This window comes from Strix aluco, chromosome 15, assembly GCF_031877795.1.
Source record: "Strix aluco isolate bStrAlu1 chromosome 15, bStrAlu1.hap1, whole genome shotgun sequence".
NCBI lineage: Eukaryota > Metazoa > Chordata > Aves > Strigiformes > Strigidae > Strix > Strix aluco.
The window spans coordinates 2,361,718-2,432,946 of NC_133945.1; the positions used below are offsets into that span (position 1 = coordinate 2,361,718).

The window sequence follows — 71,229 nt, forward strand, 5'->3', positions numbered from 1 at the left end:
GGGGCTTGGGGACATCCCTGTCACCGCTGCCACCCCCATCTCCCCCCGCCAGGTCAAGTCGCACACTCCATGGTGCCCGCTTGGACGCCGTCCCCTGCTGCCTGGCCACCAGCCCCAGCAGTGTCTTCCTCCTGTCCAGCAGCAAGTATCCCTGTCCCCAACCCCGTCCCCCTGCCCCACCCCACCTCCGCACCTTCCTGCCGCTCATCTGGGAAACGAGAGCGACAGGTCTCAGCCTCCTCGGCCACCGCTCCCACCACCCTGTCCCCATCCCCTCCCCGCTGTCACCACCCTGGGGTGACCAAGGGGACCTGAAACACCCCTTGTGCTCCCTAAATTCCTGCCCCCCCCTTTTAAGTGTCCTCCATCTGCAAGATCGTCCATGAGGCTCCGCAAACTCCCATGTCCCCTCCCCACGGCCAGCTGGGCTGCACCCACCACCATCACATCCCCCTGGATGCCTGGGTCCCTCCTGGACACATGGGTCCCTTGGGGGGGGGGGGGGGGCGGTTACAGGGTGACCTTGAGCCCCCCCTGTCCATGTAGGCACCTGCTACTTGCTGTGGGCACTGGCTGAGGCCTCGAGGCCCAAGAACTGGGGGGGCCTGGGACACACACCCCCCCCCTGCTCCCCAATAAAAGGCTCCTATGAAGCTGTCAGCCTTGTTGGGGACACTGGGGACATGGTGGGGGGTGATATACACACACACATGTCATTCCTGCAGTCTGTGGCCACCCCTCCAAACCGTGTGGTGAGTTCATTCAGTCCCTAGCTCCGGGCTCTCTCTGCCAGGACCGTCTGTCACAGCAGGAGGGATGAGGCAGAGCCGGCTCCGTTGGTGGAGCAGGGGACGTTGGACAGACACCGCAGAGGAGGGCGTGTGTCTCTGCTGCGTTGGGAGCTCAGAGCGGGGGGATCTGCTGTGGTCCATGCTCACTCTGGGGGTTGAAGATGTCGATCTTGAGGAAGTTGCTGGGCACCTCTTGCTGAAACTAGTCCTGATTCACCCGTTTCTTTGTCATTAACCTGGTGATTCTCAATATAACGCCATCACTATTAGAGACATTAACCACAGTGGAAATACGAGCTGGGGTTGGGTGCACAGGGACCGTTGCCAACAGCCACACAAAGCATCACCCGGAAAGGTAATAACACACTCAAGGCAAAAACCAAACCCAACCCTCTCGAAGCCCAGAACCATTTTCAGTTCAGCTTAACACTGGTTGAAAGCTGCCTCCTGCCTCGACCCCCCTCACCCTTCCCCCTTCCCCCCCAGCACGTTGCCCTGGGACCCTTTAACAAGCCGATGGAGAAGGTCTGTGGTCCCGGCTGGTGTCGAAGCACCACGATGCACCCGCGGCCATACGCTCTTGTGCGGCTGAAGCTGCTCTGCAGGGCACAGCAGAGCCTGCCAGTCTCTGCAGCCTTCCCACACCCTCGGAACGCGAGGGAGGGAAAGACCAGCAATGTCTTGGGTATCAGAGGGAGTCAGACTCACCACGCCCAGAGCCCACGCGGTACCCAGAGGACTCACTCCAACAGGACCAGCACAGGGCAGGCGAGCGAACAGTCGGGTAACGTGCGCAGCAGGAACACCCCGTCAGAGTGGCCAAATGTTCCGTCACTTCACCCTGCAACTTTGTTTTGGGTGTAGTTCAGAGGTAATCCGATTCTGAATGCTCGTTCTGACTGTAAACGTTTTGGAGACAGGTTATCGCATGGCATTGGCATTGCGGTCAGAATTTAAGTACAAAAATCACGGAAAAGTTGTGCCTTGCCAAGTAACTGCCCAAGGAGGCTCTATACAGGTTTTCAACAGCCACACAGATCTCGAGTCCCAGCTGAACTCTGTGCCAGTTTTTTCAGTACTGCTGAGCTCTCTGACAGAGTACACCACCAGACAGAAGTCTAAGTGGGTTTACACCGTAGCCTCATTTAGAACCTAGAAAAATAACGCTTCCTGTCTGGAAGCGCTGGCTGAAGCGCCCAGCGGGCCTGGCTGGAATCCCTGCGGGAGCCCAAGGGACCACCAGCCACCCCTGCCCCTGGCCCAGGCAGCCCTCGGCAGCCCCAGGCACACGGAGCCTCTCGGGCCTCGGCAGGGGTGAAAATCACCCCAGGGTTCAGAAGTCTGACTCACAGGCACAAGGCATGTGTGGAAAAATACCATCGAGATCGATCTTCAGTTTATCTCCCCTCGATTTGTCAACATACAATTCCGGATGAACCCAGGAACCAAGGAAAAACACAGAGTGCTCCTTCCCCGGGAGGCGAATCCAAGGGCCTCCTTCCCTCCATCGCTGCGGCTCAGGAGCCGGCCGAGGGCTCTGGCGGACCGGGCTGGGGCTCCCCTCCTGTGGCGGGATGGGCCTCCCCATCCCCGGGCCCCTGCAGGACCCCTCCGAGCCCCCCCTGACCCCACGGTTCCGCGTGGGCTGACATCTCCCCCCCCCGTCTTTGGCCGGTCGGGGCTGGGTTCCCAGTGCCCTCTCGAGACCCCCTGGGCTGCCCTCAGGCTCCTCTCGCAGCAGCTCGCTGACAGCAGATCAGCCACCTCGGGAAGCGAACCTGCGCTTGGTGCTGAGGCTGGAAAGGAGGAAAAACCCCCCCTCCTGCCCCCCCATCCCCGCCCTGTGCTCCCCCCTTTGCTGGGGTAACGCCCCCACTGCCCTCTCTGCCCCGCCAGCGGCTGCGGATAGAGCTCGAGAGGAGCTCGGAACAGCCTCCTTGGGCCAGCGAAAACTGGGGTCACCTTTTCCCTAAACCACATATTTACCTACCACTTGCTTTTTCCTACTGAAAAAGTGCAGTTCTGCAAATTTTCTTTTATTAAAAATAATTTTAAAAATCTCTGTCACTAGGAGATGCTTCCAAATCAAACAGAACTAATGCACCCCCATTCCCCACAGCAAAACATGGCACATTTCTGGGCAGACAAGAAAGGAACCCCGAGATGCTACAGCTGTCCCTCTGCAGGACGCGGCGGCTCAGGGAGGGGCCCCGGGTTCCCAGTCTCTGCTCCCAGCACAGCAGCTTCGGGCTCCCTGAGCCCAGCTGCTGCGGAGCAAGACAGCTCTGGGGGAAGGTCCGACAGCTCCCGGCTGCTCTTCGCACAGCACCCAACAGAGTCCCGCTCGGCTGTTGGGTCTCGTGCCGGCTGCGCCTGCAGGAGGGACACCTGGAAGAGGCAAAAGGCCGAGCTCAGACAAGCCCCCAGCGCCAGGCCCAGCTGCAGCTCCACGGCTCTGGCTGCACCTTCTACCTCCAGCCCTGACCGACGCTGTGTCCTTGTGCCGCGGGGAGCAGCAGGTTCCGAGAGTCCCCTGAGCCGAGCTCAGATGCGCAACAATTCAAGTTTCTACTGGTTACACCAGGCAGTGAAGAACTGCTCTGGAGGGACTGGCTTAAAAACCTGACAGCTAGCACACGGAAAGGGAGCAAACCCTCATTTTTCCTAACTTTAGAGCGTTTCACAAATGAGCAGAGTGTAACTCGATGAGGACTGCCGAGGCCTTGACAATCCTCAAGCTCTACCATCTCCTGGCAACACGGGGTGGTGCCTGCTGGGCTTTTGGTGGGACAGACCCCGCTGCTCCCACCCCCCGGTAGGTTTGCAGTGCGGTGCAGCCACAGCAGCTCTGGCACGTTGCCCTCTGCCTGCTCTGGAGAGCGGCAGATGCCAGCACTGGGAGCAGCGCTCGGGGCTTTGCTGTTTTGGGGGAAACAGCTCAGGTCAGAGGCTTTCCTCTGCTCTTAAAGTGACACGTGCTTTGCCAAGGGCCGTGTTCCCCAGGGAATGCCACCCCCAACCTCAAGCTGGGAATATGAAAATATTCTCTTGGCAAGTGAACTCAAACAACAGAAGCAATTCCTGAAGGAGTTCTGTGGCTTATGGAACCTGCTACACTTGAATTACAGTACCAAGATCTGTCAACATAAAGCCAAACCAGATGAAGAGGGGGACCCTAATCTGCTAAGCATCGAGAGCAGACTAGATGTAAAACCCAGACAGCCAGCTCTGCAAAGGGAATTTCTTCCCATCTCTTTCCCACCATGCCTGACCTTTAGGCAAGTCAGAGACTAGACCCAGGTGAATGATGTCGTTTGGCCATGGCCAACAGATGTGTCTGACGGGGCCCTCCCAGTGCCTGCTGCACTCACCTCCTGACAGCCAGACAGATCTCGGGCTGTAGCGTCGTGCAAAGTTGTGCCCATCAGCACGGGCACAGCAGCTTTTGATGAGAGCTTTCCTACTCCTCACCTGGTTCTGCAACTCAGCTCATCAGTGACTGCGGCGAGCCCGAGACTCCTCCTGCAAAGAAAACACAAGGATTTCTTTTTAGTCTCCAGTCTGGCCAGGGCCATACTCAACTTCTATTGGGTCTATACTGGGGGGCTGCTGCCACTGGGATTTGCCATCACTCCTCCGTATGGCCAGACCCTCCTCCCACCAAGTAAGACTCTGTTCTCACCTCTCTAGAAGCAGGCATCTTGTGCTGGTCAGAGAGGGAAAATCCTCATGCATCTGGCAGCGACCGACAACATCTCTTCAGTCTCCTCCGTTCACGCTCCACCTGCATGTCGGACAGGAGAAAGGGTCACAGAAAGCTGCTACCAAACAAGGAGCGAAAGGACCTCTGGGCATCACGGCAAGGAGATTTCTGCTCAGAGACTGTAACTGCACCAGAGAACAGCGAGGGCCAAAAGCACTCGAAGTAGACTACGGAAGAGAAAGCGCAAGAGGAAACAGTTCCTGACACGAGAGTGACACATGTGTGCGTATGGGGACACTGGGGCAAGAAGGGTGGTACTGGAGTGAATGTGCATTTGTGAAGGCAATGGGGTGGGAGAAGAGAGAGAAAGTACCAAAGTGTGTGTCCACAGGGGAAAGTGGGAGAGGGAAGGAAACAAGCAGAGAGAGGACTCCAAAGTGCTGTCTGTAGAATTGTGTTGTGTTCCAGAGGACTGTGAGGCTTTGCAGAGGCAGTGAAAGCCGGTTTTACCTGCTCAAGAGCTCTCCTGAGCTCAGCACTGAGTTGCTTCAGCTCCATCTTCTCAAGTTCCAGCCTTGCAACCGTTTGCTGCAGACGTTCCAGCCGCTGCGACAGGAGTCTCTTCTCCGAGAGCCATGACAGCTGCTCCCCTTCTGCAAGCAGCCTGCTGGGTACAGAGAGAGGATTACGTGAGCTGCTGCCACATCAGGGTTGGAAGGGCCAGAATCAACAAGTCGGGGAGAGTGACCGGCCCAAGGCATGGACAGTGCTAAGTCCCTTCTCCTGGTCCACAGGCCAAGACAACACACTCTCTCCCTAGGGGCCCTCCTCCAGATCACCTTGGAGAAATCCACACAAATTTGCCTTCGTGCTTTTTGAACCACAGCATAAGGACATCCTGAATGCACAAGGAAACCGTTAACCAGATCAGGCAATGGGACCAATTCCATTCTTTTCAATACACTGGAAAAGCTGTACCTCAGAAGTCTGAATCTCCGAGAGCATCCTCTAAGCACCATCAGCACAGCTGCTGTTCAGCCATCGTGATACAATTCTACTGAGTTTAGTACATTACTCTGGTCAGTTGTGCCCTTTCCTTTCCATGCCAAATCCTAACCACAACATGTTGGCTAGGCTTGCCCAGGTAAGAGAGAACCAATTACCCATCCCCAGCTTTTGCACCTGAGGTTATTTTAACAGCAAGCTCCGTAGTTCCTTCAGTAGCTCTGGGCTTGACAGAAAACATTCCAGCAGGCGAATGGTCTCCGGCCGGAGCTATACAGACAGGCAAACCTGCTGGCTGCAAGCATGGCTTCTCTGGCCAAGCAGGTCATGTATTTGTAGGAATATATATTCCCATATCTTTATGGGAAACACCTTTAGAATCCTTCAGAGATGATGAAACCGGCCCGTGTCCCTCTCTGAAACCATTCTCTGCAGGATGACTATTTCTTCCCTCAGAGTCCCACTGGCCTATCTGCCTTTTTGCCCTTCTCTGAACTTCTGGGATGTTCTTCTGGGGATGAGCCACCAGAACTGCAGCCAGGATTTAAAGTCCAGACTAAGCATGATCTAGGCAGTGGCACGATGACGTTCTCTCTATTAGGGAGGAAGGGAAGAGAGAACAACCCTGACATTTGATTTCCCATTTTGCGGGTTGGGGGTTGTTTTGGACCTCTACTGTGTAGTGTTTTCATGGTACCATCCTCCAGAACCGCACTGTGCCCTCTCGAAGGAGTGATGGTCAGATCACAGACTGTCATTCTGTGTTTCAAATCAGGACTGGCTGTCCCCTTGCAGACAGACATATTTATCTGGATCAGCACTTTTTTTTCTCAAATGTCTCTGTTTTTTTCCCATTGTCTGCTCTCAGGTGGCAATGTTGAACAGCTTTCTATTATTAGCAAACTTTTGTATTCTCACCCCTTTTTTCTGATCGAGATACTTTGAAATCTAAATATGGATTTGGACACAAATAATAGCCCAAAGCCATGCAATGTAAATAGAGACAAGTTTGAAAATTACTTTGACTTAAGCTTCAAGGGGAGAAATCGTCAAAATAGAGGAAAATAAACACCCTGAATCTTAACTGAATTGTATATGACTACAGCATCTTTCCCTACTTATTCAGAGGGGCGTAACTGGAAAAGTTAAACTAAAAACCAGCCACTGATATAAACAATATTCTTCTGCTCTTACGGTGGTCTGTGGTCTCTCCACAAAGTCTGTGATACTGGTCATTTCAATGATCTCTCCTTTCTGGACTGTCTTCTCTTACCCAAGGTGATGACCCTGCTAATTCAGCTTACCTGGCCTGGCAGGAAAGTAAGTCTGGGAAACAGGAATGATGAATGGAAGGGGAAAATGAGGGAAGCTTCGTGAGCATTTGCATATTCTCTACCTTCTCAGATCTGGACTGCCACTTGTACAAGACCACCTAAAATCAGATCTCCACTGGAAAAAGTTGCTCCTTAAAATTATTAACAGAAGGCCAAAAAATATGTAAGAAATGGCTCTTCATGGCATCTGCCAGCCTCACCAGGACATCCTTTCTCTGCTTCTCAGTGGTCTCGAGTTTCCTTTCCAAAGATGACACCTCTTGATGTAGAGTCACAGTCTCCTTTTTAGAGCAGCAGCCTCCTCCTGCAAGGCACTTTGTAGAGAGTTCTTCTTGTGTTCTGCCATCTGTGTCTCTGCAGCAGGAAAGGTGAAGGAGAAGATGACAAGCAAAGCAAAACCAAACTGATTTGCATCCTACACAGAAAACATCATTTTCTTACCTGCCTGTCTGTGTTTTCCAGGCTCTAAGCCCACAAGGACTTTCAAAGCACACATAAATAAAGGAAACTTCCAGGCAGAGAATAAAAGAAGAATGAGAGTGGCAAGGTTCAGGAGAATATGAAAATGTGCTTGCTCTTCTGTGAGTTGAAAGGGCAGGGCTAAGGGCATGGCAGCACATCACCCACAGTGTGAGAAGCAGGTAGCACTGACATCAGTGAAACACAGGCAGAGACAGGAGGTGAGAGTCAGATCCAGTGTCCTAAAGGAAAAGGAAGAAGAGGCAAAAGTGAAGACTGACTATGACACAGTTCATTGACCAGGAAGACTTAAGAAACTTTACAGAAAAAAACAGATCTGTCAACGTTGTGCTTGAAGATGCGCTTTGGTATTTGTTCAAAAGAATGAAGCTAGGGGAATATGTTGTGCACTGGCAGGAAAAAGAAGAAGAAATATTCAGTGGTACTAGGACAACGGCAAGGAAAAAACCACTGAGCATCACACCAGTACTGAGACCTGAAGCAAGGATGACTACAGATAGACAGGAACTAAAACTAAACTAATACACTAAACTAATAGACAGGAACTAAAGGTGGAAAGAACTGACTAGTGGGACAAGCAGGATCCATCCAATGGCAGAATTTCAAGTATATAAGCTTTATCACATGTAACATATGTAGTAAAAACTATGAATGTTCCAGAAAAACTGATGATCTAAGGCCTGGAAAACTCTGAGAAATGATCAGCAGTTCCATCTCAGAGAGGGAACATGAAGCAACATTGAACAGGTAAAGGCTCTACATGAGCAGGCGACAGCCTGTGGGGGAGGCAACGAGCAATGCCCACACCTCCCTGTTCCTGCAGTCTGGGACAAGGAAAACACGACAATGAGATAAAAACTCAATTCTGATGTGGGGAGTGGGAAAGCAATGACAAAGAAAGGAGAAGGAATGTTTGTCCGGCTATAATAGAGAGAGGCCAGTAGCCCTGGAGGCTCTGGGATGGCCTGGAGATTAGAGGAAAAGGTGACTAGTTACATGTGAAAACCAGTTTATAGATAAACACAACATGAACATGTTACCAAAGGCTACGGAAGTAAAAAATTGTGTTTTCTATGGCTGTGAGCTCAGACACCGAATCAGTATCGGCAAGAAAACAGGTGAGAAGGATGCAGAAGCACGAGGTACCAGAGAACGAGGAAAAGCAGCAGAAGGAAGGATGCAATACCACAGGAACTTAACACTGAACTCATGCTCTGTGAATCTGCCATGTAAGAGGAAAAGGAAGTTGACAAAGACAAGGCTTTTTGAGGTTGGTGCTTTCAAAGACCACACAGAGAAGGATACTGTGAGGCATCACGCTACACCTACTTAGCAGTGACATGGGACCTGAAAGGCACCACCTCTGCACATTATCACCAGTCACACAGCCAGATGCACTGCCAGACACTGGATCTTTCTGCTCAAAAATCTTTCCCTGGTAGTTCTATCGATAAGTCTCAGGCTTGTTGTTTTTCTCCTCTTCCCATCTCTGTCCACTGCATTTTTCCTCTGCGTGGTATCAGAGACCCCCGCTGGTGAGACAGGATGGGGTCAGTGGGTTGGAAAAGGGAAGTTGTACCTTCCTGGCTTTGAGCCAACTGTTTCTGCAGGTCTTGATTGCGGGCACTGAAATACTCCTTCTCAGCTTGCCTCTTGCTCAGCTCCAAATCCTGTATCTTCTTCCTTGCATCCTTCTGGAAGAGGTAAGAAGAGAAGCATCACCTCACAGAGCCACTGCTGGCGGGAGACAAAGAGGTACAAACACACAGGCAGAAACAGCCAAGGTGGGAGGGAGCAGCTGGACAGTAATGGTACATGGGATGGGGATTCTCCTTTCCCCCGTGGCAGCAAGCCAACATGGCCCACAAGAATTTACATCCGTTCTAGCTTTGGCACTCTGCTTGTCAGTTCAGTGCAGCAGAAGGACGGGATTTCTGGGTGCACTAGACACAAGTTACCAGATCTTGCTGAGTCTGTCCTGTGTACTGTCCTGGCGCAGGTCTTGTAGGGCTGCGGCCACTCTGTCCACTGTGAGCTCCGCAGGGAGGTCCCTGGCCTGGGAAACAGCTGGGCCCCAGGCATGACCCTGCTCTGAAGAGAGAAGCCATTCTGTTGCAAGCTTTAACCGAAAGGGTCTCCAACAAACAAGGCCTCTTTATGCACAGGAGGAGGTGGCAGTGCCTTTGACGTCATCCTAGAGCTCGTGTTACAGCACGACGTGTGTCCCGGGCTAACGTTATTTTGATGACCACTAATGTTAGCACTGCCTCGAGGAAGGACGCACGTGCCCTGGGACTTGGGGCCCTATTTCATTCTGATGCTGGTCATTTCCCCACATACAAACACGGACTTGTCTCTGCAAGGGATGTCAGGCTTCCAAGACTTCCCAAGGCTTGAATCAGCCTAAACTGAAAGGACAGGTCTGTCACATCAGGATTACAAAGAACCACCCCCCCGCACCTGCTCCCCTATACCCGCCTACAGACCTGTGAACCCAGCCCCACACTTGCCTGAACTCCAAGGGACTAAGTCTCTGCTGTCACAGACCGTGCGCTGGAGAACCAAGTGCAGTTTGTCCAGCTGGGATCGGGCTTCGCGGGGGGCACTGTTGGCTGCTGACACCCCGTGGCCAATGCCTGAGCTCTGCTCTCTGTGCTACAGAGCCTCAAATGCAGTTCAGACACCTCAGCCTCCAGCATGCGCAGAGAGTTCCTCGAGCACCGTTCGCCTGCTTGGGACTCCTCCAGATCCCGCAGCAGCTGCTCCTCCCGAGCTGCCAGGCCAGCCTCCTCCTCCAGCGCTGCCTCCCGCAGCGACTGCACCTGTAACACAGACGCACAGCGCTCGGGGACAGCGCTGCTGCTGAGGCACAGAGCGGGACAGAGGAAGGGGCCAAGGAGGAATTACTTCAACCCAAAAACCACACTGGAAACAGAACACACGAGGCCAAGGATTCAAACTGAGCAAAACAAGCTACAAACAGGTACCTGGAGGCTAAGGGGCCTAAAGGAAGTTTCCCCATCCCCAAAGGAACGGTCAAACTGTCAGGTTTTCATGCTTTCCAACCTCAGAAATGAAGGGTTCTGTGTGTGTGAGGGTGCGAGGGGCTGGCTGGCAGGGTGAGGTGGCAGATGAAGCATTCCTGCATGGAGAGTGGGGCTGCCAGAGACGCCTGGGATTAGAAGCAAAGGGGAGACAATCGGCACCCTTCATGGGGCACCTCCCCAATGCCAGCTGAACGGCCGAGCCGGGAGTGCTCCCACAGACTGCCAGAACCAATGCTGTCTCACCAGACTGCTCAGGGCCTGGCAGAGGCAGAAACACCATCTGGGGACAACATCTGTAACAGAGATACTGAGAAGCTCCAAAGGAGTCTTCTGTTTCTCCTCAGACATTTAATGCCATGAACCATGAGAGAACCGGGGAAAGCCCAGGCAGAACACAGCAGATCCAGCCTCAGTGTGCAGTCTATGGGCACAACACAGAAGGAGTGTATGTTGTTGGGAGGGAAAACAAGTTGAGGCCTACAAGCTGAAGGTGGTATTCTATGTCCCTGGAGAAGAGGATGCTAGTGCACAGGTCACCTGGTTGTTGAGCTCTTGTATTTCTTTTCTGTGGTCTGAATGGAGCTGCTCGGCCTGGCGAAGAGCAGAAAGAAGCTGAGACACCTTGTTGTGCTGGGCAAGGTTGTTTTCTTCCAGGGTTTTGAGGCTCAGTTCCTTCTCTTCCAGAGACACAGTCAGCCTGAAAGTCAGAGCAACTCATTACTACATGGTATATAACATTTAATAAACTCTTAGGACTTCCACCACCAAGGGGAAAACTGATTTGTCTGCTGAGGTTTGTCTGAACAACTAGGCTGCTTGTTCAGTCCTCAGCCAGGTTGGCAACCACACCCAAGCACGTGCCCACTACGCTTTTTTCCACAGAAGAAAGGTGAATTATTGGCTAAATACCCTATTTTTTTTTGAGATGGGAATGTGAATAGAAACACCACAAAGTCTTGAAATGAAGACATTAGGGCAGAGGAAAATTTTTCTTTTCACTAATGAGACTCCAAGGGAGAGGTTTTGTCAATAATGAAGAGACATTTTCTTCCCCTAACTTGTATGTCCTGGTAGGAACAGCAGCAACTGACAGCCAGGTCATCTTTGGGCAGTTTCATAAGACTTGCAGCACCATATTACTTTCAGCTAGAGAAATGAAGGCTGATACCAGAAGAAGTAATGGAGGTTTGGAGGAAATACTCAGATCCTTATGTAAGATGCCAGATCCCTCACGGGGGAAGCAAGAGGGCACGGCTTTTTATTTCTCTTCTTCAATGAAGGTGTGTGTTGAAGGCTGGCAAGACTTTACCAGGTGAAGTACCCTACCTACCCTTTCTCTTCTTTCTTGCGTTCCTTGGACAGTCAGTAACACCTGTAACTGTTGAGGCTGGCAGGGACCCTGCTCAAGCCCTTCCAGACACCCGTTGGGATTTTTTGAGGAATGAGGAAACAGATGGCAATAAGAAACATGCTTATTTCTTGGGTGCCTCAGAAGGGAATCTGGCTTAGTTCAAAATCATGGTTTTAACCAAAGGTATCAGGATGGAAGACTGATACAGATCCCAAATGTTTAAAATCTACATCCATCAGCTCTGTCTTGGGTCTAGTATCCAGCTCATTACACTGCAGCTCGTTCTGCCTCCTTTGGTGTGTTTCAGGTTTGAAACCCCTGAAAGTTTCATTTAACAGCATTAACATGCCAACCTAACAAAACAACACCTCATTTTAAGGAAAGGACTACTCCAAAAGCCACTGTCTTCAAAAACACTGTAACTGAAGGATTAAAAGAAAATGAAACACCACATCAAGAGAATGAAACATATCTGCATGGATAGTTCAGAACTCTGCTTTTTAGGAAATGCTGCCAGAGCCACTTGGATACGTGAAGATCTGAAAGAGGGAATCCATTAAACAGAACAGAGAGTTTCACAGACTTCCATTTACCTGGCGTTTTCATTCTCTAGGAGCTTCAACGAAGCCTGAAATTCTGTGTTGTGACGCTCCACTTCTCCTCATTGACTGCTTTCCCCCTCCAAGGACTGCAAACACACTTGCAGCTCCTTGTTCTGATGTTCTACCTTCTCCCATTGACTCCTCTTCTCCTTCAGGATCTTCTGGACGTGCACAACCTCCAGCACCTTCTGCCTTGACAGTTCCTGTGCCTCACTCAGATCTTGCTGAGCTTTGTGGCCAATCACTTGCTGGGACTCTTTGGAGGCTGCTAGTTGAGATGTCAACTCTTCCACCTCAAGGAAAACACAACAAAGCAGTCAAAGACTACAGCTTGCCACTGTCAGCCATATCAGCCATATCATATACTGTGAGGAAAGGGAAAGAACAACTTTAAATTTCACCCTTCCATGAAAGTACCAGATTCACAATGGATACACCTGGCTTGTTTAAAAATCTAAGTGGGTCACCATGTTCATTTGAAAAAGCACCTTAAAAAACAAGGCTAGCAGTACCAGGCCAGCAGAAATCCATTCTGATGAGTGCTGGCAAACTGGCACAAAGAGCAGCCCATCTGTCCAGGGCAGCAGCTGGCCGGTCAGTCTCCTTCAGCCCAGCTGAGATGGAGACCACAGTGTGATGGCAGCCAGAGGGACTCACCCCATCCCCTGCTGCTCTGCCATGGGGAGAGACCACCTGGCTGATGACTGCAGTGGCTATCGCTGTTTCACTCACCTGCTTTTGTAGAACATCCCTCTGCTGGAGGAGGACATTAATTTCTTGGTTTTGATTTCTTCCTTGTGCCTCTTCTCCACTGCCTTGATCTTACTCTGAGTTTCCTGCAGCTCTGCTTACAGTTTTCCTGTGATGTTCTGCAAACACAAATGGAGAGCAAGCTGCTGGGACCTGCCATCAGGTTCAGCTTTCTCTCTGTCTCAAAATCACATTCATTCAGCCATTTCTGCTTTTCTACCCAGCTCTGCTTCCACTGTAACACTTCCTTCCTGTTGCTGATCTCTGGAGCTCATCAGGCTCTGGGCTTTCAGTGCCTGCAGCAGTCCCTGCCTCCTCAGTCACAGCACTTAGGCTTTATTTCCTTGTCACTGCCCTTCACTCTGTTACCTGGGTCTCTCAGCCTCTCTCAGCTTACGTCCAGTTGCCAACGGCCTGTTCCTTCAACCCACCCTACTAGTCAGACTTACCTGCCCATCCTCGCACTGCTCTTTCACCTCCTGCCTGAGCTGCTCCAGCTGCTGGTTGGCTTCTCTTAGCTCTCCCTGAGGCTGAAGTAGTGTCTCCAATAAAGCACTCTTCTCATGCTCCTTTTCTCGCAGGACCTGCACAGAAACAAAGAGAAGACAGGTTTAAACTTCCCACACAGAATTTGTGTGGCAAGGCTCCAACACCGACGGGCTGACGCATTCTCAAAGCGCTGTGTTGCTGCTCTCCCAGGCCCTTCTCTGCCCACTTGCAGACACAGCTTCCTAAGTGAGACTGGCCGTATGAACATGGTCCAGCCACAGTCCCCCTGTGATTGAACCTCCAACAAACATCTAACACCTAACAGGAAAATGTGTGGCACTTCTCAAACGTCTCGCCTTGCTGGTGAGGGTGTCCCTCATCTTCTGCTGTGTCCTGTTTGTCTTTCAATAGCAACTTTTGCACCTAGTTAGCAGCAGAGAAAATGCAGGGCTGCCAGAGGGCTGAAGCGAGCAGCTCCTTCAGAAAACTCCTGTATTCCAAATGGGGTTTGGTGAAAATTACTTCATTTTTAAGGTATTCATGAGACTCTGGTAAAGTACTGACATGACAGGGACACACCGACATCTCTGAGCATTGCCCTGGCATTTCAATGCCTGCAGACACAGTTGGGGGTACTGCTGTCCCCAGGCAGACTCCATGAAGAGGACTTTGGGTGGGACACAAGGAGGATCTCACTGTGTGACAGGGTTGCACAGGAGATCTGGGCACAAAAGAGCTTACCAGCAAGTGACTTAAAACAGCCCAGAAGACACCCCTGTTTCACTGCTCAGAAATATTTCAGAGGAGTCTTTAAAATTTTTTTTCTTTTGTCAACAATATTGCCATGTCCCCCTGTCCCCCCCAAACAAAAACCCTATCCTCATGGGGATTCAGTCCTACAAATTCAGTTTGGTCTTTAATGGAGTTAAGGTTATAAGCATGTATCAGTAAAGATCAAAAGAGGACTGTTAAGAGAACTGTGAAGTTACTCTGAGGTAAGTCTTAAAAAACCCAGCACAACAGCAGCACAAAAATCTCAGTTGAAAGGGGATGCTTCTGCCCGGCTTCCTCTGACAGGTCTCACTCCTAGTCCCAAAGAGAACCCTGCTTGCCTTTCACCTCACAAATTCAATGTAGAAAACATGTAGGGCATGCTCCACACAGCCCGACATCCAGACATCTCCCACAGCTCTAGCCTTGCAAAAAAGCTACACAAATTCTCCTTTCACAGTCTTTACCTCTGGCTTGGCATTTTTGACTCTGGTTCGTTCCTCCTCTTGTTGAGCTCGCGTGGTAGCAACTTTCTGCTTCATATCAAACAGCTTCTTCTCGTGCTCCCCTTCTGTCTCCACCTTCTCTTTTTCCTGTTGCTCCAGTATCTTCTGCAGCTCTGAATGATGCCCTTCCCGCTCGCTTGCCTGAGGAGCGGAGGGAAAGACTTCAAGGTGAAGTCCCAGCCACACTCCTCAAAACAAATGTGAAGCTTCATCCCTCCCACAACCCCCCACCTCAACAGTGCACAACAATGGCTTTGTGCTCTCCATAAATCATGACCTGTCAAGGAACTTAAAAGGTGGGTCAGCAGGTGGAAGAATCATAGAATCATTTAGGTTGGAAAAGATCTTTAAGGCCATTGAGTCCAACCATTATGAAAGGGAGATGTTACCTTCCTCTCTCTATGGCTGCCTGTTTCCTAGCACCTGTCTCCTCAGGATTTCTCTCTATTCTTAGAGTCTATTTTCAAAGCTCACATCCCTTTCCATCAGTGAAAAGATGTAGATGGACCGCAGGGTGAGAAAGAGACCGTTACCCTGATGCCCCAGTCACAAGACAGGCCACGAACGGAAGTACCAGGAACAAGGGGCCTGTTCCACATGCGTCACGCCCAGAGATAACACCTCTGACGACGGTGACAGGACAGAAAGAAAGGGAGAAAGTTCCCGTGACTGCAGTTGGCAGCAATGTGAGGAGTCTACTTCATGGCAGACAGGAGTCTGGTAAGATCCTACCCCTTTCCTGCCAGGCTTTGGGTGGGGAGCACCCAACCTCCAGCTAAACTCACCTTAGGCCCACGCTGAATCTGTGGCTGCTCTTACTGTCCTGGCAGAGTCCTGGGGGTCTTCACATGCCTTCAGGTATGAGGCTTAGGGTTAGGGCTAGGGGTTAGGGGTTGGGGATCAGGGGATAGGCATTGGGGGTCAGGGAATAGGGGGTAGGGGATAGGGGTATGGGTTACAGTTAGGGCTTAGGGTTAGGAGGTTAGGGGCTGGGGGTGGGGGTTAGAGGTTAGGGGTTAGGTGTTAGGGCTTGGGTTTAAGGCCCATGGTTAGGGTAGGAGTTAGGGGTTAGGGTTAGGGGTTACGGGCTAGGAGGTTAGCGGCTAGGGGTTAGGGGATAGGGGTTAGGGGGATAGGGGCTAGGGGTTGGGGGTTAGGGGGATAGGGGTGGTGGGTGCGGTTTTGGGGTTGGGGGTTAGGGGCGGGGGTTAGGGTTTAGGGGTTAGGCGTGGTGGGTGGGGATTAGGGGTGGGGATTAGGGGTGGGGATTAGGGTTAGGTGGTTAGGGGCTGGGGGTTAGGGTTAGGTTTAGGGGTAGGAGCTTAGTGGCTGGGGTTAGGGGGTCAGGGTCAGGGGTTGGGGGTTAGGCATTATGGTCAGGGGATAGGGGTTAGTGTTACAGGTTAGGGGTAGGGGGTCAGGATTATCTGCCTGGCCCAGCAAGGTGTGACCTATGACAGATGGTTGCTGCCATTTCTCACACTCAGGCTATTACTCTTCTAAAGCCAGCCCACAAAGCTTGCTTGAAGAATTCAGAAGCATATTGTTTCCTACCAGGTCTTGCAGGAGCTGGTTCATTTCCACTTCATGATCAGCTTGCCGCAGTTTGAGGGTATTGTTACACTGCTGTTCCGTCTGCAGGAGCTGTTGTGCCATGTTTTCCCGTTCCTGCCTCATTAGAGATCGCTCTGCTTCCAGCTCACACTGAAGGCACTTCATTTCCCCTGCAAACACAACAAACGGCAAGATTCAGAGTCTACACAATGGTTCTGACTTCACTGACCTTACGCCATCTGAACTCCAGTGCAGGAGAGATCTGCCTCCATCTCCTCACTCCTCAGAAGCACTGCGGACACAGAGCTATTTTTATACCACCTTCCCTAGCAGGGGGATCACCACAGACAGGAGGCTCTCACCTTGTATCACCTCCTTGGCCTGCGTGACTCTGTGAAGGTGGATTTCAAGCTGACTCCTGGTGATCTCCAGCTGAGAGAAGTGCTGCTGAGCTTCAAACAGGCTGGATTCCAGCGTCTCCTTCACCAACCTGTGAGTTGTCAATACAGAGAGAAATGAGTTTGTGGCTCCTGACGCCCACTGAGAGTTATTCCAGTAAGAAGTCATTCGAGATCCCTACCCCTAAGTACGGAAATGGGTTGCAAGGAAACTTGTATACAGAAAGCATGTTTCTGCCATTTAAAATAGGAATGTCGGCCCCTCCGGGGGAATGCCCAGGCTTTGCTTATGACCCAGCATAACACAGAAAGCCCAGCTGAATTTGATCTCAACGGTCAAATCTGGAATTGCTGTTGGCTGACACACGGGTAGCTGTGCCCAAAGTCTGGGACAACAAGCAAAAGCCCGGTCTCTGCTCACAGCCCTCAGCTCATCAGCGCTTCCAAGCTGCTCTGCAGGGGGACAGAACAAGAGTATTTCCCTGGGTGACCTGTGACTTTTTGAATGCTGTTCACAGTGTAGCTGTAGGTAAGTAACTTTCCAGACTCCTTGTATTTAAAAGGGACTCAAGAAACACATCAGATGATATAGTACGATCTCCCGCTTGGAGCAGCATTCGTAAGAAATCTGAACTAGATTTCATCTGAACAAGGACCACTGAAAGGAGAGACGGGCAGCCTTCAGTTTCAACTGTTGAAAGTTCAAGAGAAAAACTTGCTGCTTTTCTCTAAGTGTTGCTATCTAAGTAGACAGCAGCCCAGGTGACTTGTTGCCCTTTAAAATGGAAGCTGTAGTACTGCAGAGCCAAATTCTTACAGCCACAGACTTCAACCAACTGCTGCGTATGACACGCAGGGTTCTGGAACCAGGAGCTGAAGTGACCTCCCTGATCTCACACAGCGCCCTGTGTGCCAGGTTCCCACAACACACAGCACTGCCTCACTAGGACAGGCGTGCCATAAGAACCACAGCAGTAGAATTTCACTGCTTGGATGGACAATGGAGGGTGTATCTTCAAGAGGAGAACAAGCACATATTTCTGATTGTGCCAATCTCTGACAGTCCAAAGGAAATATGCTCCATTTCAGGATAAATAGAATCAGCCTCTGAAACAGAACAGAAAAGATCGAGTCCAAAACTGTGACAACAAAAGGCTCTTGAGAACAACATCTGGCAAGAACAGTTGCTGAATTTTTATCTATTGTCAAAGGTTCTTCATAAGTAACTTATCTCTTTTTTAAAAAATAATGTATCCCTTTTCAAAAAAATTTTTAAAAAGGAGCTGAACATCTAATAGTTTAGTAACAGCCCAATATTTGACCAAACGTAACTCAGCTGGGTCAAATAAGAGAAGCTGGAGCTCAGAAGAAGCAGCAGCTCTCAAGAAACATACTGAGTCAAAACGGGTGTTTATCAGCCATCCTAACGACGCACTTTGGAGTAATACAGTGTAAAAGTCAGGAAACATGAGAAACAATGTCTATAACATCATTTGCACAGCTCTGCAAGTTCAGGAGTCTTCTAAAAAACACCTACAAGGAGGACAAACAACTTCTTTTTTTTTTTTTTCTGGAAAGCAGAACTTGTCACATATGATCTTAGAAAGGCAGAAGGACAGAATCTTGCTCCTTCCCTGTGTAACCTCTCCACGACATCTGTCTCTAAACAGCAGGTGGTAAGGAGTACAGGGCACAGACATCAGTGATGGGCAAGAATCCTCAGAGACGTGAGGATTCAAAAGAGGTTTCCCAGCTGCTGGTGTAACCAGCCCTGGGTCCTGCACCACAGTAACAAGAGTTAGCTTCCAACCAGAAGGCCCTCGAGATCTGCAGCACCAGCCTCTGGCTCCACCCTAGATGGCAGTGTCCTACTCACAACGTCTGCATGGAACAGCCATGGACAGCCAAACTACTTGATAAGGACAGATCTATGTTCAAATGCATAGAACAAGAAACCAAAACCAGAGAGAAACTTCAGTTTCAGTAAACGCCTGCAGGGTTTAATTATTACTCAACTCAGAGCCAAGCTGCCTTGCTCTGGACTTCACACAGGAATGTGCAAGGGGGCATAAACCTGAGCCCGAGGCCCAGGAGATGTTTGCTAGTTTTAGCTGTCAGGAAAACAACATTAAAATCATAGTATATTTTTTTTCATTTTGCTCAAGATTCTTTCATTTTCTGCCCGTGGAAGGTGAAAACATTTGAAAAGCACACAGGATGCCATAAATCCTCGTGGAATGATTGCCACCTTTATAATTACAGCCAATATATAATGTCCTGCCTAGGGTTTCCTCCCCACCCTTACCTGGCCTCTGCCAGCTGCTCTGACAGGCCTTGTCTGTCCCGCTGCAGGGCTGCCAGGCGCAACCCTAGGGCAGCCTTCTCATGCTCCAGGAACTCCTTCTCTTTGGACACTGTGGCCAGTGCATGCCCCTGGTGAGAGGACTCCTGGAGCAGCTGCTCAGACCGCTGCGAGCTGACTCTTGCTGGCAGTAAACCTGAAAGCAGGACAAAAGACAGTTAGAGCCCTTTCTCTGGAGTTCTGTGCAGAGCCAGCCAGTGCCACTTCTGCATCAGCTGGAGGAGAAAGAGCTCCTGTACTGTGGGCTGGAAGTTTAAGAGCATCTGCTCCATACCACGCTAATACCCTGGGCTGCCAAAAGGCACTGGGACTGTTAACTTGAAAGTGATGAGTAAGGCCACGCTGGGCTGCCTGCGACCACACAGCCCCTTCACAGCAAACATAAATACACCAGACTATGTGTTTGCACGCAAAAATACGGCGTCTTCCAGAACTGCCACCTTGCAAACTGGAGTTCTACCAGAATCTATCCCAGTGCTGGAAATTTGCTGGCTGAAGAAAGTGAAAATACACATGGTTTCTCCTTCTGGAAAAGAAGAAAAAGATCAAAGTGCATTGGCTGCAATGAGGTGATGCTGGGCAGGGAAACAGCCCTTGGGGTGAGTTATGAAAGTCTGGCTGATGCGGCCAGAGAGATGGTAGACTCTATTCCTACAGCAGTTCATGTCAACAACACTGTCTGCTTATTTCACACAAAGAAGTTGTCTAATATACCTTGCTGGTATTCAAACTTGAAGATTAACCATGATTTTTTAGCTTTTTTCTTCAATATAACACCTCTGCTGGGTATTTCCCAAACATACCATGGACTCCAAGACTGACTATCTAACAGAAAACAGACCCTCAGAAACAAACAATTCTCTCAAAGTTATCCCATAATATCCAAGACTGTACATTATGAAACTGACATTTAGATGATGACAAACTCCCCGGTCTCCTTCAGTGACATGATTCTCCCAAGCTCTTTTTCCAGGGTATCAAAATCAGTTAGTCCAGAGTGAAGAGTCTTGTGTGATCACCTATTTCTCATCTTCATCAGAGCCTGAAGAGGCTCTAACAGCTCACAGAATCAGAACCATTTAGGTTGGAAAAGACCTCTAAGATCATCAAGTCCAACTGTTAACCCAACACTGCCAAGCCCACCACTAACCATGTCCCTAAGCACCACATCCACATGGCTTTTAAATACCACCAGGGATGGTGACTCAACCGCTTCTCTGGGCAGCCTGTGCCAAGGCCTGACAACCCTTTCCAGGAAGAAATTTTTCCTAATATCCAACCTAAACCTCCCCTGGTGCAACTTGAGGCCTTTTCCTCTCGTCCTATCGTTTGTTACTTGGGAAAAGAGACTGACACCCACCTCGCTACAACCTCTCGGGTAGTTGTAGAGGGCGATGAGGTCTCCCCTCAGCCTCCTCTTCTCCAGACTAAACCCCCCCAGTTCCCTCAGCCGCTCCCCATCAGACCTGTGCTCCAGACCCTTCACCAGCTCTGTTGCCCTTCTCTGGACACGCTCCAGCATCTCAAGCTCTTTCTTGTAGTGAGGGGCCCAAAACTGAACACAGTATTCAAGGTGTGGCCTCACCAGTGCTGAGCACAGGGGGACAACCCCTGCCCTAGTCCTGCTGGCCACACTAGTTCTGACACAAGCCAGGATGCCATTGGCCTTCTTGGCCACCTGGGCACACTGCCAGCTCATAATCAGCCAGCTGCTGACCTGCAACCCCAGGTCCTTTTTCCCCAGGCATATTTCCAGCCACAAAGTTGCATGTATGTCTTAAAATACCATTTCAACAATTTCAGGATCTCATTCCCGTTCTTAGCAGTACAAGACAGCAGACACTGACCTGCAGCTTTGTCCCACTCTCCAGGCTCCAACAAATGGAGTTTTGAAAGCTGCAGATTCACAACAAAAAGCATAAATAGAAACATGCAACCCCGTGTTTTTTTGACTCAGAAAAAGGGTGAAGAGCTACGCTGTTTGCTTCTTTTGCCACATGGGGGAGTAGCAGCCTCACTCAGATTCACGGGCAAGACAAATCATCTCTCTGCAGCTTATCAAAAGCCAAAAGAGAGGCCACCACAGGCAGGTGGATTGAAGTCATCTGTAGCAGCAGAGGACAACTGAGAGAATTGCAGAACAGCTCTGCCAGCCATCAACACATTTCCAAAAGGCAGTAAACAAAGCTTCTGACCTCCAGCACTACCAAGTGTCTCCTTGACAAAACCACCGCAGAATCCAACAGACGGAGCTTCACTGAGCCGAGCAGCCAAAAGCCCACCCGGAAAGCACCAGGTGTTTGGTCTCACCTGACTGAGCTGCTCTTGGGTTTCTGCCTTCTCCTCTGCCAGTATCCTCAGCTCTTCCTGCAGCCCCTCCCATTGCTCCTCCACTTTCTTCAGCAGCTGCTCCAGGTGGGCTTTCTCTGCACCGAGCTCTTCATTTGTTCTTTCACACAAGCTCAGCTTCTCCTGGTCAGAGATCCTTACTCTCTCCATCTCAGCCACTTTACCCAACAGAACTTCATTCTCTTGCTCCAGCTGCAGTCACAGAAGCACAGAGGAAATGAAATACAGTGAGATTTACCATGGAGAAGGTTTGGCTTCGACAGAAAAAGGAACATTTCCATATTCAGGCAGTCATACGTCTGAAGGCAAGAAGTCTGAAAAGCAGCAGCAGCTGCAGACGAACACTTGCCAAGATCTTTGGCAACTGCTCACCTGCAACACAAGTTTGTTCAGTCGCACTTTATCCAGTGCAAGAGCTTCACTGACACTGCTCATCTTCGCTGCTGCAACATGTAGATCAGCTACTTCAGCACTCGGCTTATTCTGAGCCCCTCTCAACTCTGCTACTGACTGCTCTGCCTGAAGAGACAAAAGAACAACATGAAAGCAAAGACAAGAAAATCCCTGACTTTAAGCAGCGACTCCAGATCCCCTTTGGTGTCTCTGACACACCCCCAGCCCAGCGCTCCCAATAACCACGTGGGGACTGACTGCACCAAGGAGCCTGTGTGGTCTGATCACCCTTTTCCAAGAAGGAAAACAACACTGTCACTGTCTTCTGCTGACAGAAACGGCACCTGTGCTGGTCTTGCTATCACAACTCCCTCTCCCACAAGTTCTGCTAGGAATAAGGTGACCATACCTTCTCCAGGGCCATGGTAAGCTCATGTTCCTCTTGCTTCAGCAGATCCCTCTGAAGGTGCGATTCCTCCAGTGTCTCTCTTGCAACTACCAGCTCACTCTCTAATAAAGAATGTTTTTCTTCAAGTGCAGCTAAGTCCTTCAGCCTGTGAGAAGGGGAAAGACAAACAAGTCTTTAATGTAAAAACAGTCTCATTTCCAAAACCAAAATTACATACTATTTCCGAGATATGGCAGTTGGAACGATTTGCAACAGCTTTCTATTTACCCCTAAAGAATGCTGTAATTTCCTGCCTAGCGCTGCATCAGTCTTTGTCCTTGACCCAGGTGAAACATTCATCATTGAGAAAGTAAAACAAGCTTCCAGAAATCACAGGTTTCCAAAAAGTTCAGGTGCTCCCAACACCTTCCTGCCTGTTAGCTCTCTCTCTCCTTTTTGATACATTAGACACCAGACTTTCCAAAGTTTTTCTTTGCATAAGACAGACTTTTAAAGTCCAGATTAACATTCTCTCCATTATTCTTGCCTGCGGCAACAAAACAATGAAGGAGCCTGCAATCTATTTGGGGAGATCTGTATGAATTTCCAATCCAATAACCATAAGATGACAGGATGATTCAGGCTGGCAGGGACCCCAGGAGGCCTCTAGCCCAATCTCCACTCAAAGCACCTGGGGTCAGCTATGGGATCAGTCCAGGTTGCTCAAGGCTCGATCCACTTGGGGCTTCCAAATTCCCAGGGATGGAATCTGCACAACCTTTCTGAGCAAGTTCTGCTGCAGGATTGCCCTCATGGTTCCATTTTTTGTTCTCCTTAAATCCAGCCCGAACCTCTCTTGTTTCACCTTAGGCCTGTCATCAACTACTCTGGTCAGCTTTGGAATGATTTTTTTCAAGGGCCATAAAGAAAGTACAAGGAGGCACCTCTGCTGTGTGTCAGCAGGGAGCCAGCCCTGCCCACGGGCTCCCTTCACCAGTCTGTGCTACACATGCTGAGCAGACAAAATCCATTCTTTTAGGGGGGCCTCCCACCGTCCGGCAGCGCCCACCCCTGCCCAGAGGAAGCTTTAATGCTCACAGGAGCTCCTGGTCACGATGCGCTCTCTCCATCCTCTGCTGCTGCTCCACCCTCTCCCCCTGGGCTGCATCTTCCCTCAGCTGCAGCTCAGTGTTACTCAGACATGAGGCTGCTTGCTCCGTCTCTTCAAGCTGTTGCTGTAGCTCTGCCCTGGTTTTCTCGAGGTTTGCACAGTCACTGCAGAGACAAGGCTCAGTCAGAAGAATGAACAGGCCTGAAGAGTCACGGATCCCATTTCAGTCACTCCAGGCTGGCGCTGTGGGCAGCACGGTAAGGAAGAACTTGCCCTTCCCCTCACAAGGTCACTGGAGAGGGACAGAGGAAGGCAGGCAGGCTTTTGCCTTCGTTCACTGAGAAGCCGTGGCTAGGAAAGGGCCCCCAAAGAACAGAATTCAGAGAAGCAGCATGTCGAGAGGGAGGCGTCTTGTATTCCAACGTCGCTCTGAGTCTCCAAGACAGCCTTAGGATTCACAGTAGAGCAGGAAAAGCAGTGACAGGAGGATGCTGAAGTGCCAAACAGGGGCATACACGGGGAGAGCAGGCGAGTTCTTTGCCCGTAACACCTCTGAACTGCCAGAACTGGAAGCAGATTGCCTCCAGAACGCAGGAGGAGGAGGGAACACTCACTTTCTGAGTGCTTCTACCAGAGACTGCAGGTGCTGCTGGTGGCTGCTGGCCATCTGGCACTCCTGGTCCAGTTGCTCGAGGCTTTGCTGCAGCTTCCGACACTTCTCTTCCTGCTGCCTGTGCTGGTGCAGCAGGAAACTGATAGAGTCCTGCCTGGCAGAGAGCTCTTCTTTTAGGGCCTGCAAGGAATGGGCAGGGAAAAGCACAAACAAGCAATAAGGAGCAGGGAAGATGGCTCCTGATAGCTGTGAGAGAAGCAAGCAGCGAGACAGCTCACCTGAAGGCAAAAGTTGTGATGAGGGGGTGGAGATCAAAGAGAGAAAAGCAGCAGAACACAGAGCTGGTGAGACTGGTGAGGCGATATAGTACCAAGAGTGGGATGGCTAGAAAGAAACTAAGTGAATGGAAAGGTTTCAAGATAAGCAAGGCATTAGCAGCTGAGCCTGCGGCCAGTGGTGAAGACAAGGAGAAATTCTCACCTGTGCTGCTCCTCTCCTCCTTGCCAGCGCTTCCTGAACCAACACAAAGGCACGCTCTGCACCAACGGAGCTCAGACAAGAGAGGACGTTGATAGACTCTGCCTGCTGGGAGCTGTCAGTGACCACGCTGGCACATTCATCTAACACCACCTGAAAGCCCACATCAAGCTGTTACTCTCTGCTCAGTCTACTTGATTTTCTTTGTCTATTTCTCCTTTTCCCCCCACTTCACCCTAGAGTCATTAAAAACTCAATTCTCTCATTTCTTCAGTCAACAAAGAAGTTTTGTCCCTGCGGTCACAAGTGCTCCAGGGGTTTCTGAATACAGCTACTACAAACAAGAAGAAACAAGTGTGAAGTGGCTGGAGGCTGCCTGAACGCTCAGTTTCTTGAAGCTCTCATGAATGATTTTAGTCTCCTTCAGCTTCTTAGAGCCACGGAGACGAGGAGCACTGTCAACACTGGGTCAACACTGGAAATAGCAATGAAAGGAAATAGTAATGCTACCCAGGGAAGAAGGAAGCTGATGAATACTGCAAAACAGCAATGAAAAAGCTAATGTTTATTCTGAGCAGTAGCACAAGAGGATAAAAATGACTACATAAGGGGAAAGAACTGACTTTGTGAGAAGCTGTGTAAAACATCTGATGATTAAACCCTCCTCCCTAGAGTGAGGTTTAGGACTAAGCTAAAGTTTGTAAAAATCTAAAGAACAACAGAGTCATTGCTCAAGGAGGTGGGAGAAGCCTCCAGGCAACACTAGAACAGAAATGTCAAGTAGCCAACTCAAAGCACAGTCAAATAGAGACCTTACAGGAAAGGTAAAGGTACGGAAACTTCTAGTGACTTAGCTCAAGTGTCACAGGACAGCCAACTCAGCAGTTATAGCAGGTTTGATGTCAGAGAAGTGGTATAATAATTAAACAGCCAGTAGCATAAACATCTGTATATATAACATGTATAAAACATCCATCTATTCCCTGGGCCAGTTGTTTGCCTTCCTCAAGTACTTTTAAATCAAATTACAGGCATGTGGTCCCAACTCTGTACTCACCTCTGTTATATCTTTTATCAGCTTTTGGAGGCAAAGGTTCTCTTCTTTGACACTTTCAGTCAATGAAGCTTCATATTCTTTCTCTAGCAGACTTGCTTCCTGAGAATAGAATAAGCAAAGGGTGGGCGGGGAAGAGCTGCTCCCCTCTGCAGCATTCCCAGCCTCAGCAGCATCGTCGTGCTGATAAGCCTCAGCCCTAGTGATTCCAGTGTATCCCTTCCCACACCTATTGAATTCCTTCTTTGCTAAAACTAAGAAGAGAAAGACCAACAGCTGGTTTTCACAGGCTGCTATGAAGCTGTCAATTCCAAGGAACTCTGATCCCTGGAGATCTAGTCACAGGCAGAATAGCACTGGTGCAACCCCCAGAACTGTCTGCAGCTTCCCCGCCACTGCCTGCCCCTGGGCTGACTCACACGTGCCTGATGCTCCCACACAGTCAGCGTCCTCACCGCTCTTCCTCTTGAGGAAACCACACCCCTTTGTGCTAAAGCTGGAGAACAACCATTGGGCCATCTCCCAAATAAAGGTAAAACATACTAGAATCTCCATATAGTGTCATTAAGTGTTTTTACGGTCTTCTCCTTCTCCTCGTTCTGCTTCTGAGACTGTACGAGCAAGGCTGAGAGCTCCGTCCCCCTGAGAAGAGAAGGTCCACGTGCCATTCCAAAAGCATCGCACACCAGCACCCGCTGAAGAGCTAAGCAGCTCCCAGAAGCACAGCAGAGAAAGTTCAGCCCAGAAAATACAGCAAAGGCAGCATTCATCTCTCCAGGTTAATATGCCTGATGTTGCAAAACGGCCCTTCCTGCCCCAAAGGACTTCTGCACTCAGTCTGGTAAGGGACTGTCAGTGCAGAGGGGCTTAGGATGGCCCTGGGCAAATCCCTCCCAACTCCTCTGCACAGCCCTGGGGGTACCAAGGGCTGTACAAGAGACACAGCTCTCTTTATGCTGGTCTCAACTTCTCACCAACAATCAGGTAACAGCAAAAACACTGTAATACACTGTGATCTCTTTTCCAGTCTTGTCTTACAAAAGCTTCTGTGGGTCAGACGTGTTTTTCTACCCGTGCTGTTGAAGGCCATAGCTTGGCTAGGGACAGAAACAAGGCTGTGCAGAACGGGTGGGTTTGAAACGTGAACACAGCCCGCCTGTGAATCCAAGAGGCAGCCACAAAAGGTAATGCTGGTAACAGCAAAGTTTAAATTTACCTGTCCTGAAGCTCCCTCTTCTCCAGGTCCCCCTTGACTTGTAAGCGCATCACTTCCCAAGTCTTCTGGCTTGTTTCCTGTCCCGCTTGCTGCTGTGCCTGACCCTTTAGGACAGGTCTGCCCAGACTGATGGGCTCCCAGAGCTGCACGCCAGAGTTCAGGCGGGATCAGTTTACAAGTACAGAGCCAGAACGCCTCCTCTGCTCTGCCTTCAGCTCGGACACATCTCTGCAGAAGAATCAAGAAAGAGATCATACTCACACCACCATCTTTACCAGCTGTCTCACTTCTGAAGCACGTTAATGGTGCAGCAGTAAAAGCTGGCAGGAAAGATGACATCTTTGCTGGGGACAAATCACCCATCTGACACTTTGGGATCTGGACACATCTTGATAGTTGAGCAATGGGTCCATTTGACGGGTTGAGGAGTGAGGCTGTTTTCACCTCAGAGATAAGAAGAAATGTATGGAACAGCCAAAAGGCTTCAAGAATTAACTAGTAGGTCAGGGCACACCCTGCACATTGAGGGAAGCTTACAGCCAAGTAAGGTAAATGGCTGACAGTAACTCACAGTTTGAAACTGCATGACAGGAGAAACCTCCTGGGGTGAGTCCCCCAGATTCAGCTCTAGGGGGACTGAAAGGGGAAATCCCCCGTGCTCAGCAGTGCCCTGGCTGCTCCCTGACAGAACGGGGAAGGAAACCCAGAGAAACTCTGCAGCAGAGATCACGATGGGCAGAGGCAGCGCTGGCTGTGAAGGCGATGGCGAGGGCTGGCAGCTGGGCTGGCACTGGACAGTAACTGGGCTGCCTGCTGACAGAAGGGCAGCAGGATGCGAGCTCAAAGCTTTATACAAAAAGTTATTTAGTGATTGTTCTCTCCAGTAGGTACCATTAAAGCATCTTGGCAGGACCCTGCCCTGCAGGTCCAAACAGGGCTTCTCTCTCCTGGCCAGCTTTGCCTTGAAGAAACCTGCAGTAACGACATCACCAGAGCTCTCGGGGCCTGAGAAGATTCACTCTGCCAAGGGCAGCTCTGAGTAGCCCCCGAGATCCAGTGCAGAGGGAAGAACAGTCCCAGGGTGCAGGGCTGAGGCAGACGGGGGCTTCTCTTCAGGGCAGCTCCTCTTCATCCGACAGACTGTCACCCTCCTCCTGCAGGTCAAAGCTCTGGGAAGGAGCAGGACAAAGAGCTGCCGAGAAGTACGAAAGCAACAGCTGCACTCTGCTGTGGGTCTGTCAGATTGGGTCTGGGGCAGTGTGGGCTCTTCAGAGGGTCCCCACCTCAGCCCTTTCACCCCAGACACCAGCAGCACACAAACCCCGTGGGGTCACCAGCACAAGGCCAAGCTTCCCATGCCTGCAGAGTTTTACCCTCTGCCCCAGGCTCTGCTTTCCCCGAGGGAAAAAAGAGCAGCGCAGGAAGTGGAGCCTTTCTTACGTCCAGTTCTCCCGCGACCAGGCCCAGGAAATCTGAATTCTGTTGGTGAGCAGCTGCTGGTTCGATGCGTCACCGAAGAGCTGATGGGAAGGAGAACGCTTGTCACTCTAAGCAGGGGGCACTGGGTGTCTGTAACACACGGAAACTGTTCCCACACCCCAAGAAAAAACCCCAAACCTCTGCAACTCCCTGCAGCGACCGCCCCTCCCACGCAGCCCAAGAGCTGCCCCAGCCCATCTCCTGCTCTGTGCCTGCAGCAGCCTCCGTGTCCCTGGGCTGCACAGGGCTCTCAGGGGTGGTGACCCCAAGAGCTGGGTTCTACCTTCACTGCACTGGTGCCACCTGCATTTCTGTAGGTCCTACCCAAACCCCTCTGTGTACCCCAACCCCACACACTCCTGTAGGTCCTACCCAAACCCCTCTGTGTGCCCCAACCCCACACATTTCTGTAGGTCCTACAAAAACCCCCATATACCCCACTCCTACACAGTTCTGTAGGTCCTACACAAACTCCCCATATTCCCCACCCCCTCACGTTCCTGTAGGTCCTACCAAAACTCCTATACTCCCCATCTCTACACATTCCTGTACGTCCTACCCAAACACCCCTGTGTCCCACACCGCCCCACATTCCTCTAGATCCTCCCCAAATCCCCCGGCCCCCCCCCCCGCCTCGAGAACGAGTCAGGTGGAGACAGTAATGAGGAGGGGCAGGACCTAGTAGGGGTCATGTCCTGTGGTGGTTTTTTTTTAAAGTATATCATGACACCATGGCCAGCTCCCCCCTTCAGCAGGTCCTTGCCCACCATCTCGGGCCGCAGCTGCTGCAGACGCACTGGCCGGGGCCGCAGCCGGAGCCCGAGGCCACGGACCGCGGCGAGCAGGAGGGCGACCGGGCGGCGGGGGAAGAGCAGGAGTCCTCGTCGGGGCGGGCTGCGGGGGAGCGCGGGGAGAGTGCGGTCAGCGCCCGGCCCCCGCCGGCCTCGCCCGGAGGCTCCGCGCCAGCCCGGGCTGCCGGCACCCGCGGGGCTCCCGCCGCGGCTCCTCCGCGGGGCCGAGCGGAGGGGCCGCGCCCGCGCCGGAGCCGAGCAGCGAGCGGCCGGACCGCGCAGCGGCGGGAGCCGCCGCCTCCGCCCCGCGCAGCTTCTCCGCGGGGCCGCCGGGCGCGGGCAGGTCCTTGTCCTCCAGCCGCAGAGCAGCAGCGGGTCGCGCTGCCACCCCACGGCCCGGCCCTACCGCATCCCCCGGGCGGCCCCGGGACCCCGCGCCGGGTCTCTGCTCCCAGCGCCGGCAGCGAAAGTTTGTTTCCCAGCGGGTGGCCCGGCGGCGCGGGGACCTGCCTCGGCGGCCTAAACCCCGCGCAAAACCCGCCTGCGCGCCGCGGGAGCGTTATCTCCGGGGGGGGGGGGAGGAGGGGGGAAACACAGACGGCAACAACAACAGCAGCGACAAAAAAGCCGGCGAGACCCCCCCCGTTCGCCTTCCCCGCTTGCCACAGCCTCCCCCCGCCTAAACAAAGACCCGACCTACACCGCGGCCTGAGCAAACCCGGCGGAGGCGGCGGAGCGCGGGGCCCGCGGGAGCGCTTTGTCCGTCCTGCTGCCGCCCAGAGCCCGAGCGCGCCCCCCCGGAACCGGCACCCCCCGCCCTACAGCGGCCTCGCCGCTCCACCCCTGCGCCCCCGGGGTCCCGCCAGAAAACCTTCCTCATTCAGCTGAAAAAGGAGCATCGGAGCCGCCCGGGGCCCTTCTCCGGTGCCGAAATGGAGCCCGACACCCCCGGGCGGGGCTAATGAACCCCCACGCCGCGGGCAGAGGCTGCTCGGCGCCGGCTGCCCTCAGCTCCCCGCAGAGCCGGGACAATCCCCAGCCGGGGGGGCCGCAGGCTGCTGGCGCCTTCCCCCGCCAGCCCAGCCCTCCCCGCAGAGTTCCCGCACCCCAAACGCTGCTGCTGCTGCTGCTCCCGGCACATCGCGGGGGAATAAAGCAACAGCGTGTCCGTCGCAGGGGCCGTAAATACCCGGGGGCTGCTTCTCTGCGCCTATTTAACTCGCCAGGTGTCTTTAACTCGCCGTTGTGTTTCCATCTCCCCCCGCCCCCCCTCTGTTTCAGCTCCGTCTGACGAGAGACGAGAGACGCGAGACGCGTCGCGGAGCCCCAGGAAAGCAAAAGGAGACTGGTCCGTCCGTCCCTAAACACAGTCCGTTTGGGAAAAGGGAATTCTGCTCTCGAGCAGCTGCAGGAAAGGAGAAGCCCCGTGTTGTTCTCCCCCTAAAAGCCCTGATCCTTGTTTCAAATCCTCGGAGCCGATTCTGCAGGACCGTCACTGAGCGAGGGGCGGGGCCGAGCCCCGGGAAATCCATTTGTCCCGCGCTAAACCCGACCTAAACCCGGACAGCACCGCGCTGGAGTTTAGTGCTGGCGCCCCCACAGCCGCTGCCACGGCGAGGTAAGCGGGGCTTGGGGGGGTTTTCTGGCCGCGACCAGGCACGGCGCGACCGCCAACCCAGCCGCGGCACGGCCCGGCCCGGCCCGGCCCGGCCCGGCCCGGCGGGCAGAGCGGGGGGGGGCCGGGGACACCGCCGGACACCCCGGCCCGCCCCACACCCCCGCCGCCGGCCCGGCGGTGGCTTTCGGGCGTCTCCCCGGCGGGCCCGGGGCTGCCCCTCGACGGCCCGCGGCGGCCCCGCAGGGGGAGGTCCCGCAGCCCCGGGAAGCGACGGGCAGAGCGCGGGTCTGCGCCCCCGGGGCCACGGGGTCCCGGCCCGGGGTGTCCCCTGGGGTCGGTCTTCGCTCCCCGCCCGCCGCGGGGGGACGCGGGCCGTCACCGCCCGGGTGCGGCAGCGGCGGAGGGTCCGCGGGCGCCGGCGGGGAGGGGCGCGCCTCCGCGTCCCGCCGAGAGCTCGGCCCGGCGCCGCGGCCAGCGCGGAGCCGCCGCGACTCCCGCTCCGGGCGGGTCTCCCCGTCCATGACCGGCGGAGCTGCGGCGCCGGAACAGTCGTCGGTCCCCGGCGGCAGCGCGGAAGACGAGCCCCGGGGGGTGCGGGGGGAAGCGCGGCGCGGGGCGGGGGCCAGACCTCGGTAGGTGGGGGAGGCCGCGCTGCGACGGGCAGCAGCTGCGCGGAGCTTCTGGCTCCTCGGTCCTTTTTCCGCGCTGTCAACGAGTCCGTGCGGGACGTTCGTGCGCGCTTCGCGGAGGCCGCGGGTTCGGTTTGTATCAAATCGCTCCCTCTCTGCACGCCCGCGCCTTTCCTCTCTGAACGACACAGCAGGAGGCGCCGACGAAGTCAGTCCGCGCGTTGTTCTCCGCGGCGATGGCGAGCGCTCAGCAGTAATTCACGGAGCGGGTCCTGGAGAAAAACAGCGTGCGGGAGGTTTCTCCGCGTTTCTTCTTGTTTTCGGAGCCGGGCGACGGGCGGGCGCGGCGGGCACCGCGGCTGCGCTGGCGGCCAGGGGAAGGTGGCCCCCCCGCCGCCCCCCCGCGTCCTGCGGCGGAGCCTCCGCGGCCGCGGAGGAGCTCTGGGGAAGCGCCCGCGCGGTGCGAAGGTCTCTGCGGCGGAGCGGGGAGGTGAGGGGTGGTGTCACGGTGCGGGGGTGCGGGGCTTGGTCGGGGCCCCCCCGAGGGCTGCGCGGAGCCGAGGGCCGGGCGCGGGGGGGGCGGGGGGACGGGTATCGCCGTGGCGGGGGGTGCTCCGCGAGAGGGGAGAGTTTTTGGGGGAGAGGCGCGTTATTCCCGGAGCGCGCGGGGCGGGCGCGGAACGCTCAGGGGCTCGGCTCCGCGGCTGTGCGCTTCCGTCACCGCCCGCCACAGCCCGGCCTAAACGGCCCCGCTTCGGTTACGCGCCCGCGGTATCTCAGCGAGCGCCCCCAGCACCGTGTTTTGCGGAGGGGAAGGCGGGCGGACACGCCGGCTGGGGGGAATTCCCGATTTCTGCGGCCGCCGTCTCCCGGCGCACCGGAGGGTGCCCCCGGCTCGGACGCCGCTTTACTCCGCGCTGGGCCCTGCGGAACGGCCCCGCGGGGCGGGGGGGGTGTCCCTCGGCGGGGAGAGGAGGGAGGGAAGGGGAGGCCGGGCCGGGCAGGGGGCCCCGGCCTGGTCCTGTCGGGGCCGAGAGCGGAGCGGGGGGGCTCTCGCGGGACACCCCCGATGGGGGGGGCTGCGCCTGGTCCGAGCCCTCGCTCTGACAAGTAACACAGGGATGGGTGGGGGCGCTACTCAGCGGCACAAGGAGAGATCCCTGAAATCCCGGACGGTAAGACACAGCACGAGGAAAATGGGGAGAATTGGGGCTGTTATAGCGAGAGGCTGTTGGCCCGCGGGGCTCTTAATCCAAGACTGCGCCGTGGTGCCAGTGCGTGCGGCTGGATGTTTCTCTCTGGGGGTTGCTCTGGCGAAAATGGTTCTGCCTTAAAACACGGTCCGCCGACGGATTAAAACCGGCGTTAAACTGGCGTAGGAAAAAGGGGCACTGAGAGTAGGGCCGCGGTACGCGGGACCGCCCGTCCCGGCTGGTCCCGTCAGGCGGCGCGTCCCCGGCACCGGCGGTTCCTGGGCGCCGGGCGCGGCCCGGGGATGCCCCCCCAACACGCCCCCCCCCCGCGCTGACTGCGCCTCCGCGGATGCCGCGTTGCCGGCGGCGCGGGCGCGGATCCCGGCGGGCCCGGTGCTCCGCAGGGCTGTCGGGGCGCGGCCCCGCGGTTCTCCCGAGCGCTCCCCGGGCGGGACCCGCCGCGCCCCGCCGCCTGCCCCCCCTCCCCGCCCCGCTGCGCGCTCCGCGGGGTGAAGTGCGGGTGCTGCCCGCTCTGGCGGACGCCCCGTCTCGCAGTCTCACCTCCCCGCTGGCTCACGGGCCGCCGCGTCCCTCCGTGCTGCGGCGGGAGGCCGGGCCGGGCCGGGCGGGGGGGGCCCGGGGCGGGCCGCTCCCGCTCTCTGCGCTTGGCTCCGTGCGAACCGCGGGGCCCTGCGGCCCCCCCCGCGCCAGCAGCCGGCTGGGGGGGACACACACAGCTCGGAGGGGAGCGCCTGGCAGCCATCGCCGCATAATGGCGCTGCCCGCCCCGGGACCGGCCCCCGGTGCCGCGCTGCCCGCCTGTGGAGGTTGTTTGTTTGTTTGTTTGTTTTGTTTTCTGATCACCCTTATTCTATCTAAATCCAGCATTAAGAACTAACAGTGGCATTACTCATCATGTGGTGCCTGTTGTAGGAAAACTCCATAATGTGTCTAAATACAGACTAAGCAGTAAGAATTGCAGATTTGGCTTTCTCTCCTCCTGTCAATGCACAGCAAGTATTACCTGCTTGTAGCAATACAGACTGTTCCTCTGTATTCTATGCACAAGAAAACGCTGAAAACTGTTCCTTAAGCAAATTTAGTCACTTCTAGGGAAGACGAGGAGGGAACAGAGGACTAGAAACTGTTCTATGGAGGTTTCGTTAATATTGCCCCAAAACTGAGCATCTGGAAAACAAGAGCCAAATCCTGTGGAGCTTAAGCCTGTTTAAGACAACTTCAACAATTCTTGTAATAAAATGGATGTTCTTTACAAATGTCTGCTCTGTGCAAACTTAGAAACTGCTGCGTTAGTACCAAAGAGATCTTTTGATCTACTCATAAACGTTCCTGTTTATGAATAAGCTAATAAAAGAGCTGGAAGAGCTTTTGTCAGGTGGAAGAGTAAAGTGGTGGTGTAGTGTTTGAGGAATGAGAAAAATCTCACTTCTGGGAAACCATTTCTTTATGAAAAACTTAATACTAATGGTAATTCTAGATGCTGCTGAGTCTCATAGAAGAGTTGAAGAACAAACTTCTTGCTGAAAAGAAGAGTAAGTTACTGCTGGAACTACAAATTTGTGAGGAGGTGATGCAGGAATTTGCCCAATATTTTGCTGAGCAGGAAATACATTTCAAGTAAGTTAGCTTTGAGTGGTTTTTAAAGTTAATGATTAAAAAAAATGAAATTAAATTCACTTATTTCTTAAATCTGTCCCTTGGCTATAAGAGACCACACTCTTCTGCTAGACTTCCTGCCTCTGGTAATAGATCAGTTGCTGTTTGGACTATGAGTTCAGGAAAAATACTGTGTAGGAAAGGCTTTGATCTGGGGGGGATGGAGGGGGGAGTGTAATCTGTCAGCAGTGTTCCTGCAGTGCTCTCCCTAACAGAAAAGCTTTGATAGGATGTCTGTAGAAAGAGTGACACTTGCAAATTCTTTGGTTACTGCAGCCTTAGTGCTACTTCCGATGGGTGTTCTGGCTCAAGAAGCTTAGAAAAAATGCTCGTAGTTAAGTGTCAGCCATAACCTGTGTATATATGTCTCCCCCTCATTCTTCAGGAGTGTGTGTGCAGGAAATACACTTCTGCTTTGGTGCAGGAGCACCATTTGTGTATTGTTCTGTTGTGCCAAAATAAAGAAAAACCCATCTTTGTTTATAGGCAGCTGTACTAACAACTTCTTAGCAGCTCACGCTAGCTAGCTTGTATCTGACTTGCTTTCCCTACTCTAGTGAGTGCCTTTCTTACGAACGAGAACGGCTTGAAGAAGATGCTGACACGTGCCTGGAGATCTTCAGGGAACTTGGTTGTCTTGAAGACATGGATGAAGAAAATAAACTAAAGGATCAGCCTTGCAGTGAACAGGCTGGACCTCTGGTATTTTATGCCCCTGCTAACATCCCTTTCACTAACTACCTGTTGTGGTGATGGGACGTCTCCAGAAGGAGAAGAGCGGTCCCAAGGAATGGCATGCTGTGTGACTGTGTCCTCAGCAAGGTACACTGTCGTGTTCAATAGGAGTAGCTGCTGTGCCTCGGAGATGCATTTAGGAATCTTTGGGGTTTTCTGCGTTTCTGCAACACAAAATTACTGTACAAAGAAGCTGGGGGAAAAGCTGCAATTTTGCTGTAAACTGTTGCATTAAGTGCCTGTTTAAGGTATTTGAAGCTGAATTCTTAGGCCCCGTATATGCACTGTACTGGAGTGGTCCCAGAGACTTTTTCCCTCTTAAGGCTGTTGTGGCTACAGCTGAAGCAATGACAATTGTATATACACTTGAGCATAACTAAACTCTTAGGTTGAGGCTGGTTCTTTGAGTTTGGAACCTTTTGTTTTTAAAAAACAAGGAGGAAAGATATAAAGTCAATGTTTTAAGTACAGCTTAATTTGATAAGTTACCACAAACTTATTTGACCTCACAAACTTTTACTGATATTTGAAAATTTCGGATGTATTCCTTCTAAAACTGTTTGCTTGCTGTGTTCTCATCGGGTAAAAATGCTGGCTTTTATATTAAATTTGGAGGGGGTGATTTTGTGGTGATATAAAAGGGAATGTGATGGTGGGCCATTAAATGCTTTAAAAATAAAGTAGCTGTTACTGGATGCTGGAGACTTCTGTGTGAAGGTAGACAGAAACTGGCAATCAAATTGCCTATGAACCCACAAGACGGCTTTGAAGTCAGAATTAACTGTGCTTAGATGTTTGAGGACATAATGGTCTTCCAAATTTTCAGTAGAAATAATGGATATTGTGTAATTATTTCTATTTCTAAAAGGATATAAATTATCTTTCAGAATGAAGAACATGGCACAGGGCCAGGCACCTACATTGATCTTGAGGGCGTTACTGATTCTCTGCAGAATGGTGTCGTTGATATCAAAAAGCAGGCAGAAGAAACACACAGACACGTGGTGTCTCTAGAGGACCCTCAGGAAGCTACAGGTTGGCTTGAAAAACAGCTGGGCAAAACTACCACTGAACTAACTCAGACCAAAGAAAAGCTGACAAAGAAAACCAATGAACTAATCAAAATTGTAGAGCAGCTGACACAGAAACCCAAAGGTGAGCTGGGGGTGTGTGTGATGTGACAGAAAAAAGAAATGACTACTGCAAAATAGAAATAATCCAGTTGAGCAGGATTTTGGAACCAAATCGTATGCATAGAGGTGATAATCAATTGTTTGGTGTATGTTCAGGTTGAACAATTGCACAGGCCTGGATTATTTCATTTTTAAGACTAAACTTAAAACTTTCAGTTGAAGACTTCTGAACTGTGGGGTAACACGTCAACATTATTTATTTGTGATTTCATGGTTATATCGTGATCCCAGCACTTTACATTTGGCTGATGCAGTGGTTTCAGGTGTTCTGTGGAACATTCATAGATAAAAGCAGCAATACCTCATAGTGCGATTTCAGCAGAAGTCTCTTGACATGATCTGCATTTTATACGGGTTGCAGGGCCCAATTCTACTCAAAAAAACCTGAACTTTTGAAATGTGTCCTGCAAGTAGAAGCCAACACAAAAATAAATGAGTCTATTCAAAAGCTACTAAAGTACCAGAAGATCTGGAAAAATGGATTCCTGAGTAAACTGTGTAATGGCTGCTTATTTGCTGCAGGCTTCTCTTCCTGTTACAGACTTTGAAACGCAGATGATTAAATCGGATGAGTCTGCTGAGCAGCTTAAAGAACCAGCTGAGGTGACTTTCTCAAAAAAACCCTTGTGCAGAATTACTTGCTTTAATACAAAATTTCAGTAGCTTAAAATGCTGTTGTAGTACGTCTCTAGCTTTTTTAATATCAAGCTTAGCTTAACTGATCTTGCTTCTAAATGCATCGTATAGTTCAAGAATTGAACATTGACTGAACTACTTTCTTTTCTAAGAAAATGAATACGCAGAATAAAAGGATTCAAGAACTAATGGACATCGTGGAGCAAAAAGATGATGTTACCATGAGACTGCAAGATTTGATATCCCGTTTAGAAGAAACCATGAAAGACTCTGTAAGTCTTAGACATCTTAATTTTCTGTTTACAAAAAAATCTTAAATCTGTGCTTATAATGGACTTGACTATTTTGGACAATTGAAATTTTCGGTAAGTAATTGCTACTTTCTTGAAATGGCAGCAGGTGAAGTTGGCATTGAAACTGAAGTTACAGCAGAAGGTGTGTGGAGGTGTGTGTGGAAAATAGGACTTCTGGAAGCAGCAATCTGGAGTTATTATTGGAGGACTGTCCATGAGACTATGAAGAGCCACTCTAAAGGAAAAAAAACCAACACTCAAACAGGGAGGACTTTAGCAGTGGGAAGAGAGGGATTATGTCACTGTCTTTTCATTTTTACCTGAATGGAAGAGGAAGGAAAGGAGTTTTGCTGCAGCAAAAGGTCAAATTGAAGTTAGAAGTTAATGTGAGAAGGACAGTGATTGTGTAAATTGGCAACAAAAATCAGTGTGTTCCACCTACTACCACCATGCACATGAACTTTTTAAGGCAGAGCAGTAATATGAATGTGTTGAGCAGAGTTTGAACTAAGAGTGGATGGCCGGGGTATCTCTGCTTTTGATGGGATCAATAGAACTTGCAGCTGGCTAGTCTGCTGCTGGCTGCTGAATGCCAAAAGACTGGCTGGGCTACATGTGTACAGGTTAGAAAAAAATCAAAACATGCAGTTAGGTGGTTTTTTGAGCCTGATGGCCAGTAACCTGAAATGGAGTTCTGAGAACATTTTAAATTAAACTTAGGCAGCATCTGATCCCTTTTTCTCCTCCACTGTGAACTGAAGGCTTTGACCATACTTAATCTTCTGTTCCCTCTCTGCCCCCGAGCAGCTGAGCTTTTCAGTAGCAGAAATGCTCAGGGTGATGGCAGTTGTGATGACTGCTTCCTGTCACTGCTCCTGCCAAGAGAAAGGCTCCAGCTCTGTCCAGTGTTTCTGGGAGACTCTGTGGCATGACACTTAAAACGTGACCACAAACCTCAAGTCTGTTCTACAGATTATTTTTTTTTAATGAATTACTTAGATGAGTGATTGGTCCTTGGCAACCAGCATGGCTTGCCACTTGTGTCATCTGGTGAGTAAAGAAACTTTATTCTTAGTCAAATATATGGTCTAAAGTACGTATGACAGAACTGACCAGGCTTCCAAATTGCATCAGATCTGTCATGATAAAAATGATCTGTGGCTTTGCTGAAGGTGGTTAAAACTCCCAGCTCTACCAGCTATGACAAGAAAGTGGTGAACTTGTAGAGCTGACCATTGGCCCTTTGAGCAAATCATGAAGTTCCTCAGCTCTTTCGACACTGGATACTTCAGGTGGTAAACTCGTTTTGCATCCTGTAGTTTCCTGGTCTCTTGCCCTACTTTCTGTACAGTGCAAACCACTGTGCTTGTTACTGTCTGAAGGTGTACCTGCTTTTTGCTTGAGTAACTGAGCTGTAACTGGCTTGTTCTTCTGACACCCCCTCTACAGGCTACCCAGAGAGATTTGTAAAAATATTTGCATCTAAAAGATTACTAAGGCTTTTAAGTGCTGACTTGGTAAAACTTCAAAGTAACTGATCTTATTTTAACACAGGACAACACTGTAACTACCATGAAAAGAAAATTCACAGAAGAGAACTCTAAGGAAGAGATTGAAAGCAGCCAATTGAAGGCTTGTGAGGAGACTGTGTTGGAAGTGGGAAGAAAACGCTCTGAAAGTAAGGCTATTGTGGCAACAGAGCCACCTGCAGAGAAAGGTAAAATTTCTACCATCACTCAGCAGGAGGCCTTCCAAAAAAACTTGATTACTATTCCGGAACAGAAGCGAAAAATTGTGAAGTGTAAACATGATGTTGTGAGGAGGAAATCTACTGTGTTAAACTGTAAATCAAAGTAACTGCTATGTAAATATCATCTTTTGCAGAAGGTCCTGTACTGCTCACTCCTAAATGCTTAAAATAAAAGTTAGTTTTTAGACTCTCCTTTCTGCTGCATTTCTCATCTGTGAATGTTCTTGCAGACTCAGCTGTCGTTCTTAATCAATTTCTTAACAGTTGTTTTTGGACTAAACTTGCTGTTGGTGGACTTCTGGGAAAGGAGCATCCCCCGCTCAAGATTTTTAAAACAGCCTACGCAAGCGTCAGCGGTGTCGGTGAGTTACTGATTGTTCAGTCCTACAGCACAGACTGTGAAACTCGGGGTTTCATGCTGTATGTGTGCTGTGAACTCACCAGCTTTGGGCAAGGTGACAGTGCTGCCAAAGGAGAAAAGCTTTTCACCTGAATGGAAGTAAAATTATTTCAAGTCCACAGACACATATTTTGTGCAGCTCTCACGTTTGCACTTCCAATCTTTTTTGCTTCCCTGGCTTTATCTGTGAGCTTACCAGTCTTTTTAGAATGAGGGGAATAAACCAGCTACCGTTGAAGGCCTTCAAGCATGAAGGTGAAACTTAAAAGGACACCACTACTTATGTTATCCATTGCATTAAAGTCTATTAATTGGTGAGATTGAGCTACATGGGACTGACTTGTGCCAAATGGTCTTTGTAAGATCTGCCTGTCTCTTCCTTGACTTCAGGACAGAGCTGGGCTCCAGTCTCTCATAGGACTATGGGAAGCATATGCCAAAGGAGAATGAAAGATCTTCCCTTTGTATCCCTCACTTTCTTGCCTTCTTCCTGCAGAACAGGTGCAAGTAAGAAGATCTTCCAGGCAATTGTTTGGGTGAGGATAGGATAGAAAAAGAGCATAAGGTTAAAAATGGGGATCAGAAAATATCTATCTCCATAAAGAGGGATAAAACATGTTAAAAGGAGACTTGTCAAGTTCACATGATCACAGAAAACTGAGGATACAGCTGGTGAATAAACTGAATGCTGGACTGTCATTCATCGCTGCAGTGAAAGACCAAGGGAATGCTCAATCTAGAAGATCAGTTTAAGTTTATGGAACACAGCACTTCGTGACATGGGTAGTGAGCTTCTAGTATTTGTTGCCATAGGAGGTGAGAGAGACAGATACTTCTCAGATCCCAGGAGTGGTTAGACAAGCTAACAGCCAACAGGGTCATACACAGATACTGAAAGGGTTAGGCAGGGATTGATTGTCTCATGTTCCTCCAACATTCCCAGGTGTCCTATGTCAGAAAAGGTTTGTGGGAAGTGGCTGGGCCTGCCAACAGCAGCAAAAGGAGGCAAAATATTAGGCTAGGTCACCTGGTGGTGTGTCATCCAGTAGGGCACTTCTGATGTCTGTGCAGCTTGTTCAAATACGTGTCATTTGAAGTCTGTCTTAAGAAAAGCTTCTGCCTGTACCAGATGCATTTCTGATTTGTCTCTACCTTTGTTGGCTGGGATGAATACTGGATCCCAGCATGACCATTTGATGGTGCCACCTCTATAAATGTTACAGGAAGGGGGTGAGAACTGAAGCTGATGTAGACTCTGTGATATACTATATAGCAGTAGGTTTCTCATCTCATGACTGAAACTTGTTTAAACAAGCGAAAAATAGAGAAGCGATAGCTCTTCTCAAACAAGAAATTAGTTAACAGTGCCAATCAATGACAGCACTGAGATTTTATTGGGAAGAGCAGGCTCTTCAGTCATGTTAAATATGTTGGGTTTGTGGCTGTTGAGAATATAAGGCATCTAATTTAAAAACGGAATTATTAGATGCTCCGTAATGATGAAACATTTATACTTACATTTAACCATTCTCATTAAACATACTTGGTACGATAGAAAAATGAGCACAGGGACATTGCGATGGCTTTGTTGTAGAATTCAGACATGCTGGTGGCCTGTGACCAAAGCTTATTTTGGGAGAAGATAGGTTATCTTGTCTTGAGGTTCAGGTTTTTGTACTCTTCTCTAGGACTTGCCTCCCATGTTTTGGGATGGGATTTTTTCCTTTCTTAGTACTTGCTACGTAAGAAGCTTCTGCACTGAATATCCCGGATCTTCTTGCACTGATATTTATCCTGCTTTGCTACATGATTGTGGTTGTCAGTACAAAGCATCTCGACCACCCCTAAATCCTCTGATGAATGATCATACCCTTCTCACTAGAGCTGTTGGGCAAAACTCTGCTACTTTTTGTATCTTGGCACCTTAGAGCGCAAAATATGTCTTAAGACATCTCGGCACCTCTCCCTTTTAGTGAAATATGTAAAATTCATGTCCAGTGTGAGGAGTTTGTAGTATTTTGTCTGATATGTTTTCTTGAGACCACACAACTGGGCTTTCAGAGAAAACCATCTCCCAGTCCCAAATTCTTAATCTTGTAGTATTTAGAAGCATGGCTTTACAAGCCAAAGTAAAGCTGCTGTTTCCTCTGACCTAGCAGGAACCCTTGATACATCTAATTAGAACAGAAAAGAAAAGGTACAGAAAAGCGGGAGGAAAAAAGTGTCCTGTAGAATTTGATCCCTCTAAAAATAATCAAGAACCAAAGCCTGAATTGAGATGGAAACCACCATTGCTAATGCTTCGGTATGACTTTTTGTTAGACTCTATAGAACTTGTTGGATCTGTTCAGAGGATGTTTCCATGCAGTACACAGGTACCCGTGTGCTTAGTGCTCCCAACGCGAGATGACTGCCAAACTCCACCTTACTGTAGCTGCAGCACTCACAGAAATCTATAGTATCACTTTGGAGTACAGAGCTGTGATGGCCTAATCCTGTAGTGATAGTCAGGCTTGGTTTTAATACTAAACATACCTGCATGTTACTAAATGGACCCAGCTGAATTCTAAAACACTTGTGTAAAATACAGCTGGAGTCAGTTTTGAAGGTGGTGCAATGCCTATGATTTTACTTCAGGGAAAAAACAGTCTTAAGCTAATAAAATGTTTATGGAAATTTGGGATCGTGATGGAATGTTGTTGATCTTTCTGGAGAACCTTACATGCAACACATTAGGTGTGGGCATAAGTAGTTCTCCTTGTATCTAGCTTAGAAACCAACTGAAAAAAAGAGAAGAAAGTCCCAAACACTAAGCAAAACACTTGTGCTGGATTTTTAGCTTAATTTTTAAAGTAAGGGCATATTGAGTATGAATGAAAATTCTCAGGAAAGTGTACAATGCCATTGCTTTTCTAAATGTAAAATGGGGGATGGGCTGTATTAAAAGGGTTGTTGAACCAGTGGAAGTGGAAACCAGACATAACTGTGACCGTTACCTAGCTCACAGGTATTACTGCATATTAGTAAAACTAGCTAGATTTTTCCATAGTGGTGCAGAGCAGAAGGCTGGAGTAGAGCCATGGCAAAATGTTCTTTAAGGCTCCTGAACACCCCTTGCTGCAAACCATAAGCCGAAGAGGCACCTACTGCATTTTAAACTGTTCCGAGGGGCTTTACTTCAAGACTTCAAAAAGCCATGTGATATAAGGGTGTGGCTTTCAGGTGGTGACCATTTTCCACATAGTAATTGCTATTTGGCAGTGCTAGTGACTTGTACTATTGATTTTAATCATCCTGAACCGTTGTTGTGGTTTTATTGGTTTTTTAGGAGGTATGAAGGAGAGTTGGGAAGATGACTGTCTGGACCAAAAGAAAACTGAATATGTGAAAGCAAATCATACTGAGAACGATGCAGAAATACTAGCACTGAGGGAAAGAGCTGAAACCTGGGAAGGTCAGCTGGCTGCACCTGAAGAACAGTGCAGAAGAGAAAAAAACAAAAAAGAAGAGTTCAGTGGGCAAATAAAAAACTTGAATCTCCAGCTCTCTGCTTCTGAAGAAAGGGCTTCTGGCTTAGGTGAAGAACTTCAGCAGTGTCGAGCTGACTATCAGGAGATTGTTTCTGAATTGGACAAACAGAAAACTATCAATAGGGGACAAGAAGAAAAGGTGATTCAGCTAAATAACAAAGTAGAAGGTGCTAAACAAAATATAATTTATAAAGTGTCACTAATTAAAACAATGCAGTCCAAAGTAGGTGAGTTGTACAAATGTCACTTGGAGTCTTACACTACGGATATTGATTCAGTTGGTCTAAAGGATTCCTGAGACTCTCAGAAAGATGAGCTGGAGAGAGCTCAACTGAGTCCTGTGTGCATGGAGTCCCAAACTGCTTCTACAGCAGCTCTGGGACAGGAGAGCTCCTTTCATTGCAGCGTTGAAAGCATTTGGGAAGAATGCCAAAACATTGTTAAAGCTTCTTCACAAACAAGTCAGCAGATTCAAGAACTACTTCAACAAGTTGAAGACTTAAAGAGGGGACTTGATGATGCTGAGAATTATAATAATCAACTAAAAATAAAGTTAAATGAGGTTGCAAATCAAGATCATCAGTCCACAAAGGAAAAAGATCTTATGAACCAGTTACAAGAGCACATCCAGAAGAAAACCCAGGATTTTGGAAAACAGGCTGCAGAGGATCACAGAGTAATTGCACCGTTTGAAGAGGAAGTTACCAGCTCCAAGGGAAAAATAAGAGAGCTTGAATGCCTCTTGGAGGCTTTTAGAGCTAAAGATGACAACATAGCAAAGTTAGAAGAAGTACTTAAAGAATCTGTTATTTTAAATCTGGAAAGTGATACAGCAGCTCTGCAAGAGGAATGTGCCAATTCAGACAAAAACCTGAAGGAATTAAATGATCAGGAAGCAAATCTAAAGGAGGAAGTTGTGCAGATATTGAACAGCTTGGAGAACATGAAACACACTCTTCAAGAAAAAGAGAAAAATGAGGATGAGCAAATACAATCTATAGAATTGTAAGTAAATAATGAGAGAATTCCTAGCCCTTTGAGAATAGACTCAAGTTAGAACTACCTTCTGCGAACATCCGTTTATTTTGACATAACACATTTGCATGTTTGTCAACTTTATTAACCAAACCGCTTAAGAACTTTTAATGCCCTACTTGATTTCTATATTTGCATATTTTGCTAGCTCTGTTTTCCTCACCTGTTTGTGTATTCTTTCAGAAATATCGATCTAAATCCTGCAGAACTATTGTAGGGGGAAACAGGAAAGGATGAATTATTTGGGGATTTCTAATAGTATTATGTTACATAACCTTTTTGGAGGAAATGGCATAGTTTAATGTTATATCCTGTAACTCGTACAAAAGCAGGCAATGTTTTCTTTAGAAAGGACTGAATGGTGAAAAGGAAAAGAAGAAAGGAAAAAAAAAAGCCTAGTAATTAAACAGTAAACAGGTGGTTTTGGTAATAGCTGTTCTAGGTGAACACAGGATAGTGTAAGAGCTTGAAGGAATAATGGGTGTAGGAGAGTAGAACTTCCCCAGCCCCCTCGACTTTTAAAATCTTTAAGAAATAAGAGATTAAATGTATCTGAGAGATTGTATTTGCTATGTGGCAAGGAAATTGCAATCCTGTAAAATAGCTTTAAGATGCTCTGTAGCCCTTCTGACTGGGGTTTCTTTAGTTCCAGTATCTGTGGGCGCCTGCATGTACTCTAAAATACAACTTGGCATGAAGGTCTGGGGAACCCTGACCCTGCGCTTGTAAAACTTGGAAAGGTTTTCCTTTTGTGAGACCGTATTTTGTGTTGTTAATTATAGAATTTAAGAAATCTTCTATTAGGTAATTGCGAAGTAAAAATCCATGGTAACTTACTGCAAGCTTTTTAAAATAAATGTGACCGTTTAAAAATAAACCCATTAAACTTCTTAATGCCTTTGTAGCACTTAATAACAACAGGACTTGTTACAATGTTATTGTTTTTTCTACTTCCTTTTGATTTTTATTTATTTTGATCCTTACAAGGTCTGGGATGTAAATATCAAGTTTCTACTTAATTGATATTAACCTTGTCCCTTTTGTTACTGTGTAAGGACACCTAATGATAGAAATGGTTACTGTGCTTAAAAACAAGAATTTTAGAAGATTGCACCGTTCAAGAGTGAATCTGAGCGGTTTGTTACTTCAGGATCATGTAATAAGTAGCTGAAATCCAAAATTACAACGCTTGTCATTTAGCTGATAGATCTGGGATTCTATTTATGAATAAAACCGGCCATCAAAGAGCCTGAGTTAATGTGTAAAAGCTGTTTCTTTGAGATGTGTAACACTAATGTTATTTATGTCTCCATTTCTAACACAAGGCTACGTAAAGATCTTTCTGAGAGCTCTGCCCTTGTACAGAGCTTGGAAAAAGATTTGCAGAGGAAAGAGGAAGAAGATGCAGATTTGAAAGAGAAACTTTCTGATGCCAAGAAACAAATTCAGCAAGTACACAAAGAGGTTTGTAACCCCAGGCCAAATGTTCCTTCTGCAAGTGTGTTTGGGGTTCTGTTGGTAAAAGCTGTTTTCACAAGTCTCAAGCCACAGCTGTTAGAAGTGGTTCATAACAAGGCTGCGTTCAGCGATCCATTTAGAGTGAGAGTGAGTCTAAAGTTCCATTGCCATTGAGCTGTGAGCTAAAGCCCAGATGTCAAAACATGGATTAGTGCTGACATTGAAGGGGGGGAGTAAATTGTATTAATACACTTGAAAAAGGCTTGTCAAAAGTCGGCTAACCTGGCTATGGAGGAGGACTGTGTAATCTTCATAACAACAGTAGCTGTATGTTGTTATTTGTGCTGACTGCAAAGCCTCAGAACTCAGACTTTTGGAAAATGCTTATCTCTGGGAGGAAGAGATGGATTAATTGGAAAAGGAAAGCACAAACTTCTAGAGACTTTTTAAAATCTGAGATGTTTTCTGTTAAGTTTGGGGAAAATAAATGAAAAAATGGAATAACTTTTACTAATGTTGATTGTTAGTATTTAGTTATTAAGCAGTAGGATTTCCTAGAACCTCATGGGATATCACAAGAACTCAAAATCCAGAAGACTATTGCAGGAGTTTGGGCTTGAAAGTTAAGCTTTACAAAAGTATTAATGTCTTCCCCAGCAGCCAGACACTTCTGGACCTTTTCCCCACTCAACATGCAGTGTATAATCCTTTGGGAAGTAGCACGGAGTGGATGGGATCACGTGTCAGGAAACACTTTTTTTTTAAAAGGACAACTGAATTTGTAGTGTGATTCGGCTGTTTCCTGGTGCTTTGGTTTTGGTGGTGTGGTTTGTTGTTGTTCTTTTTTTCCTGCCAAATTTAATACTCTATTCTATGGTGAAAATTGTTCCCTAGGAAGGATGTACAGTGCAGTGCGCTTCTAGCCCCTGAAATTTAGCAAAGATGCTTGCAAAAATTTGATTCTTGATTAAAGTATTTTTTTACTTAGATAACCTGCAGAGATTGCAAAAGGCTTATAGCTAAATGTTAGCTTTGCTTGCTGTCTTTGTGCGTTGTTACAGGTGTGTAGAGTGCAATCTGAGGAGAAGTCCCTGAGGAACAAAGTTAATGAGGGTCAGAAAATTAAAAACCAGTTTAGTAAAGAATTAGAGATCAAACAGCACACAATCCTGCAATTTAAAAAGGTATTCTATTTTTTTAAATTTTGCTTGCTTTTAATTTTTTTAACTAATCCAGTAATGAGGCAAATGTTCCAACCAACAGGAGAAAGCTTCCAGAAATTGGGGTAAAAGCAAGAGTAGCCAGCTGAAATTAGTCTTAATGGATGAATGAAAGATGTTTAAAGAACTTCTCATTGCAGGACCTTGGCAAATTGTTTTAAACAGAGTAATCTGCCTAGTAAATACATACTTAATACCTGCAGGTACCCTGATCCTGATTAGTGACACTTAGATATGTCAGAGTAATGTCTTCTAAACACTTCTTTAGTCAGCCTGAATGCTCCTTTCACTATATGAAAAACTTATTTATTCTCAACTCTTTGTCTTTAAGTACTTTATTTAATACTTACTGAGGCTCAGAATGAAAAGCTACTAATATGTAGCATGTATATTTGTTTCTTTCAACATGTTTTTGACATGTTTTCTTTAATTTGCTTTCAATGTGATATTTAGGAGCAGCTGAATAATGAGAAGCTGGAAGAAATCTCCAAACAGCATGAGAAAGCGTGTAAAGGTCAGAAAAAGCCCTTCTTGTGCCATTTTTTGGGTGTGGAATGGCAACATAATGAGTTGTGATGTTAACTAATTTGGAGAGTCTTGCATATTTATATTTTAAAATACTGAGAAACTCCAACCTGGGCATGAAAATGTTACAGTCAGAAACTAATTTTTATTGAATCATTATTAGCAGGAATATTTGAAAGCAAAGAAACAGTCTCAGAATAAGAAACATAAGCCCCAAAGAAAGGCTGGATTTGCTCTATCAGTGTTAACTTACTCGATATTGGTGTTTATTTGCCACTTTAGCTGGCCATGTTAACATCGAACACTGACACATGAACTAGCACCGTAACAGTTTCTGCAGGTTTGATAAACACTCAGCAGTGGAACAGTAGTTAGTTTTTCATCTAATACCAGCCTTAGTCTGACGTTAACACTGACATGCTCACCTAAATCAAGTTGATGGGAATCACTTCAGAATTCTGGATTTGGAAAGTTCCATAGAGATACTCTACTTCTTTCTAATAGAGCTTTGGATCTCAGGAAACGGGGGAGATTACTTGTGATGAAGGCACTTTGGGAGAGAATGGTGGGAACCAGGATGGGGGCTCATCTGTAGATTTATTTTCAGATCTGTGTGTGTTGAGTTTTGAGCTCAGCCGGCAGCCAGTCGCCACGTGGCAGCCGTTCACCTCCCCCCTCCCCGGTGACACAGGGGAGGGACAGAAAGAAGAGAATTCGTAGGTTGAATAAAAAGAAAGAAATTTACTAAATATAAGAAGAAAACAACAGTAACAATATGAGTCGAAAAAAACGGGTAAAATGCAGCAGTGTCTTACCGAGCGCAGCGACCGCCCCCCCCCAGCAGCACCCACCCGCACCCAAAACCAGCGGCGGCAGAGAGAGCCTGGCCCGGCTGTACCCCCTGGGCACGGCATCGCCGGTGGGAAATACTCCAGTGAGCATTGGGACCACCCGCCAGCTGTGCTCCCTCTCAGCCCAGGGAAAGCTGACTCTGCCCTGGCCCAAATCAGGACAGTGTGCAATGGAAACAACAATTGGAGATCTGCGGATGGCATTAGAAGAACAAGAACAGACTCAGGTTAAACAAGGTCAAGTGCTTGAAGCCAAATTAGAAGAGACCAACAGATTGGTTCGGGGTAATCTCTCCATGGAAAGGGAGCAAGGAGGCAAAAGTGTTTTGGATGTATTGTGATAGCTGCTTTAAATCTCTGGTTTGATTTGTTGAATGTTATTTAGGCATTAATTGTATATAGGACATAACAAACTTCTAACAGTTAAAGGCTTCTGTTGTCCCTTTGTGGTCACAGCTGATAAATCCACGTAACTTCAGTAGAAGGATGTGAATGTGGTCAAATATACATTTAAACTGTGTGTTATATAACCTCATTTTGTGTACTGACTAGAACTGGAAGCATGGAAGCAGAAATACAGAGAGCTGAATAACCAGAGCAATAGTGACTGGCAGCAAAAGATGAGCAACACCACGGAAAAAACAGAGATGAAAATGAGGAATTAATAAAGCTGCAAAGAGAACTGAAGGTAAAACATGGTGATGTAATTCATACTTAGGTTTCAAACCATAACTTCCATTTAGGAGTCTAAATTATTTTTGTGTCACTATCTTCAAGAGCTGGGGCATGATGTGGCCAGTTCTTACACTGGTGAAGGAAACCTCCTCTAGAAACTGCAGTGCGTCAGTGCAGCAAAGTCTGGATGGGTGTCGTTGTAATACACAGCATCACTGATGCCCCACAGTGGGGTGCAGCCTTCACTGCGGTGAGCTGCCATGGACGGTGCTTCTGTAGCCGGGCTCCTCTTACAGCTGTCCTGAACAGATGTCAGGAGCTGGATTGTTTCAGACCTTTTCCCCATCAGTTGCTTGGGCAAATAAATCAGACTCTTTAAAGATCTTGTGCTTGCTGTGTGACCTGTAAGCCCTTCCTGTTAGGCTGAGGGTTCACCTCTTCATTCTCCTTGGATTAGAAAGCAGACTTTTTTCCCAAGCAGATTTTCAGGTGCCTCCTGTCTTGTGTGGGAGAATGTCTGACAAGAGGTTTGGTTGTGGTAGAGAAGGAGGCAAAGTTGCTGTGGATTGAAGTAACATTCCTGGTTACACACTGTCTCTGTTTCCCATGCAAATGGTGCTGCATTTTTTGCCTTTCAGTCTTGAAGTAGGTTTCCTGACATGTCCCGCAAGGCAGTATAAAAGATTGGGAATTTGTAAGTAAAAAGGGTCTTTTTGCCATGACCTTTGGTGTAACTTTAATAGTGTTTGTGACTTACCCAGAGCATTTTTAGAGGGGAAAAAAAGTCTGTTCCCTGAAGACACGCCCGTCTGAATAATAAGTTCTGGAAACTGCTAAACAATTTTTTTAAATGGAAAAGAACAAATGAGAATGTAATGCTTGCACTTGGGAATATGCTGGAGTAAAACTGTGCTAGTATTTCTGTTATCTTTTTGAAACTAATGTGTTTAATGGTAATCTGGATTTTAAGACTTGTTTTTGTGTTGCTTAATCTCTGCCTGTGGCTTTATTTCTGGTTCCACTAAACTAGGAGAATGAGTCAAAGTATCAAACTGATAGAAAGAACTGGCTGGAGGAAAAAATGAGACTCATAAGTCAGGTGAAAGAAGCTGAGAGCCATCGCAACAGAGAAATGAGAAAATTTGCGGAGGCCAGAAAGCGTTGTGTAGAGCAACAAGCAGAAATTGTAAGTGACTGGAGGTCTCAGCAGAGTCTTTAGTACAGAGCAGATCTCATGTCAGGTGTTAACAGTGTGGGCACTTGAGGGGAGCTGGCCTTTGTCAAATCCCCTCATTTATCACATGGCAAAGCCTACGTGAGATCTTCTCCATGTGAAAAGGGAAGAACAGGAGTGTCACAAAATGAAAAAGCATAATACCTAATGGAAGTGAAAGTGCCTGTTCCTTTCTATCCTGTCACCAGCACCACCTTGCTGTGAAATCTTCAAACTTCATCTTGTGTGTAAAACACTAATACCTAACCTATGCTTAAATGAATTGCTACTTAATGAAGCTGGGAAAACATACCTTGAAAAACAAGACTTGTTGCTTGGCTTTCCTGAAAAAAAAAAAAAAAGGGGGGGGTGGGGGGTGGGGAAGCCTATGAGGCTTTAGAAGGAAGAGAAGAAGCAAGAAGTAGTTGACAAAAAAAGCTTCTTTCCAGATCTTCCCAGTAAAAATACTGGGTCAAAATGCCAGTGGTTTTGCTCCCATATCGCTTTCAAAGTAGAGTGACTGATAGTTAATAACAAGGTGGATACCTTGCCTGGTCACTGGGCTGTATCAAGGGTGTAATTTCCTAAGCATATGAAATTATTGTATGAATCTGTGCAATCTAAAACTGTACTTGCATCTAGAAGTAGTTAGCAATGACCTTCTGGCCCTGCAGTCAGTACAGGGGGGTGTTAGGAGCTTGGGACTACTTTCACTTTGTCTGTGACTTTGCTTGCCTGAGACTTTCTAATAAAATCAGAAAGTGGGCAAGCAGGAGTGGTGGTTCTTGACAAAAATTCTCTTCACAAAGAGTATAAATTTAGATACAGTTTTTTCTCATTTGAAGCATGGTTTGCTTTTGAATATTTGTAGTAAAACTAGTTCTGTGTGAGCTTTTTAAGATCTACATAGGCTCTCAAGCCTCCTGAGGCCATAAGATAGTACTGACTATGCCAGACTGAACTGTCAGAACAGTTCAGATGGTTTGTAGAAGTGGTGTTCAGTTCTAACCTATTTTTTCACCCATTCAGGAAAGACTGGCTGCACAGCTGGTAGAAAAGGCCAGTAATCTTCAAAAGTGGCGTAAGAAAGAGATCAATTAGTAGAAGCTTTGGAAGTACAGCTCAGACTTTGGCTTCTAACACCGTACAGAAAGATAAAGAAATAGCAGAACTGAAACAAGCGGCGGTGAAGGATTCAGGAAAGGTCCTCTCTCATTCTCTCTCGTTTCTGTGGGATTTTTTTGTAGTTGTTTTCTGTCATTTTTCTTTTGTTATTCACTAATTCTGCAAAACACCACGTTTTGGCTCTATTTCAGACATATTGAAATTGTTTGCAGCTAATATAAAAAAAGCTTTATGCTTTTCTGAAACTGCATTTGTAACAGTAACTGAAGTTTCAAAAAACTTCGTAGTTCAAATAAACACTCAAGTCTATTTGATCATTTGATTGCGATTTGATTGGACTGGAAATCTGAAACAACTATCACATCTGCTGCCTTTTTCACAGAACCAAGAACTTCATGAACAAATGGGAGGTGAACTTTTATAACCCTACAGAAGTAGAGTAAAATGAAAATTTTGCATGACATCTTCCCAGGCTGTTCTATGACCTTTCTTGACTTTAAATAGAGGCTGCTCATACATGAAGTTGTTGGCTTTTTGTTGGACAGCTGGCTGTTTGAGCCTGCAATTCTAAAACTGATGCTACTGAGTAATCGTAACGATGCTCATGCACATGTTAACTTCTTTTGCCAGTCCTGCAATTTGTGGCAATTTTTGCTATGGTTATTAGGATAAGGGAACTGATACAGAAGAACTAAGAAAACAGGTGGCTGAGAAAGATGACTTTATAAAGGAATTGAAACAAGGCGTTAACCATAAAAGTCTTCAGTCTTTGGCAGAAGTACCTTTACCTGAAGGGCAAGATAAAATAGATCAGTCTGTAAACAAAGAGGTATGTTTGTTATATTTATAGAAAGTATGTACTAATGATGTGTTGTTAATAACTCCTTTGTTTTGTTGTTTTCTCACTATCTATTTCAGCAACGTGGGGAATCTCCCAAAAGTTACTTTCTGTAGTTCTTCGTACTTTAACTGTATCATTAGTTCTGAGTTCTTGTTCATTCTTCTCTCTCCCTCTTTCAAGTTCCCTCTCAGAAGAAGAAGTACTTTAGTTAATAGAATACCACCTCTCTATACACTATAAAACTTATGTACCTGAGGGAAAAACTAGTTAACTAATCCAGGTTCTAGAGATCTGAAGACATAATACTTCAATAAACTCATTCTGTTAAACTTGGATTGCAAAAGTAACTGTTAAAAGCTGTGTAAGTTAATTCATCTGGAATTGGACACTTCATTCTGGAGTAATGTCCAGAGTTGATTTAAACTTCCTATGTCTTGAACCAGTTTTCTTTGAGAGTAGTATTCTCTTAGGCTGCTGGAAAAGCAAGTGTAAAAATAATCATCCTTCTGAAGGCACTGAAAAAGCACTGATCCTTATCTACAGATGGATATATTTCATCTAACGTAGTCACCCGTGGTTTGAGAAGACTCTTTTACCGATCCATTTATAAATCCTCTCATGGTGTAGATGTTCATACCCTGATGGGATAACATTTAGCTAAGTAATTTTTCAATAACATGGAACTAATTTTAGAAGTATCTTATTGCTGTTTTATTCACCTCAATGTTACTCTTAAATATTTATCTTCGTGTTACATGTGCCAAACAGAAATAGATTATAAAATGATTCAGTAACTTTAACTGTTACAAGTCTACTGAAGACACAATTTGGTTTTTAAATTTCCTAAAATTGAAAAGCATTGTTAAAACTAAAACTAAGGACTGAGGGGAAACCTGTAGTGCTAAAATAACCACATACTGCTCATGTCAAACTTTTAAAAAATTAAAACCCCCTTGGTTTTTTAGAAACAAACAAACCCAAATCTTTTGCAGAGACTCCCTTCTAATTAAAGAACAAAATCCTCTTTCCATTTTCTGATGCTGTTACCAGTTGGTATGGCTGTCGGTTATCTGAACTCTTGGCACCACTTCACAAGAGAGAAGCTGTCATTAAAAGACAGCTTAGCAACGGCACTGAGCTACCAACCTGTCACCGTAAATCTGAATTTACACTTAGATTTATTAATTTCAGTTTGTGTGTTGGCTTGTCAAATCTCTTAAAGATAAAAGCATGGGAAATAATGGAGAGAAGAAAATAGTGAATGTCAGAATGGTTTGACTGCAGGCATTTCTAGTTCCCTTCAACGAGTTTGTTGAGCGTTTCATTCACATTTGAAGAGTTACCCCTATCCAATATTAGCCAATGCCTCCCTACTGTTAGTCCTAGCATTTAAACAGTGGCTGCTTCTCTAATACAGATTAATTGTTGTTCTTTCCAGAAGAATCCTGGTTAAAATTTGTCATATTTATTTTCTTAGGATGTTGTGAAAAGTGAGAACAAGAAAAATGCAAAACCTGCTAGGACTAATTCACCTTCTACACGCAACAAGACAATAGTTTGGTTTTGTTCAATTTTGAAGTTAGTTTCTCCTTTCACAAGTCCACCTTTTCTGTAAAGGTGGACTTGTGAAAGGATCAAACATTCCTATGCAGCGGTATCTTATCCTTATCTATGTATTGTAATAGGATTCTTAAACACTGACGTTGTCTTCCTACTAAACTTTCTAAGCTAACCAAGGAGAGTCAGTCTGTATTTGCCCAGAACGTGTACTGGCTGCAGCGTACAGGGATTCACAGGGAAGGATGTTGCATGCTGAGTAGTTATGAAGAGTAGTTTGAACATGCTCGTAGCATATGTCATGTTATAGGCAATTCCTTTTGAAGTAAAACTAAGGTTTGTGTCATCTATATGCATGACAATTATAAAAATATGATTTTAGGCCTTGGTAGTAACGTGGGCAGGCTCAAAGAGTGGACAGAAGATTTATTTTCACCATCAGTTTCCTTCTGTTTTATAACTAGAACAGCTGATCTAATGAAATACTCTAAAACTCTGAATCTACTTTTTTTTAAAAGAAACTATTTGTTTCCTATATTACTCATGCCCTTAAATGTATTCTGTGAAACTCTGATATTTTTTTTTCTTTTGGGTATAAAATAAGGTTGTCTACATTGCTTGCTGTGGCAGTATCATTAGTGTAATGAACAGAGGTATCAGTAGCAAAGCTCAAAATGTCACCTTGAAAATAGCATTGAAGTCAAATAAAATGGAATTAAACTTGAAGATAAGTCAATTTTTCAACTTAAACAATGGTCTTGTATTTCTGTACAGATGTCTTCTACAAAGTTGTTTAGAAAAGAATACCCCTTAAGAAAGCAAGGATCTACTTCAAGGAAAATGTCAGCTAAAAAGAAAGATGGAAGACTACAAAAAATTGGAGATTCTTTCCAAAGTTCTCCTGTTATTATTCACTCTAAAGGTTTGTACAGAATAAATAAGGCTTATTCCATGTTATCTGGGTATTGTAGAAGAGCTTTTTTCTACTGCAATTTGTTAATGTATGTGCTGTTAAAGGCCACGTCTGCTGCATCCAGTTGTTCTTTCATTTATGAAACGATGGAGTCTGAGCTGGGGCCTGCTCGACTGAATCTTGCAGAGTGGAAGAGGCCGACTGGATTACAAGGACCATGTGGTTCTAGAGTTTAGGTTTAAGTGTGGAAGGTAAACCAGGTAGAGCGGAAGGATGCAGTGTGGAATATGTGCATAGAAATTGATCCTAAAAGCAATGTTAAGCTCAAAATGTCTGAGTTACTTTGTTCCTGCTTACAGTAAAACAGTTAAAGGCAATTTCAGAAACTTGACCTGCTGATCTAAAAAACTCAGGAGTTGAATTCAAACCCAGATCTGACCTTGTTCTCTAAGCGATCCCTCCCCCGCCTCCTGCTTTGTTTCTGTGGAAATTGTATTAATGTTTTTTGAAGTATGTATGTAGGAGAGGAAGATTAGTTCTACAGAGTCTGAAAGCCGGTATCTCCTGAAAATATGTGAAGGACTTCAGTAAACTTGCTCTGAAGCAATTAATGGATTTCATTAAGTTTAAGCATAGCCTTGGGAAAATTAACTGCTAGGACTTCCCATTGAAGAATATATTTTTATTCTTTCCTACAGTAAGACATGATTTCTGAGTTACTGGGGTTTTTTTTAAAAAAAGATTAAAATTAGCAGAGGGCCCAAGGAATCCCCAGTGTTAAATTCTAAAAGACACTATTATTTGGCTGGTTAAAACAAGGTCAGTCACTATTCAACATGGACAGTTAAAATTAAGATAGTGGGATTTTTAAAATTTTCAGCATTTGTCAGAGTGGTTCCATGAGGACAACATGTCATTATCAATGGAAGCCGAATTCAGACTACTCCAAATTTCACCCTGAAAATACGTAATTTGAGCAAATGAGGTCTAATTTGTAACCTTTATTACTGTGTCCTGTGTTTTTTCCCTCTTTTGCATAACTTGGTATTGTTTGGGATCTCTTCTTTCCTTCTAGCTCATAAGATGCACACACTCATCTCTTCACAGAGCTGGTACTAGTCTGATAAAACTATACAAGTACATAGAGAAAACTGACTCAGCCTTGTGCTTCTGTCAGTACAAAGAAGTTAAGCCTGGTTTTCAACTCCTGTTGTATTTAGCATCCAGTGAAATCTGAATCCCAATTGATTTTTTTGGTGCTATTAAAATGTGTCCTTTAAGCTTTTGCATTTGAAGCTATAGAAAACTGTTTCTGGATATAGAAGACTGTGGTAGTCAAATACATACCACTTCTGAATTTTTATGTTTCAATTTCAGACTACATCTGTTTCATTTTTAAACTGGTTTTAATAAACCTTTATTCATTAAACCTTTATTCATTAATTTTGAGGTTCATAAACCAGTAAGATTTATGATAAAATTTTTCTTGTAGCAAAGAAGCTGATGGCAACAATAAGCTCTTCCAAGTCTGCAGAACCAGAAAGTGCCAAAAGAAAGGAGCTCAAGCCAGAACGAGCTAAGAGAAAGCTTTGTTCAATGGACAGTTCTTGCCCTCTAGATGTCCCTGATTCTTCGGTAAGTGATTGCGGGTTAGTGTTCTGTCCGCTGTAATCTATTTCTGTAATCTTGGCTTAAAATAAACTATCAGGGGGACAGAACAAACCTGATCGAGTCAAACTGCAGAAGAGGTTTGAAAGTACTGACTTATTTCTTGATTCTACCTGACCATTCTTTTTGGTCTTTTCTTCCTGATGTGTTACTTTAATTGTCTCTGTTTTCTCACCTCTCTTCTCTGCGGGTGACTGCTGACTTGCTGTATCACCCCGACAGTAGTCACGGAGATGCTTCACATTTGGATTCTTAGATACCTTATCTGGGCTTGTGGAGTATGACTTTTTCCTCTAGTACAGCAGTTGAGTCTTAATTTGTTTTTCCAGTAGTTGGTGTTCGTTTAAGAGTAGCATGAAGGGATAACAGAAATAGAGACCATTAAGGAATCCATAGATTTGGAATAGCCTGACTGAAACACTGAAGAGAAAGTTCTGCATGTACAGTGAACTTTGCAGGGCAAGTGAGCACCTAAGGTAATTTCTGATTCCTTTTCTGCCCAGCTGCTATTAGGGTTACTTTAGGATTTGGATACACCCATGCTTTTCAAAGCACAGTTTCAGTAGCCTTCTGGGTGTGCTTCAATTGCGTTGCCCTGTCTAAACCAGCCTATAGAGAGTTTTATAGGCCAGGGCTTGATGGACGGTTTCTGAAATCCAGCTTTATGGTTTTGTCAGTAACTAAAGTGCTGAGCGTGCTCGGGGTGTTAGAAGTACATCTCTTCATTCTGTCCAGTCCTTTTTCATTTGCTCTGGTGAGCATTTGCCCATACTGAGTTATTCTGTTGACTTTTCTGTAAACAGTGTGAATAGATGCAGCAGTAACCAAAACGCTGTCCACAGGAGGATGAAGAAAATGACAGGAATGCAGGGCAAAAGAAGCTAAGGAGCTTGGAAGTGAAAGGAAAAGTTAAAGACTGAATCCTGGGAAATTCAGAAAGCTAAAGAAATTTAAGCTAAAAATACGTTTTCTGAACACTTCCTGTTTCACAACATGAGTATTAGAGATAAGAAGTGAGAGCTGCTTTCAGATCACTGTTTTCTTTGGACTTTGATATTTGTTTCAGCAAAAAATGGAATTTTGTATGTTCCCAGCATTTGTTGCTTATTATGATGCATTAAAATGGTGTCTCTGTTCTGGAGACCTCTGATAACAGGCAAAATTCATTCTGAAAACAGCTTCTGGGAAAAACCATGTTATTGGTTACGTGGGTCTAGAAGTGCATGTCATTTGTCCCTGAAGAAATGCTGAGTAACTCTTGAAATATCATCTTTTTCAGATCTTTATAGAAAAAAGAGAAGGAAAGTGATCAGCCAATCTTCAAGTGACAACTACGCTCAAAACCAGCGATATAATCTTGCAAAAGCATGTTTGTATTTTCTAGTTAAGACATATTTACACTGTATTGTTTCAGGTCTATAGGAAGTAATAGGTACTTAGTCATGCTCCGAAGTCTTTATCTAGATGTATAGAATTGTTCTGATGGTTTATGGTTCTGGTTCCATTAAAGCTGAAATACTGTTCAAGAAGTTTGTATCTGAATCTTTTCTTTTTTTTTTTTTAGGAATGGTGTCTCTGGAAGTGTTCATAATATATTTATTGTGCAGTAAGAACTATGCCTGTGTGGAATGGTTTAAATTGGTTTTTTCAGCTGGTCAATATACCTACCATAACTTTTAATGAAAAAAAAAAATGAGTATGCAACAAATTCTGTGAAGTGACAAAAAAAGGAATTGGCACTATGTGGAGAAATACGATGTTTTTCATCACTTGTGTGATTTTAACTGTCTTCTATTTACTCTTCTAAAGTAATTTATAAGCAAATATTCTTTCTTTGGGGATTATAATATCCATAAATAATTATAATCTGCTATTAAAGTGACCCACTCTCAGACATTTGACATTTTATTCCAACCATCCAGTTCTGCTCAACTAGAACAGCTATATGTAGTAAGGTTTCAGCTTATAATCAGTGACTGAGTAAACATTTAAAACGCTTTTGGTTTCACCAATGTAGCATTTACTGAAGTCACAGGCAGTGACTGTATTTCATAGGATTTTACACTGTTTGAGGAACAGTCCTGATCATCTTTCAGGAAGAGCTGAAATTGCATTGACAAGGCCCTGCTGTTGGCATGGATGAAACAAGACAGTCCCAGTAAGTATCTTTGCTTAAAGAATTCCTTATCAGTCTGTTTGCACATATATAGTGTTCAGCACCATAGGAAGAATATCTTGTCTACAAGATTGCCTTTTGAGGTTTGGTATAGTCTTGACCACAAAAATTTTTCAGAAATTCTCTGTTAACATCGAGTCTGAGATTTTTTTTTTTGTTCCCTCCCTCCAAGCCATACTGGTTCATCAGCAACAACCAGCTGGTCTGTAGAGGCAGTGATAGTTTGCTCATACAGCCAGATAAGTGCTGCTTATTTCTGATAGTACAGCTGCAACTTTACTGTCCTTTTGAAATGATTCCATGATTTAAGTTATAAGTGGGGTTTTCTGTTTGCTTTCTTGGACTGCTGCTCTCTGTCTTTTGTTTGATTGAAGAAAAAAAGAATTGAATTGACTCAAACATGAGATTAAAGTTGTTTTTCTTGAGAGGAAAAAAAGGGACTTTGAATACGTGTTGCAGTTTAGCTTTACCAAATGTGATACCTTTAAAAATGCATATCAATGTAAAAATGGTCATTAGTAATCTTTTTAGTAGAAGTAGTTTTCCTTTCATCTTTATGTGACAGTAACTTAAATGTGACAACAGTGCTGTGAGTCAATTCAGTGGCAACAAACTCTGATATGGTTTTCTCTGCTGTTATCCAGTAGATTGTCTGAGCATGAAATGTCTTTTCATAAGGATAATGCACAGTTCTGTAGATCTGACTTGTAAGATCAGATTCTCATACTGTCTTTTCTCTAGTTTCATGGCTGGAAAATGGAGTTGTACCCCTGTACTCTTCAACAAAGATTGATACTTTATTCTTTCTAACTTGAAAGTGGCAAAGTGAGCCTGATCCACAAACCATTCAGTTCTTCCATTGCTTCAAGTTTTTGTCTTCATCTTCTGTCTGTGTGAAGGAGAACTTCGATTTCCTTGTCATGCTTGGTATTGTCATCTTCTTTCTTCACTCTTTTCATTCTAATATAAAGATGTAAAATCCAGCTGATGATCAGGTAATTCTAAACAAAAATAAATGCAATATCACTTAGTATCTCTTTACAGGAAGGATTTTATACTTTGAGCCTCTTTGTCCTTCCCGAGATCTTCCATTTTCTGCTATCTGTGGTCCAGATACCTGGACTGATCTCTTTCAGGGCTATAGAAGAGCACAGCAGTGAAGATTCTTGCCTCATGTAGGTGCTAGTTGCTCATTTTGCAGAAGTCTCATAGCTGGAGACAGTAAATATATACAAGGTGAAGTTGTATAACAGTCAAACAATAGGACAGTACTTGGAATATTTATTCTTTGTCTTTCTCTTAACATTGTGTCTGGTTTTCTCCATTTTTAGCAGATGTTCTCAGTCAGCTGTTCATCTTGACCCTTGCTGCTTTCTCTGAACAGTTTCAGTTAATTTTAGAACCCATCAGCATGTGCCTGTTTAGCTGGATTGTTCCTTCCATTGTGTATAACCTGGCACTTGCCTGCAGTGAAATTCATATGTCATCGTGCTGCCTTGAATGACAGTTTGATTGTTTATTAAATCATCAAATGGCCTTATAGCTCTTATTTCACCAGAAAACATTTGCAAGGTAAGCGCAGGATTAGAAGAATGCTGAATTACTGGATTGTTGCATGTAGGATTTCTTTATTGATTCACATGTGTGAAAGTAATAGAAATATCTTCAGCCATTTGACATCTCTGAAATTGCTGATTGATAGAGTTCTTCTCCCTATCAAATACAATATTTCATAGTTTCAAGTAACTTGTGCTTCTTTCTGATTTTATTGGTAAATAACAAGTGACAAAACATTCAACAGTTTATTTCAATGACTCTGGTAAATTTTAGTTTAGTTATCTGTGCAGCTAACTAGGAAGTAGAATCTCTCAACTTAGTCAAGCCATGTGACACTCAGGGGTGCCCCTGTATTTCCACCTGTATTGCCAGTTTTTCTAAGTTCTTGTATTTACTAAAATTCTATCAGTGTTGCTGAGCTATCTGGAGGTTGTATGACAACCTGTTTTTTCTGGAAATCATTTGAATGGGTGTTTTCAGTATAATCTGGCCATTAGAGTAGCTATATATACATGTACAAAAGTGTTCCCTTACCCTGTTTTTCTGTCCCTAAGGTAGCCTTTGCAACTGCAAGAATTGCACTGAATTAACTTCCTTCAGAGGTGGAGACTTGGTTATCAAGCTCTGTGGTTACTGATTTTGAATATATACAGAAATGAAGCATGTTCCTTTTGCTTTGGTCAAGGGGTGGTGATTTCTGTGCTTCCTGCAGCTCTTGGAGTTTGAGCCTGTGTGTTGGTAGCCTAGAAAATGGGTCAGACTTTGTGTACCAACTTGTCTATGTCAGGATTATCAATTATTTCCTGAGCAGGAAGAGCATGGGAGTGATATGAAGGGAAAAAAAAGAATTCAAGCAAGGAGGGTTTTTTTGATACTGTCCCATATAAAGGTGTTCACTTTCAGTTCTTTGGAAGTAATGGGAAATAATTTTTTTCCTGGTCAATACTGAGACTGGCTTGGTATTGTCATTCTTTCAGCTCCTCTGGACAGCGAAGCAAAAAGGTGTTTTAGGACATCATTTCCCTTTTGCCTTCTGACTTTTTCTGGTAAGTACTGTAACTGATTAAAAGCTGAGCATGAATAGGCCTACTCTTTGTTTTAGTCTTACCTTAGTGTAAGGTTCATCAATCAGCTTGCAGAGCACAGAGAATTAGTGTTAGTCTATTAATGGAGGAGAGCTCAATTCTTTACCTAGCAAAGACCAAAGGCAAGCACCATTTCATGGAAGTTTGGTCTATATTTTCACATGGAGAAGACATCTGGTAATACTTAAACTTTTCTTGTTCTCTTCAGAACTTCCTTGGCCGTAGGAAGGTTGTACTCCAGCAGTGTTGTGTGATGCGTGTATCGCTGCAGTGCTGGCTGACGAGGGGAGTACAAGCTTCTGTGTATGGAGTGGGGTCGTGCACTGCTGGTGGGCTGAGAGAACTCAAATCCCACAAAGGAAAGTCTCCTGGGGTACCAACAGTGACTTCCACTGGTTTGCGCGCCCCCCCCCCCCCCCCGCCCCGCCCCCCAATCCCCCCACATTTGAGTAAATCTAGTTTCTGAAACTATCTGGAATAGGGCAACCTAGTTCAGTATCAATCTCTTCTATGCACTGAAAACTTTTGATACTTAAAGTTTCTGTTTCCCAAGAGAATAAGCTTATAACCTTATAACTTTAATAACAGTCTTTTAAGACCTGGCCTCTCTTCATTGGTGTTTTGTTTTCCCACACAAGGAAGGAAAGTCTTTTGTCGTATGTAACACCTGAATCCTGCAAAGTGCCTTGTACAGCAACACCACTGGCTTTGAAGAGTTCCTTTTGAGCACATCACGCTGGGGATAATTCCTAGAAAATAGCCTATTCTAGTGTCAAGCTGCCCCAACTTTTCCAGTGGTTAAGCCTCATTTTGAAAAGACTATTCCTTACTCGACTTCAGTGTGTTTGGGGGGAACACTTTCCCTTTTGCCATGCTCATGGCACTCCAGTTACAGACATAATCAAGTTTTCTGGAAGGCAAATATGAGGACACTACTTCATATAGGTCAAACTTTTCTCTTTGACAAAAGAAAACAAGGAGGAACAGTGGCACCATTTGATCAGACAGCTCATAAAGTGAGGGGAACTGTTCCTGGAGTTGAGAGTGAGAAAAGGGAGCAGAATATTTTTGGGGTGATTTTTCAGTAATAGGGTAGCTTTCCATAGATAATGTAAGTACTTGAATGTTAATGAAACTTGATTAGTGCTGTGAGAGAGGAAAAATAAAAATATTTTTAGTAAAACATGCTTACTTGGGTTTCTGCAGTTACTATGTCTCACGTAAGACAGCAAAATCCCCAGGAGATGGCGCCGAGGCACTGCTCGAGATCGCCAGTCTCCACACCAGGAATTTTATCTGGGAGGTGCAGAGGCGTGGAAATGTTTTACTTTGTTTTAAACTAACCCACTTTGCAGCCTATTTAGCCAAACTGCATAAAAAGTGCAGAATGGGACTCTGCTGGACTAAATTCACTTGGCAAATTCCTAGTCTCAGAATCACAGAATCACCTGGGTTGGAAAAGACCTTGAAGATCATCCAGTCCAACCATTGACCTAAAACTGACAGATCTCAACTACACCAGATCCCTCCGTGCTGGGTCAACCCGACTCTTAAACCCCTCCAGGGATGGGGACTCCACCACCTCCCTGGGCAGCCCATTCCAACGCCTGACTACCCGTTCTGTGAAGAAATGCTTCCTAATATCCAGTCTAAACCTTCCCTGGAGCAATTTGAGGCCATTACCTCTTGTCCTATTGCTTATTACTTGGTTAAAGAGACTCATCCCCCCTCTCTGCACCTTCCTTTCAGGGAGTTGTAGAGGGCCATGAGTTCCCCCCTCAGCCTCCTCTTCTCCAAACCAAACAACCCCAGTTCCCTCAGCCGCTCCTCATACAACATGTGCTTCAGACCTTGCACCAGCTCCGTTGCCCTTCTCTGGACACGCTTGAGTCATTCAATGGCCTTTTTGGAGTGAGGGGCCCAAAACTGAACCCACTCATCGAGGTGCGGCCTCACCAGTGCCAAGTACAGGGGTCCCTGCTGGCCACGCTAGTGCTGATACAAGCCAGGATGCCATTGGCCTTCTTGGCCACCTGGGCACACTGCTGGCTTCTGTTCAGCCAGCTGTCAATCAACCCCCCCAGGTCCCTCTCTGACTGGCAGCTCTCCAGCCACTCCTCCCCAAGCCTGTAGCGCTGCTGGGGGTTGTTGTGGCCCAAGTGCAGCACCCGGCATTTGGCCTTATTGAAACTCCCCCAGTTGGCCTCAGCCCATCGCTCCAGCCTGTCCAGGTCTCTCTGCAGAGCCTCCCTACCCTCGAGCAGATCAACACTCCCACCCAACTTGGTGTCGTCTGCAAACTTACTGAGGGTGCACTCAATCCCTTCATCTAGATCATCAATAAAGATGTTAAACAGGAGTGGTCCCAAAACCGAGCCCTGGGGGACACCACTCGTGACCGGCCACCAACTGGATTTAACTCCGTTCACCACAACTCTCTGGGCCTGGCCATCCAGCCAGTTTTTCACCCAGCAAAGCGTGTGCCCATCCAAGCCTCGAGCAGCCAGTTTTGCCAGGAGAATGCTGTGGGAAACGGTGTCAAAGGCCTTAACTGAAGTCGAGGTAAACTACATCCACAGCCTTTCCCTCATCCAATAAGCAGGTCACCCTGTCGTAGAAGGAGATCAGGTTTGTCAAGCAGGACCTGCCTTTCATAAACCCATGCTGACTGGGCCTGATCATCTGGTTGTCCCGCATGTGCTGTGTGATGGTACTCTGGATGAGCTGCTCCATCAGCTTCCCGGGCATCGACATCAAGCTGACAGGCCTGTCATTTCCTGGATCATCCTTCCGACCCTTCTTATAGATGGGCGTCACATTGCCCAGTTTCCAATGTCAGGACCTCCCCGGTCAGCCAGGACTGCTGGTAAATGATGGAAACTGGCTTGGCGAGCACCCCAGCCAGCTCCTTCAGCACCCTTGGGTGTATCCCATCCAGTCCCATAGACTTGTGTGTGTCTATGTGATGCAGTAGGTCACTGACTGTCTCCTGGATTGCGGGGGAGTCGTTCTCCCAGTCTCTGTCCTCTGGCTGAGGAGGCTGGATTCCCTCAATACAACTAGTCTTGCTATTAAAGACTGAGGCAAAGAAGGCATTAAGGACCTCAGCCTTCTCCTCATCGTTTGTTACCATGTTTCCTCCTGCATCTAGCAGGGGATGGATACTCTCCCTGGTCTTTCTTTTGCTGCTCACATACTTATAGAACCATTTCTTGTTATCCTTGATTGCTGAAGCCAGGGTAATTTCCAGCTGGGCTTTAGACCTCCTGATTTCTGCCCTGCATAGCCTCACAGCCTCTTTGTAATCACTGTGAGTGGCTAGTCCCTTCTTCCAAAGGCTGTAAACTCTCCTTTTCTCCCTGAGTTCCAGCCAAAGCTCCCTGTTCAGCCAGGGTGGTCTTCTCTGTCACCGGCTTCTCTTACAGCACCTGGGGACTGCCTGCTCCTGAGCCATTAACGCTTCCTTCTTAAAGAGTGCCCAGCCTTCCTGGACCCCTATACCCTTCAGGATCATCTCCCAAGGTATCCTTTCAAGCAGGTGCCTAAACAAGACAAAGTCAGCCCTTTAGAAGTCCAGGACGTCAGTTCTGCTTAGTCCTCTCCTGGCCTCTCTAAGAATAGAGAACTCTATTATTTCATGATCGCTGTGCCCTAGTCGTCCTCCAACCGCCACATCATCCACCAGTCCTTCTCTGTTCACAAAGAAGAGATCCAGCAGGGCACCTTCTCTGGTTGGTTCTCTCACCAGCTGTGTTAGGAAGTTGTCTCCCACACATTCCAGGAATCTCTGGAACTGGTCCCGCTCTGCTGTGTTGTATTTCCAGCAGATGTCTGGGAAGTTGAAGTCTCCCACAAGAACAAGGGCAAGCGATCATGAGATTTCTCCTAAACACCTATAGAATATTTCATCCACCTCTCTGTCGTGGGTGGGTGGCCTATAGTAGACTCCTACTACATGTGCCCTGTTGGCCTTCCCCCTGATTCTAACGCAAAGACACTCTACCCTGTCTTCACTGCACTTGTACTCAAAGCAATCATAACAGTCCCTAACATACAGCGCCACCCCACCACCTCTCCTTCCTTGTCTGTCCCTCCTAAAGAGCTTGTAGCCATCAATTGGCACACTCCAGTCATGGGAGACATCCCACCATGTTTCTGTAATAGCCACAACATCATAATTTTCCTGTTTCATCATGGCTTCAAGCTCCTCCTGTTTGTTACCCATGCTGTGTGCGTTGGTATACACACACTTCAGATGGGCTGATGTTTTGCCCCCTTCCCCCTTCAAATCTAGTTTAAAGCTCTGTCAATGAGCCCAGCTAACTCCTGTCCCAAGATCCTCTTCCCCCTCTGGGACAGGTGCATTCCATCTAATGCCAAAAGGTCTGGTGCCCTGTATGCCAACCCAGGATTGAAAAATCCAAAGCCCTGATGGTAACACCAGTCTTGGAGCCACAAGTTCATCTGCTGAGTTCTCCGGTATTCTTCTTCATCCATCCCCCCAACTGAAGGGATGGAGAGAACACAATTTGTGCCCCCGACCCCTTAATCAGTTTCCCTAAGGCCCTGAAATCTCTCTTCATCACTTTAAGACTTCTCCTGGTAATGTCGTCACTACCTACCTGAAAAACCAGGAGAGGGTAGTAGTCCTTGGGTCTCACTAGAGCAGGGAGTTTTGCCTTGAGGTCCTTGACCCAGGGCGCAGGGAGGCAGCAGACTTCCCTATGAAGCGGGTCTGGTCTGCATATGGGGCCTTCGACACCCCTCAGAATAGAGACACCCACTACAATGACTCTTCTGGGGTTCTTTTTAGAACTGGTTTTAATATCTGGTCTAGAATGACCCAACCTTGGTGGACCTTGGTCTTCCTCCTTGTTTGTCTCATTCTCTTCCTCCTTCTCTTCTGTCCTGGTTTTGACCAGGATGGAGTTAATTTTAATTGCAGTATTTCATACCATGTGATGTCATGCCCAGGTGGGCGGGCTCTCTCTCTCCCTCTCTCATGCACGCCGTCTGCTCGCGGGGGGGTGGGGGGCGGTCGCCGCACTCGGTAAGCCGCTGCTGCATTTTACCTGTTTCTTTTTGGACTCACTATTGTTACTGTTGTTCTCTCGTTATATTTAGTAAATTCTCTCTTTTTATTCAACCCACAAATTCTCTTCTTTTGTCCCTCCCCTATCTTACCAGAGGGGGGAGGGGGAGGTGAACAGCCAGCCATGTGGCATCTGGCTGCCAGCTGAGTTTTTAGTGCCCAACGTGGGGCACCAAGGCTTTTCTTTTTGTTTGAGATAACAACAAAACAGGTAAAATGTGGATTGCTTGGCTCCTTCAGATCTTATCACCTCATTTGCAATACGTGTTTCCCATGCTGTTGCTCACCTTCCGTGAGAGGTGGGTTAAGGTTTCGTTTCTGTTGTACTATGTGATGCTCATCTATGATAGCGTGCAGTCATCGGTCCTGGGGCTATTTACAGTTGTGTTTGAAAAATTTGGGGAGTTCAAATATCTTTGGAATGTTGACAAAAACATGTTTGCTGTGATGTTCGGAGCTAGTGTTGTCCTGCATGTGGTTCATGTTTTGTTTATGGTTAAGTTACTATTTAAGATTAACCAAGTAACAGAAACTGCAGCCACTACAAACTCGAGGACGGGCGCTGCAGCTGAACCAGAGAAACAACCCACAACAGTGTCAGTTGTTCCCATACAGAAGAAGAAACACACAAAAAAATCCCCTCGCAGTGTACAGGGTGATGATGAACCAGGCCCATCACGAGAGCAGGAGGAGGCCGAGCCAGTGATAGTCACCCAATCGTTATCCTTGAGTGAGTTGCAAGACATAAGAAAAGATTACAGCCACCAGACACCTGAGCAGCTCGTTACCTGGCTGCTTCGGTGCTGGGATAGCGGGGCCAGTGGCATGGAACTAGAGGGCAGGGAGGTGAGGCAGCTGGGATCCCTGTCTAGGGAAGGGGGCATTGACAAAGCCAGTGGAAAGGAGACACAAAATCTTTGTCTCTGGAAGCAACTTCTGTCAAGTGTGAGGGAGAGGTATTCCTTCAAGGACGACTTGATGTCGACCAAGGAGGTGGACCACTATGGAAAGAGGCATTCAATCCTTGAGGGAGCTAGCTGTGCGGGAGGCAGTTTACGATGACCCAGATAATGCACGGCTACCCACAGATCCAGATGAAGTCCGATGCACCCGGCCCATGTGGAGGACTTTTGCATGGAGCACACCCTCATCATATGCCAGTGCATTAGCACTAATGGACTGGACAGACGAAGAGGGACCAACAGTGAATGAACTGGCTCACTGACTACAACAATATGATGAAAGTGTCTCTTCCCCCATCATCGCAGCTGTGAACAAATTATTGCAAGACGTCCAGCAACTTAAGGAGAACATGTCCTACTCCCCACCTGCACAGACCAGAATCTTGGCTATTAGGAGCAATCGTTTCTCTACTCGAGAGCACCGGTACACACCATGGGGGAAGCTGTGGCATTGCCTGCATGACCATGGAGAAGACATGAAGAAATGCGATGGAAAACCTACCTACCTCCTAGAAGAGCGGGTATGTGAGTTGGAAGGAAGAACAAGTACAGAACGTGGTCCTTTCAGGAGAAATGCTGCTCCGGTTTCCAGTAATCAAGTGCCCAAACAGAGCAGAAAGGTTGACTTTGCTCACAATCCTATGAGAAGAGCTTCTGACTTGTATTCACAAGAAGTGAGTGATCAAGATGAGGCTGAAACCTGTGCACACCACACTAACCCATTTGTCATTAGCGAGTATTATGACCAACATTAGAGGGGCCCTGCCTCCAGCCAGGCGGAGGACAGGGACAACCGAGTTTACTGGACTGTGTGGATTCAGTGGCCTGGCACGTCTGACCCCCAGCAGTACCAAGGCTCTAGTGGACACTGGTGTGCAATGCACCCTAATGCCATCAAATTTTAAAGGAGCAGAACCCGTTTGTATTTCAGGAGTGACAGGGGTGTCTCAACAGCTGACTGTATTGGAGGCCGAGGTGAGCCTAAGTGGGAAAGAGTGGGAAAAACACCCCATTGTGACTGGCCCAGACGCTCCATGTATTCTTGGCATAGATTATCTCAGAAGAGGGTATTTTATGGACCCAAAAGGGTATTGGTGGGCTTTTGGTGTAGCTGCCTTGGAAACAGAAGGAATTAAACACCTGTCTGTGTTACCTGGTCTGTCAGAGGATCCTTCTGTTGTGGGATTGCTGAGGGTTGAAGAACAACGGGTGCCAACTGCCACTACAACCGTGCACCGACGGCAATACCGCACCAATCAAGATGTTGTAATCCCTATCCATAAACTGATTTGTCAGCTGGAGAGCCAAGGAGTCATCAGCAAGACATGCTCCCCTTTTAACAGCCCCATATGGCCAGTGCGATAGTCTAATGGAGAGTGGAGATTGACAGTGGACTATCGTGGCCTGAATGAAGTCAGGCCACCGCTGAGTGCTGCTGTGCCAGACATGTTGGAACTGCAATATGAACTGGAGTTGAAGGTGGCCAAGTGGTACGCCACGACTGATATTGCCAATGCATTTTTCTCCATCCCTCTGGCAGCAGAGTGCACGCCACAGTTTGCTTTTACTTGGAGGGGTGTCCAATACACCTGGAATCGACTGCCCCAGGGTGGAAACACAGCCCCACCATCTGCCATGGACTGATCCAGACTGCACTGGAACAAGGAGAAGGCCCAGAACATTTACAGTACATTGATGTCATCATTATATGGGGTAATAGAGCAGAAGAAGTTTTTGAGAAAGGGGAGAAAATTATCCAAGTCCTTCTGAGAGCCGGTTTTGCCATAAAGCGTAGTAAAGTCAAGGGACCTGCACAAGAGATCCAGTTTTTAGGAGTAAAATGGCAAGATGGACGTCGTCAGATTCCAATGGAGGTGATTAATAAAATAACAGTTATGTCCCCACCAATAACAGAAAGGAAACACAAGCTTTCTTGGGTGTTGTGGGTTTCTGGAGACTGCACATTCCAAATTACAGTCAGATTGTCAGCCCTCTCTATCAAGTGACTCAGAAAAAGAATGATTTTGTATGGGGCCTGGAGCAGCGACAGGCTTTTGAGCAAATTAAGCAGGAAATAGTTCATGCAGTAGCCCTCAGGCCAGCTCGGACAGGGCAAGATGTTAAAAATGTGCTCTACACCGCAGCCAGGAAGAATGGCCCTACCTGGAGTCTCTGGCAGAGAGCATGAGGGGACACTCAGGGTCAACCCCTGGGGTTCTGGGGTCGGGGATACAGAGGATCCAAGGCCCGCTATACTCCAACTGAAAAGGAGACACTGGCAGCATGTGAAGGGGTCCGAGCTGCTTCAGAGGTGATCGGGACTGAAGCACAGCTCCTCCTGGCACCCCGACTGCCAGTGCTGGGCTGGGTGTTCAAAGGGAGGGTCCCCTCTACACACCGTGCAACTGATGCCACGTGGAGTAAATGGGTCGCATTAATCACACAACGGGCTCAAATAGGGAGCCCCACCCGTCCAGGAATATTGGAAGTGATCACAAACTGGCCAGAAGGCAAAGATTTTGGAATGGTGCCAGAGGAAGAGGTAGCACGTGCTGAAGAGGCCCCACCATATACTGAGCTACCGGATAATGAGAAGCAATATGCCCTGTTTACTGATGGATCCTGTCGCATTGTGGGAAAACATCGAAGGTGGAAGGCAGCTGTGTGGAGCCCCACATGATGGGTTTCTGAAGCTGCTGAAGGAGAAGGTGAATCGAGTCAGTTCGCAGAGGTGAAAGGCGTCCAGCTGGCCTTGGCTATCGCTGAGTGAGAAAAGTGGCCGGTGCTCTACCTCTGTACGGACTCATGGATGGTGGCAAATGTGCTGTGGGGGTGGTTACAGCAGCAGAAACAGAGCAACTGGCAGTGCAGAGGCAAACCCATCTGGGCTGCTGAATTATGGTAAGATATTGCTGCTGGGGTAGAGAATCTGGTTGTGAAAGTACGTCGTGTAGACACTCACGTACCCAAGAGCCAGGCCACTGAAGAACATCAGAACAACCAACAGGTGGATCAGGCTGCCAAGATCAAGGTGTCTCAAGTGGATCTGGACTGGCAACATAAGGGTGAACAATTTATGGCTCGCTGGGCCCATGACTCCTCAGGCCATCAGGGAAGAGATGCAACATATAGATGGGCTCATGACCGAGTGGTGGACTTAACCATGGATACCATTGCACAGGTGATCCATGAATGTGAGACATGTGCTGCGATCAAGCAACCAAACGGTTAAAGCCCCTTTGGTATGGAGGACGATGGTCAAAATATAAATATGGGGAGACCTGGCAGATTGATTATATCACACTCCCACAAACTCGGCAAGGCAAACACTATGTGCTTACAATGGTGGAAGCAGCCACTGGTTGGTTGGAAACTCATGCCGTGTCCCATGCCACTGCCCGGAACACCATTTTAGGCCTTGAGGAGAAAGTCTTATGGCGGCATAGCACGCCAGAAAGAATTGAGTCAGATAATGGGACACATTTCCGAAACAATCTCATAGACGCCTGGGCCAAAGAACATGGCACTGTGTGGATATATCACATTCCCTACCATGCACCAGCCTCTGGGAAAATTGGGCGATACAATGGATTGCTGAAAACTACACTGAGAGCAATGGGGGATGGAACTCTCAAACACTGAGACGTGCATTTAGCAAAAGCCACCTGGTTAGTCAACACCAGAGGATCTGCCAACCAGGCTGGCCCTGCTCAGTCAAACCTCCTACGTACCGTGGATGGGGATAAAGCCCCTGCAGTGCGCCTTAGGAATCAGTTGGGGAAGGCCGTCTGGGTTACTCCTGCATCGGGTAAAGGTAAACCCATGCGTGGGATTACTGTTGCCCAAGGACCTGGGTGCACTTGGTGGGTAATGCAGAAGGATGGAGAGGTCCGATGTGTGCCTCAGGGAGATTTGATTTTAGGTGAGAATAGCCAATGAACCGGACTGTCAAATAACCCTGTTATTGCAACTGGTGCCTTGCAACATCCCCGTGCCACATCCAAAGCCTCCTGCTCCACCGACTGAGCCAACTCCGCCTCATCCCTCAGCCTTATAGACTGTCATGAGAGATGGAACCTGAAGTTATGGACTAAATTAACTCAGCAAACATTGTGGAAGGGAATGATATCTGTGAGACCTGGGAAAGAAGGGGGTGGTGATTCCTTAAGATGTATTTGGAAACCTGAGCATAACGTCAATGGTATGGAATAAGGAGTGGAGACTGTACTGTTTTCGACCAGGATGGAGTTAATTTTCATTGGAGTATTTCATACCATGTGATGTCATGCCCAGGTGGGCGGGCTCTCTCTCTCTCTCCCTCTCATGCACACCGTCTGCTCGTCGGGCTGTGTTGTTGGGGGGTGGGGGGGGGGGCGGAGGGCAGTCGCCGCGCTCGGTAAGCCACTGTTGCATTTTACCCGTTTCTTTTTGGACTCACTGTTGTTACTGTTGTTCTCTTGTTATATTTAGTAAATTCTTTTTATTCAACCCATGAATTCTCTTCTTTTGTCCCTCCCCTATCTTATCAGAGGGGGGAGGGGGAGATGAACGGCTGGCCACGTGGCGTCTGGCTGCCGGCTCCACATCTTCTTCATTCAAACGTTCCAG

The 71,229-nt window shown here is 47.3% G+C and overlaps 1 protein-coding gene and 1 pseudogene across 1 annotated transcript; one reads left to right on the plus strand and one right to left on the minus strand.

Annotated features, from left to right (window-relative positions):
* Positions 1-6,859: 6,859 nt before the first annotated feature.
* Positions 6,860-26,083, minus strand: LOC141930453 (centrosome-associated protein CEP250-like). The gene is given in 25 exon segments (XM_074841297.1): positions 6,860-7,122; positions 7,125-7,187; positions 8,893-9,007; positions 9,272-9,295; positions 9,298-9,404; positions 9,824-9,925; positions 9,928-10,135; positions 10,898-11,057; positions 12,305-12,606; positions 13,046-13,095; positions 13,098-13,182; positions 13,513-13,647; positions 14,791-14,970; positions 16,384-16,553; positions 16,746-16,873; positions 19,087-19,246; positions 19,249-19,279; positions 21,454-21,684; positions 21,865-22,011; positions 22,295-22,439; positions 23,372-23,548; positions 23,999-24,177; positions 24,478-24,627; positions 25,532-25,630; positions 26,072-26,083. Coding segments are annotated over 25 exon segments (3,345 nt in total). The 3' UTR covers positions 6,860-6,937.
* A 7,869-nt stretch (positions 26,084-33,952) lies between these two features.
* On the plus strand, positions 33,953-57,278 carry LOC141930203 (kinesin-like protein KIF20B; annotated as a pseudogene).
* Positions 57,279-71,229: the final 13,951 nt, after the last annotated feature.